This window comes from Pinus tabuliformis, chromosome 5_2 (genome assembly GCF_031772625.1).
Source record: "Pinus tabuliformis cultivar Carrire ecotype Pingquan chromosome 5_2, CPIR1, whole genome shotgun sequence".
In the NCBI taxonomy this organism is placed as follows: Eukaryota; Viridiplantae; Streptophyta; class Pinopsida; order Pinales; family Pinaceae; genus Pinus; species Pinus tabuliformis.
In genome coordinates this window covers 113986001-114058089 of record NC_142306.1, presented here as the reverse complement: position 1 = coordinate 114058089, position 72089 = coordinate 113986001, and the positions used below count along the sequence as shown (strand labels likewise).

General features: G+C 41.7%; 3 pseudogenes; all 3 read left to right on the top strand.

Moving 5' to 3' along the window:
- The first annotated feature begins 35594 nt into the window (after positions 1-35594).
- LOC149157757 (zinc finger CCCH domain-containing protein 17 pseudogene) lies at positions 35595-36834 on the top strand (annotated as a pseudogene).
- A 1379-nt stretch (positions 36835-38213) lies between these two features.
- On the top strand, positions 38214-42921 carry LOC149157756 (zinc finger CCCH domain-containing protein 17 pseudogene; annotated as a pseudogene).
- Positions 42922-47768: 4847 nt separating this feature from the next.
- Positions 47769-49008, top strand: LOC149157755 (zinc finger CCCH domain-containing protein 17 pseudogene; annotated as a pseudogene).
- Positions 49009-72089: the final 23081 nt, after the last annotated feature.

The following is a 72089-nucleotide window of genomic DNA, read 5'->3' as shown; positions in this document are numbered from 1 at the left end:
CCTTCAATGTTGCCGGAAACAATCTCAATTTTTGAGTTTTTAATAAGTAACCGTAAGATCTACAAACAATTTCAAATTCAAAGAGAAAGGTTTTTGGATCCTCTGACCTTAGACCATGAAATTTTGTGTAGAATTTTGTAGAATTTTTCTACAAATCAGCTAGCTCTGAACCATGTAGAAATTTTTCTACAAATTAGATAGCTCTGATACCATGTAGAAATTTCCCACTTGTAGATCACCTAGTAATGCATTGTACTAAAGCAAAACACTTGATCTACTTCTACAAAAAATTTAGCGGAAGCTTAATCAACCATGAGAAACTTCAATAAGAACACATATAACTGATAAGAAGGAATCAATCACACATAACACAAAAGAATTTACCCGGGGAAAGCACCTGCCTAAAACCCCATCTCTATATTATCATACAAGTGGAAATATAGTCCGGATTACACAAAGCCTTAGCTTGGAAGCTATCTAGCTCTCAGTACAATCCCTCTATTGCTCATAGACAGTCAAAGGATTCTCACAAACCTTCTCCTCTGCCCTCCAAGCCTCCCATTTCCTTGTGCAGTTTCCTTGGGGTCCAGTGCTGCCACCTGTGTGAATTGGCCTCTTCACACACTCACTAACCTCTGATCTAACTACACAAACTTGAAGGAGATAAATCCTCATCATGGATGAGCTTCCTTTATAGGAAAAATATTCATCCAACTGATAGTACACTATCCCTTCTCTCATCTCAACTAGGTCTCTGATAGAAATTACATGCATCAGTTATCCATGAGTGAATACTCAGTTATCTGAAAATACCAGTTGTCACATGCATGCAAGCATCAACAAACTGAATCTCATTAATTTAACAACTTGTTAAATTAATCTAACTGAAATTTACTAATTTAAACTAAGTCAACTGATCCTCTCAATATATAATTCATCGTTAATTCCTCAATCAGTGGAGCAAATCAAGGACACATTCCCCAATCAGTGGAGAAATTATTGCATGTTCTCACAAAGAATTCAAGTTTGATTTTCCTTAACTAATTAACTCAAACTGAATTAATTAATTAATATTCACATTGCTGGTAAGACCAAATTCGAATTTTACTTCATATTTTAGACCAGGGACTGTCTAAAAATAGGAATCCAACTTGAACTGCTAAAAGTATAACTTCTGTTTTTAGCACTTCCATTTTTCATTCCCTGTTGCCCAATCCAGCACTGATGCCCGAAATGCTATTTTTAGCAATTTCTTGTTGTCAATTTTCAACACTCCCTCTCAACAAGAAAGGCTTCCTCTCGAACCCGATCCTGTACCTCTAGAATGTTCTGCATGCAACACATCTACCAAGTGTGGTTGCTCCAGCAACTCTTGAAAAAAAAAAACTCCCAATTGACCACTCTGTTGGGCTAGAAACATACTCTGAATCTGAAGCTCTACCTGCTGCTGACAAGTGCTCCCTCTCTGACCTCTGCTCTACTACAACATCTCCATGCATCTCGCACCGTTGCACCCTTCTCTGTGCTACCCTGCACAGTGCAACACACTTGTGCCTCTCGCATTGTTGTAGCCTGCATGCTCTGTGCTGTCCTGGGATTCCCTGCACTGTAGCTCTCTCTGCCACTCCATCCACATCTGTCTCTACCCAATCAGTCAGTTCCTGCTACTCCACATCGGGGCTCCCGTAGCAAGGTCTCATCCAAGAGGTTGGGTACCTCAAGGATCCTGCCCCTCCTCCATGGGACAATCACTCCACATCGCCCCATCTCCTATCTGGAGGTATGGCTATATGTAATCCCTCTGCCCACCTGGCTTGAAGTTTCTCCCTACTGGAGGTCTCTGGATGAGTAGATGTCTCTACTTGATCTCCTCTCAGCTTCCCTTGCTGTGGCTGCTCCACAACCTCCTAGAGCTGCTACACCAATCGTGGCTCCTCCACAATTGTTTGAGACTTCTTCGTAATATACTCTCCCTCTCAACCACCAAGTCTCTAACCTTTGCCTTGATCCTCAAGGCTTTGCATGCATCTTGTACCTCAAGTGCATATAGGTTCTTGGCTAGCACACCAATCTATTTCTACTTTCCCGCCGTCACGAAATTTTCTAGAAAAAGAGCTAATTTTAAATCAGCGATATCTCCCTCATTCGAACTCCGATTCAGCCGATTTTTTTTTTTTTGATTTTGGGTATTTTTCCACAAGGAATCCAAATCTACTATTTATTTCTAAAAATTTTGTAAATTTTGTTTTAGATCTGCTCTGCAAACTCTCGGCCCAAAACTCAAAACTTTGAAATCTCCTCTCAGTATACTGTTCTCTCCTTGATCATTTGTGCTCTGATACCATGTAGAATTTTGTAGAATTTTTCTACAAATTAGCTAGCTCTGATACCATGTAGAATTTTTCTACAAGTCAGCTAGCTCTAATACCATATAGAAATTTCCCACTTGTAGATCACCGGTAATCTAATGTACTAAAGCAAAACACTTGATCTACTTCTACAAACAATTTAGCGGAAGCTTAATCAACCATGAGAAACATCAATAAGAACACATATAACTGATAGGAAGGAATCAATCACACATAACACAGAAGAATTTACCCGGGGAAAGCACCTACCTAAAACCCATCTCTGTATTATCATACAAGTGGAAATATAGTCTGGATTACACAAAGCCTTAGCTCGGAAGCTATCTAGCTCTCAATACAATCCCTCTTCTGCTCACAGATAGTCAAAGGCTTCTCACAAACCTTCTCCTCTACCCTCCAAGCCTCTTATTTCCTTGTGTATTTTCCTTGGGGTCCAATGCTGCCACCTGCATGAATTGGCCTATTCACACACTCACTAACCTCTGATCTAACTACACAAACTTGAAGGAGATAAATCCTCATCATAGATGAGCTTCCTTTATAGGAAAAATATTCATCCAACTGATAGTACACTGTCCCTTCTCTGATCTCAACTGGGTCTCTGACAGAACTGACATGCATCAGTTATCCATGAGTGAATACTCAGTTATCTAAAAATACCAGTTGTCACTTGCATGAAGCATCAACAAACTGAATCTCATTAATTTAACAACTTGTTAAATTAATCTAACTGAACTTGACTAAGTTAAACTAAGTCAACTAATCTTCTCAATATAGAACTCATCCTTAATTCCTCAATTAGTGGAACAAATCAAGGACACATTCCCAAATCAATGGAGAAATTATTGCATGTTCTCACAAAGACTTCACGTTTGATTTTCCTTAACTAATTAACTCAAACTGAATTAATTAATTAATATTCAAACTGCTGGTAAGACCAAATTCGAATTTTACTTCATATTTTAGACGAGGGACTGTCTAAAAATAGGAATCCAACTTGAACTGCTAAAAATAGAACTTCTATTTTTAGCACTTCCATTTTTCATTCCCTGTTGCCCAATCCAGCACTGATGCCCAAACCTTCTATTTTTAGCACTTTCATTTTTCATTCCCTGTTGCCCAATCCAGCACTGATGCCCAAACTGCTATTTTTAGTACTTCTATTTTTAACAATTTCTTGTTGCCAATATTCAACACTCCATCTCAACAAGAAAGGCTTTCTCTCAAACTCGATCTTGTACCTCTAGAATGTTATGCATGCAACACATCTACCAGGTGTGGTTGCTCCAGCAACTCTCAGAACAAAAAACCTCCCAACTGACCACTCTGTTGGGCTAGAAACATACTTTGAAGCTGAAGCTCTACCTACTGCTGACAAGTGCTCCCTCTCTGACCTCTACACTACTACAACATCTCCATGCATCTTGCACCGTTGCACCCTTCTCTGTGCTACCTTGCACAGTGCAACACACTTGTGTCTCTCGCATTGCTGCAGCTTGCATGCTCTGTGCTATCCTGGGATTCCCTGCGCTGTAGCTCTCTCTACCTCTTCATCTGCATCTGTCTCTACCCAATTAGTCAGTTCCTGATTCTCCACATCGGGGCTCCCGTAGCAAGGTCTCATCCAAGAGGTTAGGTATCTCAAATATCCCGCCCCTCCTCCATGGGACAATCACTCCACATCGCCCCACCTCCTACCTGAAGGTATGGTTGCATGTAATCCCTCTGCCCACCTGGCTTGAAATTTCCCCCTACTGGAGGTCTCTACATGAGTAGATGTCTCTACTCGATCTCCTCTCAGCTTCCCTTGCTTTGGCTGCTCCACAACCTCCTAAAGTTGTTGCACCAATCGTGGCTCCTCCACAATTGTCTGAGACTTCTTTGTAATATATTGTCCCTCTTAACCACCAAGTCTCTAACCTTTGCCTTGATCCTTAAGGCTTTGCATGCATCTTGTACCTCAAGGGAATACAGGTTCTTGGCTAGCACACGAATCTATTTCTACTTTCCTGCCGTCAAGAAATTTTCTAGAAAAAGAGCTGATTTTAAATCAACGATATCTCCATCATTCGAACTCCGATTCAGCCAAATATTTTTTCTTTTGGGTATTTTTCCACAAGGAATCCAAATCTACTATTTATTTTTGAAAATTTTGTACAGAAATTTTCAGATCTGCTCTGCAAACTCTCGGACCAAAACTCAAAACTTTGAAATCTCTTCTCAATATATTGTTCTCTCCTTGATCACCTGTGCTCTGATACCATGTAGAATTTTTCTACAAATCAGCTAGCTCTAATACCATGTAGAACTTTTTCTACAAATTAGCTAGCTCTGATACCATGTAGAAATTTTTCTACAAATTAGCTAGCTCTGATACCATGTAGAACTTTTTCTACAAATTAGCTAGCTCTGATACCATGTAGAAATTTCCCACTTGTAGATCACCTGGTAATACAATGTACTAAAGCAAAACACTTGATCTACTTCTACACATAAGAACACATATAATTGATAAGAAGGAATCAATCACACAAAACACAAAAGAATTTACCTGGGGAAAGCACCTACCTAAAACCCCATCTCCATATTATCATACAAGTGGAAATATAGTCCGGATTACACAAAGCCTTAGCTCGGAAGCTATCCAGCTCTCAGTACAATCCCTATGCTGCTCATAGACAGTCAAAGGCCTCTCACAAACCTTCTCCTCTGCCCTCCAAGCCTCCTATTTCCTTGTGCAGTTTCCTTGGGGTCCAGTGCTGCTACCTGTGTGAATTGGCCTCTTTACAGATTCACTAACCTCTGATCTAACTGCACAAACTTGAAGGAGATAAATCCTCATCATGGATGAGCTTCGTTTATAGAAAAATATTCATCCAACTGATAGTACATTGTCCCTTCTCTGATCTCAACTGGGTCTTTGACAGAACTGACATGCATCAGTTATCCATGAGTGAATACTCAGTTATCTGAAAATACCAGTTGTCACATGCATGCAAGCATCAACAAACTGAATCTCATTAATTTAATAACTTGCTAAATTAATCTAACTGAACATGACTAAGTTAAACTAAGTCAACTAATCCTCTCAATATAGAACTCATCCTTAATTCCTCAATCAATGGAGAAAATCAAGGACACATTCCCCAATCAGTGGAGAAATTATTGCATGTTCTCACAAAGACTTCAAGTTTGATTTTCCTTAACTAATTAACTCAAACTGAATTAATTAATTAATATTCAAATTGCTAGTAAGACCAAATTCGAATTTTACTTCCTATTTTAGACCAAGGACTGTCTAAAAATAGGAATCCAACTTGAACTGCTAAAAATAGAACTTCCATTTTTCATTCCCTGTTGCCCAATCCAGCACTGATGCCCAAACTGCTATTTTTAGCAGTGCTGTTTTTAGCACTTCTATTTTTAGCAATTTTTTGTTGCCAATTTTCAACATTTTGGAAGAAAAGATGGAGGGATGTTTTTCATGTGCACACTACCATCAGTATCTTTAATGGGAAATCTGAGAGGATCTTCCTCATTGTCATCATCTCCCTCCATTTCTTCTACATTCTTTGTCATCTCTTCTTCTTGTACTTGCAAAAGTGGATGGTGATGTGGCTCTTACTGCATCACGTGGTCAAATGGGGGGCTGTGTTGGTGTTGGATATTTTTTGTTTTTATGATTGAATGAAAACTATAATGCAATGTAGTTTTTTACTTTTGAAATTAAATATGCTTAATGCAAATATTTTTTATTTTTGCAAAAAGTAAAAAGAAATGAATCATCTAGGGAAGAAAACAATGCATACTTTGACACCTCCCTGGCAACGGCGCCAAAAAGTGATGAGCCTGAGTATTACAACACAAATGCTGCAACTCCCAAGACTACCAACTTTAATTATCAACCCAGGGTTCGTACAAACTTAAGAGGTATCGACACTATAGGTGCAGCATACAATGTGTCCTTCCTTTGCTTGCATGAGAGAAAAGAAATGCTTCCTATTTGCAGGAATGAAAGATTGAATTTAAAAATGCTTGTAAAGTAACATGAAATCCTCTATCTACTTATTAACACGCTTTGCTTTCAAAAGAACCATATTTAAACATTATTTGTCACATGTGATGTTTTAACTAATCTAAGCATGAAATCTGATCTAGAGAGTACTAATTGTTGTGTGCATGTGTAAATATAAAAGAACTCATTCTTTAAATCTTTTTGCTTTATAAAGGCAAATGCTAATCTTTCCTTGATCTTTGGCAATGGAGACATGTGTGGAGCAAGAGGGGTACAATGATTTTGATGGTTTCAGGTCAAGTAGGGGCCTAGTACCAAATTCAATGATGATTTTTCTCAATTCAGGCTCAAAACAGGCCGCTACAAGATTTCCTATAGGATGTACTAGTTCTCCTATAGGATCTCCTAATTCTCCTAGAGGATCCCTTGATTTACTACAAGATGTTACATATTTACTATACGAAATTATAATTCATCTAATGATCAAGAAAATCAAATCTAAATTGGACAGGACAATTTTTTTATTGACTAGGATGTCTTAGGTCCCTGTTCCAAGTGGAATCACTCAAAAAGACCTCTCTTAACCCATGCTAAAAAATAGCACAAAATTACTAGTCAAAAATCTAGAAATTTGAGAACTAGTGAGCTAGTAAATCTATAAAATGCCTAACCTAGTCAAGTGAAAATTAAGTGGGGTGATTTTTGTTGTGAAATAGAATGTTTTTGTGATCTAATGAAAGTGGAACCAACTCGATTGAAACTCATTAGCATGCTCTAAAAAACAACAGAAATTTATTGTTCTTTACCACAAAGGAATTCCAGAAATCTAGATTTAGGAATAAGAAAACTAATCCAAGGAGCTCAATGATTACTGTGACCTTCCAAATATTTTCCAAGGATGAAATGATGCTTGTGATCTTTTAAAAGAACTTACATCAACCATTTAACCCAATCCTACAACAAGAAATCATTAATACTAAATGCAGAAGTAGAAAGAAATAAAAACAAGAGATGCATGTGAATAAGAAGTGAAAAGAAGAAAAACCCCAAGGGTTAGATCAGTTGATCAAAATCAGTGCCTCACCATCAGGAGGTCATAGGGTCCATTCTCCCTAAAACCCTTGGGGTCAGGTCTTGCAGTAGGTCGAGGGGCGTCAACCCATATTTTTTTGTGGACGTAGCGCCACCCGTTGACCAGGGTGTCCATGAACCACCCTAGAAAAAAAAAAAGAAGTGAAAAGAAGAAAAGGGCTCTGAGGTTCTTGGGATGGACAATCCCAAGGAATCTCATAGAAATATGGATGAGAACAAGATTTAGAAACTGAACATGACACCAATCTTCAGTACTTTCATCAATACAATTACATCCCTACAAGAAAATACAATGGAGCTGCAAAATTACGAGTTCTCTCCACAAGAACACTAAATTAAAATCTCTCCCTAGAGGAAAATTCAACTTGGTACTTATAAAAAATGATTAGGAATCATTACCCATGAATGGAGTAAGCTTTCCCCACCAAAATCCCTTGATTAGTGGATCTGGTTCCCAATACTAGGAATCTACATTAAATGGCAGGGAACACATTCCTAGATTTTCTCAATCATTGGAGTCTCACAATCTGTGCCATAATTCCATAATATCTTGTTGATTTATTATTTAATAGTGATCCTCTTGTAGTAGGGAGCAAGTCCCTAAATTATCTCCTCCTCCAGATCTTCATAATCTGCCCAATATTCTCATAATATTCCACAAAAAAAATAATGTTAGGCACAAATATGCAATTATTCATAAACCTTCCTAATGAATATATTAAAGTTAAAAATATATTATCTAATGTAAAAGAGAGGTTGAATGTACTAAAGGATGATCATAGGTCTTAATTTATGTTTAATTTAGAGGCATGGGCCTTAATTTATGTCTAATTTAGAGACCCATCACCTATTCCGGACAGTGATATTGTTCAACACCCGATAGTTAATACAGAGTCTCCAAGTCCCATCCTTCTTCTGTACCAACATGATTGGGCTCCCATAGGGCGATGAACTTGGCCGAATGTGACCTTTTTGTAGCAGCTCCAGAATTTGCCTCTTGATTTCATCGTTCTCTAGAATAGAGACCCGATAGGTTGGTCGATTGGGTAATGACACACCTGGGGTCAATTCGATGGAGTGCTTGAGATGAGAGTGCAGAGGCACCCCTGCGGGGGAGGTGAAGATGTTCTCGTACTCCTCCATGACCTTGTCTGTCTATTGTTGTCATGCAGAGGGGCCCTCTCTAGAGGTGGTGGACACTGTCTTCTTCTTTCCTAAAGAGCGTATCATCAAGAAAACAAATTTCCCAGTTTTTGAAATGAGATTACTGCATTGTTTTGTAGTAACTAGAGATGGTGGTAGGAGGTGCTACCTACGGTATCCTGTACAAGTTATTTCCAAATGTAACAATAATATCACGAGGGGCCTTAACTCAGACAAAAAATGTTGCTTCCACAAGTATGGTTGGCCTAATAATACATCACAAACATCAAGGGGAGAAACGTCACATAATACCTCATCCATGAAGGGCTTGATGTTGCATGGAAGGTGACATTGTTGGCTCATGCGTATATCCCTTCCTTAGTGAAGCCACCCGATGTTGTATGGTTGTGGGTGTGATGTGGTTGGTAAGCCCAATTACTTCACGACCTCTGCTGCAATGAGGTTCTTTTAGCTGCCACTTTTGACAATGAACTATAGCGGGGAAGCATTTACCCACATCTGGGAGTGGAAGAGACGCTCCTCCTCCTTTGGATCTTTGAGGTGGCGATGGTGGTATTCGGCTCTGCATCAATAATCTGCTTCCCTTTGTCATTCCCCTTGTCTGGTTCTGACTCAGAGTTGGAACATGCATCTGATTCTGAAGCCTTTAGCTTGGCCACCAGTCACTGCTTGACTCGACACTCACTTGTGTTGTGGGTGGAACTCTTATGGAACTCACGCCACTTTCCCATTTCCTTATTTGGCTTTGTAGTGTTTTCCTTTTTCTTGTGACCTTGGTGGGTTGTCCTGGGTCATCTTATGTTGGCTTGTTGGGGCCTGACCCAGGTTCAAAAGTGATTTAGCCAAACAATCTCAAAACTACCAGCCCTTTCGGCAATAGTCTGCGGTGTGTGGACTGAGGTCTCACCCCGAGGTAGTATGGGAGGGTGCTGGAACTAGGTTTCCGCACCCTAGGGATGTCTTGATGAAATCTAGGAAGTTTTCGAACCAAACCTACGCGCTTGCACTGCTCCGCACGGCCGTGTTTCCTTCGCAACTTGTGCAACTACTTTCACGCAGCTCTCTAAAGAGCGCTAAGAGGTGTTGTCTAGATCCTTTATCCTTACTGTGCTATTATTATAGATCTCAACTTAATTGTGTGGGCCCAATATTCTCATTAATCATTCAATATTCATAGCAAGTGCACACAATCATAAAACCATAGAGAGATGCATAAATATAACAAAAGCAGAGACACATAATATTTCAGAATCAACTTTTATTTTATTAATTCTCTGTCCAAGTATAATCCCAACTCCACCCTGCACACTCAGCTGTAGGGGTCCGCGTACTCAACTGCGAACTCTACTAGGCCTTTACGCACTAAGCTGCAAAGCCTCTACCTATCACTATGACCCAATACCTTTAGATCTACTTCTAACTTCTAACCATGCCTTCACATCTATCTGTTACCTATCAAAACTAAGACTACCTTTACACTTAGAGCCTCACTCTATTTATACAATCTCATGGTCCACGAACCATGGGTAGGCTGACACACTTTACACTAAATTACATTATCTTAGGGCAGACAACCCTAGACTCTTGTGCTCTGCGCCCGCATTTCACAGGGCCTTTACATTACACTTGACCAAAATTTGGGCTTCAAGCCCCAAAACATGTTATGGGGGGATCTACTGCCCAAAAAGCCCCCAACAAAATCATCGTGACTTCTCCCGAGTCACTCTACTGGTGTGACGATCTTTGCGTGAAGTTCTTCCAATTGTGTCTGGGTTGTGCGAAGTTCTATAGCGCACTGCTCTGCCATCCGCTGGATCTACTCTGTTCGCTCAGTTGAGTGCTCACTGTCAGGGTCAAATCCCTGTCTTAGGTCATGCATTGCTTTCATGTGTGCAAGTTTTCCTTCGATGTCGGCCGTGATGAGGAAGGCCTCATCGATCCAAGGCTAGACGCGTGCTTTAAGTACTGCCTATTTTTGGCGCGTTGTGTCCACTTGTTCCTTCAATGCGTTAGTCTATTCTAGCCTCGTGAATCGCTGAGTTAGGACTACTATCTGCCCCGTCTCGCACACACTATCATATTGCACTTGAAGCTCCCGTGCCTCTATTTCCAACCGTTGTATGGTGGGATCCTCATGTAAGGTTGTGAGGACCCCGAAGGATTCTTCCAACAAAGTGGTACAACTCTGCACTGCCTTTGAATTTCTCCTAGCCCTTTTTGAATATCGCTGACCTGCTATTCTTGAATTTCTGGGGGCGTGGAGGGCTGTGCCTTTAATCGTAGCTCATCAATTTTCAGGTTGAGGTTCAGCTTCCATCCTCATAGCTTCCTCCTTTGCCTTGCGGAATCCACTGGCCAATTTGTGGATCTGCATTCCTATTGATAGATTTGTCACAATTTCTAGTTCTGGGACATGATGACATGCTTCTTCTACAATCTGCTCCAACTGTTGGTTCTGCACCACCGCCTCATTCTGTTGTAGGCTAAGCTGCTCGATGTTGATTTGTTGTTCACTTAGCATTTGTACTGTGTCCTTCCCTAGCGCAGAGTTCTGCTGTCGCTCTGTCCTACAACTTGTATAAAATATCCTGTGGAAGGGCAGCCAAGTTTAGGCCAAGTCTCTCGATCCATCCAGCTGTGGCTCTATCCTCCATGCTGTCCACTGTCAATACTCCTTCTGGCAGCATGACGGTGTTAGCCATTTTGTCTCGCAATAGTTGCTCTGATGCCGATGTTCCCGTGACACTGTAGGTGACTACCGTTCCTTCTTGTGGGGGCCGCACCTGAAGTCCTTGGAATTGTGCCCTAAGGGCCCCCAACACATTCTGTTGCTCCACCATTGCTTCCTGGAGCGCTTCCCTGGTGACCTCACGAACTGTGTCGCCGATGTCATATAGATCACCCTCTATCAGTGTAATAGGCTCCCCATCTAGTTTGGATGCCTTGGTCTTCTTCCGTGGCCCTGTTCGTTCTGTATTGCACGGCCGTTTTAGTTGTGTTGATGTCGTGCTCAGGTCTGCGCCTTCCACCGTGTCGTCTGTCCCCTATCCTATGGTCAGATCTGGGCCTCTTCCTTCCTGCGTCGTGGTTGCCCCAGTTTTCGGTGTTATTACTGCTTTTTCCGCGGCCTTGGTCTGCTTCACGAAGGCCTTCGCTGCTTCACGGGAAGCCCTTAAATCCTCGGTGAATTGCTCGTTCCACTCCTGTTGTGCCAGTAGCTTGGCGACATCTTGCTGTCTTTGTATTGCTACCTCAACATGCACTGCTAGATCCGGGGCACGCCACTTGGATAACCATGAGTTGAGCACCGCAAACACAGCGTCATCAATCACGATGAAGGGGAGTTTGGTCCATTTCTGCTCCGAATCCTTCTGCGCCCTGATATACACATTGTGCATATCTTCCTTAAAGTATGCAAAGCTCCATAGATTGTCATATACCATGGGTGATAGGCGCGGCCATTTGTTGATCCCCATCCGTATGCCTGCCTCCATAAGTATCCAAAAAAAATTGGTTTCACGGATCTGCGTAGCATCCCTTGTTGCCCATAGGGACGCATATTTCGCTGCCTTTGGTAAGTCCTGATCAAGAGGAGGAAACTGACTATCCTTCAACAATTCCCCTGTGACCAACAAGATGGATAAGAGCAACCACGCATAGTGGAAGGTCTTACCCTACTCCTTGGCCTCCTTGCAGTTCATCAGGAACTCCTTGCAGAGGAATTATGCCCAGTTGAATTGTACCCCCTCGGTGCATTGCTTGGCCAGCACAATGACTGTTGCTGGTACCTCGTTGCCGCGACATTTTCTCATCACTTTTCTTGCCAGCAGCTGGGTGGCTACGCGCACCCCTTTGTCTTGAATGTTAGTAATGACATAGCCCCTTTGCTTCTTCTCCAAATTGTATTTCTTCTTCATGGCCTCTGCGAGCGCCAAGTCTTCGCTTTGGCCAACTATTTCTGCGGGGTCCCTTCCCATACAGGGAAGCTGAGAAATCCTATGAATAAGCTTTGCCGTGATGGGAATCAACTCCTCCAACCACATGTACCCATCATGCACTAGGCAAAGTAGTTTCCTGATGACGAATATCGTGATTGGTGCTTGGTGAAAGTGTGGAATCCATAGTAGGTGGAGTAACCCGACCTCCTCCACCCCGTGCAACCATTTCCGTGGCTATAGTGCTGTAACTGACCCCTCCTTGCTTTGTTTCATAAGTTGGCTAGTCTCCAAATGTGGGAAATTTTCGCTGTCCGCGAGATCCCAATATTCAAATTTCATCATGGGCACGTGGCCTAGGACTAAACCCTCAAATAGAATTCCATTTGGGAGGAGTGGGGTTTCGAGTGCACTCTTAACGGTATCCACATCCTTGGGTAGTTTTGCTTTCCCTTTCCGTGGGGGGACATATTTGGGCAGTTTTGTTGCAGTGCGCACTGGCTGAATGTCTTCCTCCATTTATTCATCTGGTTCAATCTCTTCTACGAAGGCCTAAAGATCCTCCTCCTCATCATCTATCTCAATATTAACCGTCTTGCCCTTGTCTTCCATAGATAGTTTACCGAACTACGGATTTCGCGGAGACATACGGATCGGTCTTGCTGCCTATGGATCCTTTTTGGGCCTAGGCGTCTGGGGTGATTTAGGGATTTTCAGTGCATCCCCCACTGGCGACGTAGATCTCTGCGTGGCTCCCTTGGTTGTTGATATCATTCTGATCAGGAAATGCCGTGTCTCCTTCGGCAATGTCTCAAACACTAAACTTGCTCTCACAACCTCCAAATTCGTCAAGTCCATACCCAATTTGTAGTGCAACAACTAAGTTCTAAAAATGCCAAGGGTTGTTCGGTGGAAAGGCACCTGTGATTTATAGGCCTTTTTGAATTCAAATTCAACCATTCCCCCCTTATTTGGCTCATTAATGCGAGATTGGCGGCAGTTAGCCCCAAATCTAGTTCTGACTTCGTGTCTTAATTGCCCGCTGCCCACTCCTCATTGCCTTAAATTGGACATCTTGTCATGAACAGTGACTCCAATGGTCACTTCCCAACCTACCCGCATGGCATTGCAACCCCCTATGTGCGGACGTGACCTGTGTGTCATACTGATCCTGTGCGCAACATCCTTGTCGCGCAGTGCCCATACAAACTCTTTTATAGTCCCGCACTCTCTTTCAACTGCTTGGAGCGCTGAGACTATGCTTCCTATGGATAGTCAGGTGGTCGCACCACTGGTGTGAGGCTTCAAATCACCTTCCAACCTAGTTTTCAAGCCCTCCTTAATTATCCTTGCACCAGTCAGTGCCTCTTGTTCTTCCTTAGACGGTGCGCTCCCTTGGTTACTTTGTCTGATAATGTGCGGTCGTAGCCATGGTAGCAAAGCTAGAAATTATCAGTGATAATATTCTAATGCGATGGTATGGCTGCCCGTATCTTGTCCTATTCTTCTATCGACCTGACATGCTTGCGAGATTTCGATTTCCAGATTTCTGATTTCCGCGTCCATTATCATGCTTTTCTTTCTCAGTCGTAGCCAATTGTCATCAAGTTCGTGAAGTTTCAAGTTCCCTCGCCGAATGGCTTCCTGTAACTGCATAATTTCTTTACCCAGGTCCTCGCGTACTATCCCAACTATGGGAGCTATTTTAGGGGGATTCTTCTCTACTCCGATGGTTTCGCCTGTTCTCGTCAGTGTTGGGATCACTTCCGCGCTCCGGTTTTTGCTTATGGCCCTATAGGCCCATTGAACTGCTGGTACACGCAGGTCCTAGTCAGTTCATCTCACCTGGTGAACTCTGTTCATGATTCCACATAGCTTTTTGAATGCTTTGACGTGGAATATTTATGGTGTGCATCGCTTTTCTTGCTGCCATGTCTGGTTCTGATTTTTGATCCTTAGTTTGGGCTGTGCTTGCACAGCACATGTCTGCACCCATCGACACAGGTGGGCATGCAAGTTGCTTCGTCTTGGCTGCTCGGCTCTCGTTTGATGTTGGGGGCTTCCAAATCATAATTGCATCTGTCTTCTACATTCGCGCCAGTTTACAAAGGTCTTCTAATGTGTACTCCACCATCGTGAGGGTGTTGCACGCAGTGCCCATTCCAGTGCACCGTACCACTACTATTCCAGTACTGTTCTTTCAAATTTGTCTAGGAATTCATCCACTGATGTCACTCCATCATATGTTGGCAGTTCCCTTGCCTCTGTCGTCACGCAGCGTAGTGATCTAATCATCATGTTACAATTCAGCGTTGTCACTTCGTGCAATTGGTTCTGCCAGCGTTCTACTTCTTTGTTTGAATCCGAAGTACAGGATCTGTCGTGCTCCCACGAGATTCTCCCATTTGCAGTCGGGTTCACCTGCTCTTGATCTCACGTAGTTATCTGGTAAATACAATCCATCTCATCGTCGCTTTCATCGTCGAGCATAGGTTTGGTGTAGCGCGCTCCTTTGGCTGGGTCTAGCGGAACTACTACGCATAGGGACTTTTTCTCGAAGATCATCTTCCACTTCTTTAGGTTGATGGCTCCATTCATATCAATGGCCCAGTCTATTCCTAGCAACATGGGATAGGGATTGCTGTCATCGAAAATCTCTATTACTTCAAAGTCCGTCTGTGTGCTTGCGCCTTCGATATCAACTATTACCCCTTGCAACCTCCCCATGGGTAAAATATTTTTTTGGTTCGCCATTCATAATTGGATAGGGAACCACTGTAACAAGGGCTTGCCCATACGTTTCCATGTCTGATTCAGTAATACATTCACGTCTGAACCCAGGTCTAGGATTACTTGATCCATTTCATACTTGACAATCTGCACCGTCAATCTCATTTCCCTCCCGATGTGCAATGCATGCTTTCCCAGTTTTTGGACTACGCGTGGTTCTTCTGACCCCTCGCACCTAGTGATCAACTCCTATAGTCCCTTAACTGCCTTATTGCCGCGCAACAGTTTCATGCACGTCTCTAAAATGGTAGTAAGCATAAAAGGATCCATCCCTGGCTCTGGTTGATCCTTACTACCTAAAGTGGAGGCCTCCGCGAAGCTCTTCTTAGCTTCCATGAACGTCTCCTTTGCGTGTTCTAATTCAAACTCAGGTTCCCTTGTAGGAGCCTTGCGAACCCATGTATCTTCCTCAGATTGTTTCCCCTTATCCTCCCTTGTGGTCACACCGCTTCTAAGCATCATGTTCACATTTGGGTCTTCTTCGCGCGATTCAGACCTCATCATTTGGATATTTTGAGTCAGAGGAGGCTGGAGTACCCCTTTCTTGTGCATCTGCACGATCAACATAGGACAATCTATCATTTCATGATCAAATTAAGCACAATATGAATAGGATATTCTCATCGGGTTGGTATAATCGCGGGCATAGTGCCTTGGTCCTCCGCAATTGTAACAAATTAACTGTCTGTGGCCCCTTCCTGGTCCCATTCCTCCTTGTCCTTGACCTCGCCCATGAAATCCAATGCGTGCCATCCCTATGGCTGGGTCGAGGCCTCGCGTTTCTGTCTGCATTCTATAGGTTGGGATTCAATCCATCATTAACTCATAGCTGTGACAAGTACGCTCGTCATGGCCTACTAACCTGCAGAAATTACAAAACAACTACTGGGGAGTTTGTGTATATTTCTGCAACAAATGACAATTAGCCCTCGTGTGTTTCCCTCCTATCTGACAGATCATGCCATAATGTGGTTATCGCACTTGGCCCTGCCAGTGCCTCTAGTCTCAACGGCATTGGCCCCCCTCCTACCAAGTAGTTTGCGAATACTGGACAGTGATCCTTGTCATGGCCCTGGTCTTTGCATTTTATGCACCAAACTTCCTCGCTTACCTCTGGCCGCGGTGCCCTATCCTGCTTCAAGCTCTGCATTTCTAGGCAGAGATTCTATAGTTGTGTGTGAATTTGTTGAACTCCCAACCCCGAATATTTGTATCAGTGTCTCATGCAACCTCATCGCCATTTCCAACGCTTCGTCCTGGGTAGAAAGTTTATGTTGTGATAGCACCGTCCTCAGGTGTGGTGTCAGAGATGCCACAAACCATGCGCGACGCTATGCATCTGTGAGCGTCATATTAGCCTCGTGGATCATACTCTTTAGCTGCTAATCTAGATCCTAGGGGGTCTCGCCTAGAAGCATCACGATCTCTTTGAACCCAATGATTGACTATGTCTCTGATTTCGTCCGGCTAAATTCTCTGTCCAGCGCATTCTGGATCTCGACTATCCCTGCATTTGGGTGGTCATTAGAGTGCTTGATATACCATGTCAACATGCGATCCTGCAGTTTGCTCACCAATGTAGCCTTCTTGATGTTGTCATCCATGACCCCTTGCGCTTCCCACACTACTCTTACCACGAACTAGAACTGGTCTGGATCCTCATTCCCTACTTCTCTGAATACGAGTAGCTTGATCGCCCTTGCCATACTGAACTGCGGGGTTGGTGGATCTGGAGTGGGTGGAGATGGAGGTGAAGGAGGTGAAGCGGGTGGTGGCATGGGTAGAGGTGGTAACTGCGGAATGTGTTGTCTTATCAAACTGACCGCACTTCTGGGAGAGACCCGAGCGAGCTCCTCCCCACTCTCTCGCGAAGGTGAAATTAGGGGATTGTTTCTAATTCCCCACTACCTTTCTAGATCTTTCCGCTCCGCGTCATTCCAAACATTAATGTATTCACATAACCTGCTTTTCACATAACAACATCTTAATTCAAGTGTTCAAAGGTTTAATGTACTTACCTCGCGTTCCCTTGGGAAAATGTCGCTCTGCTTCGTTGTAGCTCATGGTTGTGTCGACCGTGAACTCAGTGATAAACCCCCCTATTATTCGATCGAGCCAATGGTCCACAGCTTGCGTGATCTTATCTTCTGATGCCTCTAGTCTGCACATTAATTCTGGAGTCCACACTATTGGTTAGTTGAGCTTACACCTTCCCTGACTGTCGGCTAAGCTCACGATCCACTCATACAATTCAGAAGGAAAGGACGTGAAGAAGATCTCATGGATTTCCATATATATGTAACAATCCAGCCACCTTTTCTCGGATACCTGTGGAGTTCTGTTTTCTTGTGTCACGAACTCGTGAATCTTCTTGTCTAACAACTCTTCAATTTCCTTCTTTGTTGGTTTCCAGTGGCACGACATCAGACATCCCTTAGGCAGATCCCGATCCTAGCAATGAAGCCATTCATTGGCTTGTTGGGGCCTGACCCAGGTTCAGAAGTGATTTAGCCAAACAAATCCAGAAACTACTAGCCCTTTCGGCAATAGTCTGTGGTGCGTGGACTGAGGTCTCACCTGAGGTAGTATGGGAGGGTGCTCGAACTAGGTTTCCGCACCCTAGGGATGTCTTGATGAAATCTAGGAAGTTCTCGAACTGAACCTGCACGATTGCGCTGCACCACGCAGCCGTCTGTCCTTCGCAACTTGTGCAACTGCTTCCGCACAGCTCTGTAAGGAGCGCTAAGAGGCACTAACTAGATCCTTTATCCTTACTGTGCTATTATTATAGATCTTAACTTAATTGTGTGGGCCTAATATTCTAATTAATCATTCAATATTCATAACAAGTGCGCGCAATCATAAAACTGTAAAGAGATGCATAAATATAACAGAAGCATAGACATACAATATTTCAGAATCAACTTATCTTTTATTAATTCTCTGTCCAAGTACAATCCCAACTCCGCCCTACGCACTCAGCTGTAGGGGTCTGCACACTCAGCTATGTACTCCACTAGGCCTCTGCGCGCTCAGCTACAGAGCCTCTACCTATCACTACGACCCAATTACTTCAAATCTACTTCTAACTTCTAACCATGCCTTTCCATCTATCTGTTACCTATCAAAACTAAGACTACCTTTACACTTAGAGCCTCACTTTATTTATACAATCCCATGTTCTACAGGCCATGGGTAGGCCGACACACTTTACATTAAGTTACATTATCTTAGGGCGGACAACCCTATACTCTTGCACTCTGCACCTGCATTTCGCGGGGTCTTTACATTACACTTGACCAAAATTCGGGCTTCAAGCCCTAAAAAAATGCTATGGGGGGATACATTGCCCAACATCTTGCCTTGGCTTTGTCCTTTGTTCTGTGGTTTAAGGGCACCTTTCGTTTGCTTCAGATTCACAAATCCAAAGTCTCGCTTTTCTGTTTAAACTTCTGCTCGATCTTGACGGCATATCGGTACACTGTGTTGAGCGAGGAGATGTCTAGGAACTCCATCTCATCCTAGATATATCTATGTAGGCAGACGCAATACTTGAGTACCAAATGTTTCTCAGAATCCTTGATACCCAACTTCGTGCAAAGGGTAGGAAAAACATTGGTAAGCTCTGACACATCTTGGTCCCTTCCCTACCATAGCGTGGTCCAGTTTATGTATTTGTCCTCGTAGCTCCTGACAGGGTAGTACTACTCCTTGATGGCATCCTAGAATGAATTCCAAGTGAGAGTAGCTGAAAACAGTGAGGTAGTAATTTCATCCTTTTGCTCACAATAGGTTTCCCACCATTCCTTGACGTGGGGGGCGACTTTGAGAAGAGAAAAAGTAATATTTTCCCGGCTGGAAAAATCATGAACAAAAAAAATATCCTTCTAGCATAGTCAACCATTTATCTACAATGTCTCCATCTATTTGGCCCTTAGATATGGGAATGTTAAAGATTACTTGTACCTTAAAAGGTGTGGAGCTTCCAGAGTGGCTGTTGGATGTGGATACGCCGCCGGTGGGCAACTGTTGAAGGATCTGGGCAAAGTTATCCATCATTGTGTTCCTTTGTTTCTCGAGGGCATCCTTGAGAAATATTTTGATAGAATCTCCTACTCTCTCGTCTTTCTTTTCTTCCCCCATGGGAGGCCATCGGGATTTACGAGGATATTCTTACAAAGGTTAGATCAGTTCGAGCCCTAACTCCTTATATCCTGACCTCATTGGGGAAATGCAAAGAAAAACGTAGAAAGGGAAGATCGCTCGATACCACTAATCTGAATTTAAGCAGGAACACAAAAAATTACATATATAACCATAAATACAGAGATGCAACATAAATAACACTTCCTTTCATTAATATCAAATAACGAAATATGCTTACAAATAGAATGGAAATGAGACTAGCTCGGGCAATGGTAGCTTATCTCTGAGAGAAGATGTGGTGGCTACATGCATATGAATTGAGTTAAAATGAGGCTCAAGGGCATTTTTATTATTGAACAATAAAAGAAAACCTTAAAAAAGGAAAACCCTAACCTGAGGAGATGTAACACCAAGAGTTTATGGGCTTTGTTGGGGTTAGTTGGGCAGCCAAATTCCTTGGGTCATAACTTGGTCATATTATCTCCATTTGATGCGCATGGTACCTTTTTAGAAAGATATCTCCGAGGACTACAATTGAAAACACAATTTAATTGAAATCACTGAGACAAATATTTCCAAAAAACGTCGTTTAGGGCCTTAAAACGGCTTCAGATGTTCAAGACTTGAAAAATTGCCAAAAATAATAAACTGTGCTACAATTAAGGAAACTGAAAAAAACTGACAAAATAATGGTGGGGGTCCAAGTGGAATAGGTGGGTGGCCACCAATATCCACCTGGATCATTCCCCCCCCAGGAAGAAATGGTCTCCATTGCATCGATTTCCTCCATGAGATGAGGAAATCTTACTAAAATTGATCCCTAGTGCACCATTTTCCTTGGTGTAGGAGTTGGCAAATTTGACAACTCGATATAATCCATGATCAGATCAGTTGCAACTTGTTTGATGCAGTCTGGATTTAACTATGTTGGTGTGAGCTGTTCTGCAATGTTGGATGTGTCTAGTAATGGTGGAAAGTATGGCCGAAGGCGATCGACATTGAACACTAGGTGCAATCCAACAAATAGGGGAATGCTAAGCTCAAAATAATTATCTCCCACAACCTTGGTGATGTTGTATGGCCCATATTGAAGTGGGTGATTCCTACGGTGGGACCCAGAGAGGCGCTACTTTTGCAAATGTAGCCAAACTTTGTCGCCCACTTGGAACTTGTGTGGCACTCAATGCTGATCATACCGCTGCTTGTACTTAGCATTGGCTTTGTCCAATATGTCATGGACCTATTGGAGGATGTGTTGAATGTGCTCAATGAAGCTATTTTACTCGTTGGCTTCGGACTAGACATGAGCTGAATCTGCATGAGTCGCTGCAAATGGTATGGCCACATCAATGGGACAAAGTGGTTGGAATCCCAAGCCCACCTTAAAAGGACTGTGGCTGGTCGAGCTGTGGAGAGCCCGATTGTAGCTGTGCTGGACATAGGGGAGGCTCTCATTCGATGTGTGTGGATGCTTTGAGTTGTACATGCAGAGAATGTGTACGATCATCCTATTGATGACTTCTTTCTGGCCATCAGTTTGGGGATGGAAAGCTGTGGACTTAGTAATCTTGGTGTCCAACATCGACTAGAGACTAGACCAAAATGTACCAAGGAACCTGCTGTCTTGATCTGAGATGATAGATTGTGGGATCCCAAAGTGTACCCACGGTCATTTAAAGAAGAGTTCGGCAATGGCTTCTACTGTGATACTCTTCTTGCAAGCTACCATAATGGCCATCTTCGAGAATTTGTCATGACCATAAAAACACAGTCGCTTCCATGCTTAGTAGAAGGAAGGCCTAACATGTAATCCATGGAGATGGATTCCCAAGGTCGACTAGGGGTAGGGAGCGGAGTATAGATACCTTGTTTCTTGATGATTGGTTTGGTAATGGCGTATGCAGTGTATGATCTGATGTACTTCCTGACATCCTGTCGAAGATTTGGCAAATAGAAATACTTCTACAATACTGCCACCATTTTCTCGACCTTGAAATGCCTAGCGGTGTTATAGACATTTTTGTGCCTTACAGCATAGAGCATGAAATGTCAATAATCTGAGGGATCCAAAGTCCCTAAAAAAGTTGTTCTTACCCTTAGAGGAACAAGGTCAGCAAACCACAGCACTGCAAAACAGTTCTCCACTGAAAAACACTCAAGAACAGGTCAGTTTTGGATCATTGCAGCTGCTCCACTAGGCATCTGCGCTGCATAGCAGGTACAACAAAGGCTACCTGCGTTTCATAGCAAGTAGAACAAAGGCTACCTGCGTTGGGCGTACTTGGACATGTGGAGGAATCTTTTTCTCAAAGTGCCAGTGCCCAGGAAGCTTCTAAAAAGACACTTGATGATAAGATTCGCCTAATGATGAGTTAAGAGCTTCTAAACTCCAAGTGGAAGACAGAAACTCCGAGTGAAGAACTGAAGAACAACTGGAGTTGAAGAGGACAACAAGTCACACATCAAGCTGACTTATCTTCACTCCAAAACTCTATATAAGGATCTCATCCCATGGGATCTGGGAGGCCGGAATTTAGTGCAAAGAATTGCTGTTGGTTTGCAGTTGAGAGTATTGGGTGATTGCTTGAGGGAGGTGAAGAAGATATTTCTCTCCGTCGGGAAGGTGATGCTGGATTGGACCTCTCATGGTTGTATCACCGCCTGAACCTTACTTCCATATATTAATAAAGCTTTTGAGGTTCTTCTATTCGCATGTGTTTCAATGATGTATTGTCTTACTTGCGTATTTGATTTATGCTAATCCTTGAATCAGTTATGCATGCATGCTTCTTGTAGTTTTCTTTTCTTGTCTTATTTGCAGGATCTCGTGTAGCTGGGCCCGTGAAAAGACTTGGAGCTGGGAGCAAGCGGCAATCAAAGGAGATTGGATCGACCATTTGCGCAAGACATCGGTAAGTGGATCTCTTCCTTTTATCTCTTGCATGTCATAAAGAAGAAACGTTAGATAGTTTTGCTTTCAGCTGTTGCTAAGGAACTGTCACCCTTAGAGTGGGTTAGGGTCATTCCGAGTTGGATACTTTCCCCCACAACAGACTGGCGACTCCACTGGGGATCGTGTCTTGTTGGTAGCTTGTGTTTCTTGCTATTCTTTTCTTAAACAAAAGGGTACCGAATCGAAAACTGCATTCGAGTTCTTCGAATGCAAAGTAGAGGGCAGCTACTCTAGCCTAGTGCTGGGCATGTTTATGATTTAAAGATCTGATCCACAAGGACTCTTTTTAGCTCTTTGTGATAGTGTTCATCTTCCTTTAATCATCCTCTAGAGTATACTTGACTGATAGCAACTGATTTGGCCAAAAACCGCTCATTTTTGAGCAAACTGTGAGCCGGAATCTGAGAGAGACGAGAGTTGTCTCGTTCAGTGCAGCTGCAACAAAGGCTACCTGCACTGCAACGCAGGTCCCGAAGGGGCTACCTGCGCTGCATCTCAGATTGACAGTGCAGCACCTGCGCTGATCCAGTCTTGCCTTGTGCAGCTGGGATTCTCCACTGTCTGTTGCCCAGTTTTCAGTACTGTTTTTGCAGCCTGTTGTCAACCTGTATACCCAGCTGAAACCACTTCTCTTTGCCTTCATTCCGCCTCAGTTGTGTGAAGAAACCGTGATTGTTCTTATTGTATTTCTTGCTGTCATTCACAGTTTCCCATAGCGAAAGTGAACTAGTCTTGCTATGACCTCTTGAATCTAGACCTGTGAGAAAGTGTCGTTGTGATTCTAAGAGTTAGTTTATTGCTGTTCATAGCTGCTTGAGCATTTGTTTTAGTTATATGGTTCGAATCTCAGTATTTCTTGTGATTGAAACGAGTAAATCTTAAGGTGTTCTTTTGATTATTGGACAATACTTGTTTGTTTTCGCTTGAAATTGAATTCGAAATCGTACAACAGCTTTCTTTTTGTCATACACCAAACATTAAGAAAAAAGAAAAGAAATACTTGCATTGTGCATGTGCATTTTGACAGTTTGCATGTCGATTTAGGAAAAGTGCATCAGTGTGTGCTCTATGATCTGTTTGAAAAGATGATGTCTTTCTTTTCCTTCAGTAGTTAAGGTTTTCATAAGTTGAAGAATTGAAAAAGCTTGCTTATCATTCTTAGACTGCATTTAGGAGTTGTCTCATACATCACGTGGTGATCCATAAAGGCAAATTGCTAAGCAAGATCAACCTAAAAAGAACTGAATTTATCTAACAACGCTTTGAAACATAACGAAACACAGTAGAGGTCTAGGTAGAGACGTGAACCGGCGTCGTTAAACATAGTGACTGTCGATCTCTACGAAGGTGGGTGATTCCTCCTGAGGGACGATAGCACTAATACGGACTTGTGCCCCCGCGTACCGTCGCGTATATTGGGGGACCCCTATAGGAACAAAGCCTTTATCCATAGGAAGCCGTGTCGGCTGCCCTACTGATCGCGATGCAGTGAACACAGCATTCACGAAGATCGACCACTCGTACCGTAAAACGTATTCTGTGGTTTCGCGAAAGGTTTGGCACACCCTTGCCTAGAACTCCAGAGTAGTTTCTTTTGGCCTTTTTCAAACTCTATAACTGAAAAAGTCCATCCGAGAATTTGTCACTTCGGGCTCGTTAATACATCGAAGGAGACTAGAGTCATCTTTAGCTTTTTCTCGACTCTTAAAAAGTGAAAAAGCAAGTTGTGTCTAAAGCGTCGTCATATAAAATTCATCTTAAACGGAACATAATTACGCTTGATTCCTACGTTGATCTTTAAAGTTGAGAACATGGAACACACCAACCAAGGGATCCCACAGGGGGGACCCCTAGCCCTTTCTCCTCTTGGGGAGAAGTTGGTGCGCCCCACATGGCCACATTGTCGCTTCTAGGACTGACAATTGGCCTGCCAGTTTGGCTATTCTCAACCGCTGTAGTTCAGACCACCACGGTTCCTGAACAGTCGAGTCAACAGTTAGACCAGTCTAGAACTACCCTCCAGCCTTCCACTTCTTACGAGCCTTCCTCCGATCCTTCTTCTTCAAAAGGTCAAGCCGCCAAAAGCGCGGCTCCCATAGAAAAGAAGAAGGAAAAGAAGAAGAAAGAAAAGAAGCAGAAGGAGCCAAAGGCGCCTGGGGGCAAGCAGAAGGTATCTAACGAAAACCCACACACAGCACGGACCGGGCCCAAGTCGCCATGTGTCATATGTAGAGGGAACCACTTCCACAGTGATTGTCCCAGTATTCCCCGGATACTAAGGGACTGGTCCCCTCGCTTGCACAGTTCGGAAGCGTCAACCTCTGACAGTCAGGTTGAATGCTTACCGTCGACCAACGAACGTGAAGGTATTAGATGAAGAAGAGGATAGACATCCTCCTGCGAATTGTGTGAAGGCAATCACACCCTCTGCCGTTGTCCCTTTTTAGACGAAGCCAAGAGAGTTTTGGAAGATCAACCGGTTGCACCGTTGCTACTTCCTCCTGGATATCAAAAACTCGCGCCAGGTCCTTCGTTGGTCGAAAATACAGTTGTCTTGCTTAGAGGGCCAGCTGAAGTGTCAGTCGCTGAAAGTGAACCTACTGAATCCGGACCGGACGAAAGTCCAAAGGTCGAAACGGCAGTTGACCCGGTTCTCCCTTCAGAAGTTTCATCTTCAAACACCACAGTCACTGAGGATTCATCTTCAGTTGACACCCCCGCCGAAGAGAATAAGGATGACACCGTCCATATTCTTTTCTTCAACTCCGATTCTGATGAGCATCTGGGCAAAGCGCCCACTCCTTTATCGCAGGAAGGAGCATCGTCAGGATCATATCCGGCCGTATATTCGGTCCCACCACCAAGCAACCTAGTTGTGTCCTTTGATTGGAACCAACTAGGCAGACCCCGGTTACCAGCCAGCATACCATTTAGAATTATAGTCCAAATATACAAAATGGTGATGGCTGGAACTATCATTGATGAAGGGGCATCTGTGAGTATTCTGTCCTCTATTGCTTGGAAAGCCCTGGGTTGCCCGGCGCTTTTGCCTGAGACAAGAAATCTCTCGGGTTTTGACAGAGGAACCAGTCGACCATTAGGGATTCTACCTAATGTGCCTATCACACTAAAAGGGAAGGCTGTCAAGATGAATTTGATGGTCGTCCAAGGACCCTTGGATTATAACCTACTCCTTGGACGAGACTACATATATTGCATGGAAGCAATAGTCTCCTCACTCTTTCGAATAATGTGTTTTCCATACGAAGGAAGAATGGTCAAGCTCGTAGACCAACTTTCATTTCCGGGATCACGCATCGCAAATAGTCACATACCTATCCTCAATGGTCTTTTCGATCAAGAAAGGTCTCTTGCCCCGGTTCTTCTTCCTGATGAATGCGAGTGATTCGGGAAAGGAACGCAGGAGCCCAGGGGGCATGCATCCTGGTCTGCTCTGGAGGCAGAAAAAACCTTAGGTGTAAAGTAGAATTTCCACGGAAGAATATGACTAGTCTGTACCCCGTCCCCCTCCTTCATCTTTGAGAATCTTCCTCTGAGCTATCTTCGTGGAGAAGAAGGACAAGAAGACAAAGAGAGAGTTGGGCTCTCAGAAGGGGCTGTTAGGGATGGGGTTGTTCTGGAAAAGGATTCTTCTGTCAAGGTTACTTGTTTGACAAAGGTCATTCACCTTTGTCTAAATAGGTAGGCTCTACCAAAGAAGGGGATCCGTTTGTGGCAGCAAGTAGGTACCGGCTTTGGGTAAAAGGCCAGCCTCACCCATTAAAACAAATGTTTTAAAAGATAAGTAGGGGCAGCCCCCAAAGATAGAGACGCTGTTGTTGCCACAGATTGTAACCATCTTTGTGTACCCTAATGATAGACATCGCCGAAGAAAGAGTTTCATTTGCGGCTGCAAATAAAACCATTCTTTGGGTAACCAGAAAGAGGTAGGCCTCTCCCGGTAAAACGAATGTTTTACCTGCAAATTGAGGGGTAACCTTGAAATTCAACTTATACCTGGGGGCATGCAAACCTCTTGGAATGCAAGCGCGGGCGGCTTTTTAGTTTTAGATAGGACTAGCCCCTCTAACCCGTAGGATGGGCCGATACCCAGCTTGCATAAAGAGAGGATATGGAGCAAAGCGTAGGGAGATGAAGCTCCTTAAAAAATTGGAATCTTCCATGAGACCTTACTACTTTATGACTGGTAAAAACGAGCAGTTTTGGCAAAGTTCATGCTCGTTAAAAAAAATAAACGCAATAACCGAGAAGTTTTAGCGCATAGTTCATGCTCGTTAAAAAATAAACATAAGATTGAGCAGTGTTTTGGCGCATTCAAGCTCTTTAAAAAAAAAATGAACCCAGTACCGGTAAATAAACATCTGAGACCGTAAATTCATCAGCCATAAAAGCCTTGGTCGTGTTTGTGCACCATCACCTCCACTTCTCATTTGGCCGATCATTCACATCCACTTGATTGTTTACCTATTTTGAGGAACAGCTGCGAAGAGTGATTCCACCTAGCCATCCTTGTAATACTGCCGTGATTGGAAAATTCCAACCTGTACCTGGAATCTGCTGCTATCCCTGTTTATCACTCGTTCCTCAAAAGACGAGTCTTCTTTGAGCTCTTTTCACTGACTCGTAAAATATGAAAAGTTTGCCGAGTTTTGGCCTTCCAGCTCGTTAAAAGGACCGGAAGAGCTATCCCTCCTCTAGATTTTAATCTTTTTGGACCTGAGGGATTATTGCACAAAAAGATCGAGCGCTTGTCTAGTTCGGCTCGATAAAGATATCGAACATTCATCCCTTTTGTATTGTTTTATACTTTTTCGGACTTAAGGGATTAGATGACGAAAAAGGACCCCTTGGAGTCTACTTTATGTACACTTTTCAGACTCTCTAAAAATGAAAAGGACCGAGTTGTCTTTGTCGCTGGGCTCGTTAAAAATATTAGATAGCGACAAACTTGTCCTTAGACAAGAACGAGTTTCCCTATCGCTAGGCTCATTAAAAACATAGCGATGGGCTTGCCCGAAGGGCAGGTTATAGATCAAGCATATGTTATCCTCCTCAAGCTTGTCAAAAAATAAAGAGGTACTGGTCAGAAATGACTGGGGAAAAATTGGGAAGAACCTCAAAGCTTAATGGTAGCAAGTCGCTCTTGAACATGACACTTTTGCCTCCGTAAATATCGGGTTGGGTTATTATCATTCACCGGTCCCTTCACCATGGTCTCGCCATACCATCCATACATGGGGTAATGCTACCGATCCATCACATCAGTGTTGTTATATGTTCAAGAGATGTCATTCAGAATGTGTCAACCGGGTCCCATCCACTACCATACATCATCTTTCATCCTTCCATGACCGCCACCCTGAATCATATTTCACAAATTTTTTTCACCAATCATCACTAGCTCCGTTCCGTGTCACTGATGTGGGATTCATTAGGGCCCTCCTTTGACGGATCACTTCTTGTCGACATCAGCTCATTATCCAAGAAGTTGATCTAGGAACACCCCCTCAGTACTTTGAAGCTTGCATGCCTCAATGGCAAGTTTCTCACTCCCGGCGATAGGTATACATTAATGACCTTCGACCAGGAGACTTTGCGTGGTGTTCGACGTCAGATCCTATATTCACACCACGTGAATTGTGCTGCAGTACCTTGAGGGTCATCATCATTATCGGTGATTCCTCTCGTGCTTGTTAACAGTTTACATTATTGACTGGTAATCAAGCGATGTCTTTCCATGTTCGACTTCAAGAAATTCTCACATGGATCGACTTGTACTAATGTGAAGATCAGACAAGTTTGAAGACCCCGGATCTAGTTTCATCCATCCGGGCTGCGATATATATTCAGGAGATAAAGACATAGACATGTGCAGCAGATGATCATCCTACTAAAAGGATGATAATTAAAAGCGGAGAATTATCCGTCTATTATCAGACGGTCGTCTGTTTATGTACAACAAATGTATTTATAAAGCTGAGCATGGGAAATGCCCGCCTCAGCTAGATCATGAAAAGAAAGTATGAAAAGATAATGTATTGTATTGTATTTTGTTACAGGTCACCTCCCGGCGATTGAATGAACTTCGGATCCTCCTAATAAAGCATTTCACCCGATAAACGACCTCATACTTTAGGGGGCAACTGTTATAGACATTTTTGTGCCTTACAGCATAGAGCATGAAATGTCAATAATCTGAGGGATCCAAAGTCCCTAAACAAGTTGTTCTTACCCTTAGAGGAACAAGGTCAGCAAACCACAGCACTGCAAAACAGTTCTCCACTGAAAAACACTCAAGAACAGGTCAGTTTTGGATCATTGCAGCTGCTCCACTAGGCATCTGCACTGCATAGCAGGTACAACAAAGGCTACCTGCGTTGCATAGCAAGTAGAACAAAGGCTACCTGCGTTGGGCGTACTTGGACATGTGGAGGAATCTTTTTCTCAAAGTGCCAGTGCCCAGGAAGCTTCTAAAAAGACACTTGATGATAAGATTCGCCTAATGATGAGTTAAGAGCTTCTAAAACTCCAAGTGGAAGATAGAAACTCCGAGTGAAGAACTGAAGAACAACTGGAGTTGAAGAGGACAACAAGTCACACATCAAGCTGACTTATCTTCACTCCAAAACTCTATATAAGGATCTCATCCCATGGGATCTGGGAGGCCGGAATTTAGTGCAAAGAATTGCTGTTGGTTTGCAGTTGAGAGTATTGGGTGATTGCTTGAGGGAGGTGAAGAAGAGATTTCTCTCCGTCGGGAAGGTGATGCTGGATTGGACCTCTCATGGTTGTATCACTGCCTGAACCTTACTTCCATATATTAATAAAGCTTTTGAGGTTCTTCTATTCGCATGTGTTTCAATGATGTATTGTCTTACTTGCGTATTTGATTTATGCTAATCCTTGAATCAGTTATGCATGCATGCTTCTTGTAGTTTTATTTTCTTGTCTTATTTGCAGGATCTCGTGTAGCTGGGCCCGTGAAAAGACTTGGAGCTGGGAGCAAGCGGAAATCAAAGGAGATTGGATCGACCATTTGCGCAAGACATCGGTAAGTGGATCTCTTCCTTTTATCTCTTGCATGTCATAAAGAAGAAACTTTAGATAGTTTTGCTTTCAGCTGTTGCTAAGGAACTGTCACCCTTAGAGTGGGTTAGGGTCATTCCGAGTTGGATACTTTCCCCCACAACAAGCGGCCCGAATGTAGTGCACTTCCGAAATCATCTTCATACACTTGCTTGAAGGAACACAAAGGTGTCCCAGGTGGCATAACATAACATCCTGGAGGTGAAAATCTGGAACTTGCTGACCCTCCAAGGGCGTATGGTATGTGTGATATAATTATGGGTCACTTTTGTAGAGAAGTGGCCAATTAGAAGACTCATGCCCACAAGAGTTGAGTATAGTGGTTAATGCCATGATCGGTGGTCGGCTGAGGCATTCTGCAACATTATTTGTGCTTCCCTTCTTGTACTTGATATTCAAATGGTATTGTTGCAGTTATGTGGACCACTTATGATGGCGATCATTAAGCAACTTCCCTTGTGTTTTTATGAATTGCAGGGGTCGGTGGTCAATGTGGATGACTGTTTCGTTCCCAAAAATGTAATGCTTCCATTGTTGACAGGCCTGCACAATGGAATACATCTCTTTGTCATAAGTGGGATACTTCCAGACTATGTCTAAAAGTGTCTCACTGTGATATTCCACTGGATGCCCCTGTTGAGTAAGGACTTCCCCAATAACATATTCAGAGGCAACTATCTCAATCCAAAATGGTTATTGAAAGTCTGGTAATGTGAGCACTAGTGCAAAGTAGAGGCGATGTTTGAACTTTGTGAATGCCTTCTGTTGAGATTCAGACCAAAATAATTTTTCTTTCACTCCTCCTTTGGTGACTTGACTTAAGGGCCAAGTGATATGAGAGAACCCCAACACGAACCTACAGTAGAAATTGGCAAGACCCAAAAAGCTGCGAAGCTCTGTCAGAGTGGTTGGGGTTGGCCAATCCCGAATGGCTTGGATCTTGGCTTGATCCACATGCAGCCCCCATTCATCAATAATGTATCATAGATAATGAACCTGAGTCATTCCAAAAGTGCATTTCTCCAAATTGGCACACAACTTGTGTTGCCGCAGTTTTTGGAGAACCTGTCGGATGTGGTTGAGGTGCTCTTCCCAAATCTCGCTAAAGATTAGGATGTCATCCAAGTATACCAATACAAATGAGTTGGTGAACAGCCACAAGATGTAATCCAACAGTGTCATGAAGGTTCTAGGAGAATTCGTCAACCCAAAAGGCATAACCAACCATTCAAAAAGGCCCTCCGTCAACCCAAAAGGTATAACCAACCATTCAGAGGGTTCAATTGGTACTTGGTGATATATAGACTTCAATTCGATCTTGCTGAAAATTTTTATCCCTTGGGTTGGTCCAGAAGGTCATCAATTCGTGGGATTGGGTACCTATTCCAGACAGTGATCTTGTTCAGTGCCCGATAGTCAATATAGAGTCTCCAAGTCCCATCCTTCTTTTGAACCAACATGATTGAGCTCCCACAGGGTGATGAAATTGGAATGTGAACTTTCTGCAGCAGTTCTTGAACTTTCCTCTTGATTTCATTGTTCTCCAGAATGGAGCACTGATAGATTAGTCCATTGGGTAACGATGCACCTGGGGTCAGATCGATGGAGTGCTTGAGCTAAAAGTGTAGATGCACCCTTGCGGGGGAGGTGAAGATGTCCTTGTACTCCTCCACGACCTTGTCCATTTGTTTTTTTCCTGCGGGGGGGTCCTGTCTGGATGTCATGGCCATCGTCTTCTTCTTTCCTTGAGGGTGTATCATCAGGAAAACAAATTTCCCAGTTTTTTAAATGAGCTTACTGCATTTTTTTGTAGTAACTAGAGAGATGGTGGTAGGCGGTGCTGCCTTCGGTATCCTGTAAAAATTATTTCCCAATGTAACAATAACAATGTTAGGTATTGACTCATACAAAACATGTCGCTTCCACAAGTAGGGTTGGCCTAATAATACATCACAAACATCAAGGGGACCAACATCACATAATACCTAATCCGTGAAGGGCTTGATGCTGTATGGAAGGCAACATTGCTGGCTCACACACAGATCCCATCCTTGGTGAACCCACCCAATGGTGTATTGTTGTGGGTGTGTTGTGGTCAATAAGCCCAGTCGCTTAACAACCTCTGCGTCAATGAGGTTCTTTTGGCTCCCATTGTCAACAATGAACTGTAGCAGGGAACCCTTTACCCACATCTGAGAGTGGAAGAGACACTCATCCTCTGGATCTTTGGGTTCCTCCTTCTAAATCTTTGTGGTGATGACAGTGGCATTAGGCTCCACATCAATAATCTGCTTCCCTTTGTCATTCCCCTTGTCAGGTTCTAGCTCAGAGATGGAAAATGCATCGATTCTGACGCCTTCAGCTCAGCCACCAGTGACTGCTTGGCCTGACACTCACTTCTGTTGGGGGTGGAGCTCTTATGGAACTCACACCACTTTCCCGTGTCATTCTTCGGCTTCGCAGTGTTGTCCTTTTCTTTTGGCCTTGGTAGGCTGTCCTCGACCATCCCGCCGTGGCTTTGTCCTTTGTTCTGCAGTTTGGGGGCACCTTTCCCTTGATTCAAATTCACAGATTCAAAGTCTTCCTTCTTTTGTTTAAACTTTTTCTCGATCTTCACGACATATTGGTATGTCATGCCGAGTGAGGAGATGTCTAGGAACTCAATCTCATCCTAGATGTATATATGTAGGCAGACGCGATACTTGAGTACCAAATGTTTCTCAGAATCATTGATACCCAACTTCGTGCAAAGGGTAGGAAAAACATTGGTAAGCTCTGACACATCTTGGTCCCTTCCCTACCGTAGCGTGGTCCACTTTATGTATTTGTCCTCGTAGCTCCTGACAGGGTAGTACTACTCCTTGATGGAATTCTAGAATGAATTCCAAGTGAGAGCAGCTAAAAACAGTGAGGTAGTAATTTCATCCTTTTTCTCACAATAGGTTTCCCACCATTCCTTGACGTGTTGGGCGACTTTGAGAAGAGAAAAAGTAATATTTTCCTGGCTGGAAAAATCATGAACAAAAAGATATCCTTCTAGCATAGTCAACCATTTATCTACAATGTATGCATCTATTTGGCCCTTAGATATGGGAATGTCAAAGATTACTTGTACCTTAAAATGTGTGGATTCTCTAGAGTGGCTGTTGGATGTGGATGTGCCACTAATGGGCAACCGTTGAAGGATCTAGGAAAAGTTATCCATCATCGCGTTCCTTTGTTTCTCGAGGGCCTTCTCAAGTAGTATTTTGATTGGATCTCCTGCTCCCTCGTCTTTCTTTTCTTCTCCCATGGGAGGCCATCGGGATTTACGAGGTTGGTCTTGCAAAGGCTCGACCAGTTCGAGCCCTAACTCCTTATATCCCGACCTCGTTGGGAACATGCAAAGAGAAATAGAGAAAGAGCAGACCACTCTGATACAACTGATCTGAATTTAAATTGGAATGCAGCAAATTACAAATATAGCCATAAATATAGAGGTGCAACAGAAGTAACACATCCTTTCATTAATATCAAATAATGAAATATGCTTACAAACAGAATGGAAATGAGACTAGTTTGGGCAATGGTATCTTATCTCTGAGAAGATATGTGGTGACTACATGCCTTTGAACTGAGTTACAATGAGGCTCAAGGGCCTTTTTATTATTGAACAGTAACAAAAAACCCTAAACAACCAAAACCCTAACCCAAGGAGATGTAACACCAAGAGTTTATGGGCCCCGTTGGGGTTAGTTGGGCAGTCAACTTCTCGTGGTCGTAACTTGGTCATATTATCTCCATTTGACGTGCATGATACCTCGTTAGAAATATCTCTCCAAGGACTACAACTTAAAAAATGATTTTTATGAAATTACCATGACGAATATTGCCAAAAAAATGTTGTTTAGGGCCTCAAAACTGGTCCGGAAGTTCAGGACCCAAGAAAATGCCAAAAATAGTAAACTGTGCTATAATTAAGGAAACTGTAAAAAAGAATGACATAACAATGGTGGGGGTCCAAGTGTAATAGCTAGGTGGCCACCAATGTCCAACTAGATGATTCCTCCCCCCTTAGGAAAAAATTGTCTCCATTGCATTGAGTTCCTCCATGAAATGAGGAAATTTTTTGCTGAACTTGGTCCCTAGTGTACGATTTTCTTTGGTTTAGGAGTTGGTTAGTTTTGACAACTTGATATAGTTGGAAATTCTGCTAGTGAGTGTTCTTGATCTGCGTGTCCATAATTTGATCAATTGCAGCTTGTTCCATGCAGTGTGGATTTAACTCTGTTGGTGTGAGCTATTCTGCAATGTCGGATGTGTCTAGTAATGGTGGAAAATATAGCCAAAGGTGATCCACATTGAACACTAGGTGCATGTCACATGGAATAAGTCGATCTTGCGGACAAGATAGACCTTCCTAGAATCTAAAGAAGACCTAATGACAAGCAAACCAACCAGACACTATCTTTCTCTAAATATGCTTTTATAAACAATGGAAAACACGTGTTTTTAGGGCCTACCTTAGGTCCAACACAAGTTTGTGGATGCCCTCGCTCCTTCGATCCAAATGAGCTCCTTTGTCGTGAATCTGCAAACACAAACAAGGCAAACAAATTAAATAGCACCTGAAAAGCCAATATCATAAAACATATTTAACATGAAATTCAAGGAGTCCATGAAAAAAATAACATGAGATGCTTGTTGAGAAAAATGAGTTTGATTGTATTAATTGAAAAGAAGAATAACTTTACAACTTGTGCCTTGATGCTGTACAAGCTCCTCCCAGGGTCCAGCAAGAAGTCTCCTCTACTTTGTCAAGTTTCACTCACTGCCCAATGAAGCCAAAAAGGTATGTGATCTCTCCTCTTAAGCTCAACTAGGAAGTCTTGATTTCACCAGCATTTACCCTAAAAAATGTTCAGCTTCTAACCTCTCCAGCAACCAGCCCAATACCTGAATTTATAGTGCAATGGAGGGAGGTTACTAGGTCCTCCTTCAAAGGGATAAAGCCCTCCTTCAAAGGGATAGCTCCTCTCATCAAGGGATTAGCTCCTTCTCTTTTGGGATGCATGAACCACCTCAGAGCGAACAATCCACGTCAAAATTCCTTCTAGAATCCTCTAGAATTAACCCAAAGTGATTTTTTTAAGATAAGACTTGCGCCTTTTGACTTTCACAGGGGTCCGCACCCACACCTTTAGGGACAGAGCGGGCAGGTCCGAAGTTTTTGTAAACAGAAGGTGCGGGACCGCAGGTGACAGTGAGAGAAAGTGCAGAACCAGAGTTTCATTGATTTTCAATGTCTTTCTCCCATTTTCAAAGCTTGACTTGAAGAGCTGAGGTCTGAGACTTGCTTAGGAGGACAGTACAAGTGATGATAGACCCATACTGATTGCAAATAATCATGGTGACGATATTTTTGTGTAACAGATTGCCCCTAAAGTACGAAGTCTGTAGTAGATGAGGATTTCATTTATCATTTAGGAAGAGTGAAGTCCTTTATCATTTCGAGGATCATCTTGTGGAGAGCCCAGATGGAACCTGTAAAAACATTCAATGCAAGATATATATATGAGATCATATCATCGCTGAGATAGGCATTCCCATACTCAGATCAAAACTGACTAGAAAACTAACTACTGCTTTGATACAGGAATGATCTTGTAAAACATCACAAGTATAGACTCATGTGGACACATTATGGACGCATCCATCTGTTTATGAATAGTCCATTATAGAATGAATACAAAATGTTGGAAATAATACTGAGAGGGGGGGGGGGGGGGGGGGGGGGGGGGGGGGGGGTGTGTTATCACTGAAAATGATGTTGTCACAATTTTTCTAGATTAGCTTAAAGATTGGGTGTTTTCGCAGCGCCTGAATTATTTTAGCAGTTTCGCAGCGCTGCCTGTTTGCGTGGTTTCGTAGCGTGCTACGAAATTGGGAATTGGTTCGAGTTTTCAGCGAAGGTCCAAATCCTAGCATGCTTATTGTATAGAGTTTTGCTTCCCTCCAGGAATGTTGATGAGAGCAATGACAGTATGTCCAAGGAGGACACAATTCACACACAGGTTGATGCTATGCCAGACACTCCAAGGATGCAATGTGAATCTGTTTTTCTTTATATGATAGTCTTGTCTTTATGTGGCTCGAACTGATATTTGAAGTGGACTATTGATTTCTTTGTGCACCTGTAACAAAAAGGATAAAGCATGCCGTTATTGGCTTGCAGGCAATTGCAAGTATGCAAAAGACAACTGCAGATATCTGCACTCCCATTTTATTGGAGGTTCCGATGTCACTTTCATGACTAAGCTGGTTGGCCACGATAACAAGCCTATTCGAGGAATTGCTTTTCTTTCGCATTTAGGCTCTGCCAAACTCTATTCTGTTGGCCGACATAATAAGCTTATAGCCTGGGACTGCCATACAGGACAGGGAACAAATATCCCCTTAGGCGACGACAGTGGAGTTGGATGCCTTCTAAGTGAAGGTCCGTGGCTTTTTGTCGGCCTTCGTAATGCCGTCAAGGCTTTGAATACTGTCAACTTGACAGAGTTATTATTAGACGGCCCTAAGGGACAAGTCCATGCCCTGGCAATCGCTAATCAAATGATTTTGGCTGGAACACATGATGGCACCATTTTAGCATGGAAGTTTAATCCTACAACCAATACATTTGACCCTGCAACTTCCCTCACAGGGCATATGTTGCCTGTTGTCTCATTAGTCTCACAGAAAGACAAACTTTACTCTGCCTCTATGGACCACACAATAAAAGTTTGGGACCTGGAAACTTTTCAATGTATCCAAACCTTGAGAAATCACACATCAGTTGTAATGTCTCTTCTTTGTTGGGACCAATTTCTCTTGTCGTGTTCTTTGGATGGCACAGTGAAGGTTTGGGCTGCTACATCAACTATAGCTCTTGAAGAGATTTACACTCGTATTGAAGAACATGGTGTTCTTGCGCTGTGCATAATGAATGATGAACAAGCCAAACCTATTTTGCTTTGTTCATGCAATGATAAGAGTGTGCGCCTTTATGACTTGCCATCGTTTCATGAACGAGGTAGAGTATTCTCAAGAAATGAAGTGCGAGCACTTCAGATTGGACCTGGTGGATTATTTTTCACTGGTAATGGAATGGAGCATATCATGGTACCGGTGAATGAGGGAGGTCGAGAGCACCATAAGACGGTTATTGAAGTTGGAGCCCGAATCAAATCCAGTTTGGCATTATTGTCGATATTCAGAAATACAGAATTCGTGGTCTCTTAGAAGGCGGCGCATTTGATCATGAGGTGCTGTTGGATGCTCTATATTGCCACAGGGAATGCGCATTAACTGTTTGACAATTTCAGTCTTAGAGTTTTCTTTATCGAAATGTAGTGAGTAACCGCCAAATGTCAAGTGGCTTTTATGAGGGTTTGATTGCCACAAGGTCGCCACTATTATTGACACCCGGATTGAGATGTGGCGCTTCAGATGGCCATATACATTAGCAAAATCACCAGAATCACAACGACAACTGGAAAGGGAGATTATAAAGTAGATTTTAATAGCGGATGGAGTGAAAGGAGACATTCAAGGGCTAGTATTTATGCGTGATTCGAAAACAACGGGGGATATGAAGATTTTTGTTTCCATTATCATGTTTCGGTTTCTGTTATTGTGTTTTTGGGTTGCCTGAGGCGCGCAGAGAGCATCAATGTCAGATTTGCATAATAGTGCCCGGAAGGAGAAGGTTCAGAGTATATCTCAGAGTTCAAATTACAACAGCAAGGGTTTCAATTGTAGATTGAATTGCGCAGAAGATGTGAATTTAAAAGTATCCTGAACATGTTGGCGGTACTGAGGAGGATCCAGAATGTATTATATGTTGATATTTTTACATCTTTCTGTTGTTGTGTACAGTTAACACCAGATGCTTTTGTCTGTCTACAACATGCAAAAATGACTTTGTGAATGCAATCCAGATTAGCAATATTCTCTGTATCGTTATACCATGGCAGAGCTAGAAGACTTGTTTTGTATGGAAGATGAAAATTTTGCTGAATGAGACAGCGTTTTGAAGGATAGAAGGGTTCGAAGCAGAAAGATGTCTGCAAGGCAGTCCACATGGTCTCAAGGAACACATCAAGTTAAGAAAGAGCATGGTGTACTCTCAGTGGCACTTCTCTTCAAAATCCTGTGGGAGAATTATGTTCTTTTGCTCGGTTCTTAGGGATCGATCTTTATTCCTATTACTTCTGAAAGAAATGCGCGCGGCCTCATTTAGAATACTGGCATAATTCAAATGCTCTGTTCAGTTTTGGTTTATAGCTTTTCAAAAAACTCAAAGGATTTCCTTGTATGTCTCAACTAACATTTACTGGTGAGGCAAATATTCAGAGTTACTCAAATGTGTTGCAAATGATGATCTCCAAGAAGTATAGGCGATTTAAGGACTGTGTCAAGATTGTCCAGGATCTAAATTTTACATTGGAGCAGGTTCTGAGGGTATCTCATGAGGAAATAGGAAAGCTCGACTATTGCATAAAGAGGCAATAAAGCCTTATGATCCTGGGGATGGAATGCAAACAAGCATCAATAGTCAACGGGTTAGTCCTTTGAAGAGAAAGAGTCTTTCTCAGGAGGACACTTCTAAATTTGATAATATGGAAGTTCAATTGAAAAAACCATCCGCTCAGAAGGATAGTTTTTGTGAAGGTGCTGGAAAAGATTTGGATTTCTATAAGAAAAACCAAGCTGTGAGAGAAGAGCAAAATAATTACAAGAAACCTCATTGTGAGAGAAGCATGGTGAGAATTAGGAATGATCATGTGGAGCTGCTATACAGACTTTTCCAAGGTTTTATATTTGAGGAATGCGTATTATTGATATAGTGAAAAGATTTCAGAAATTAAGTTTGGAGGCATTCATCAAGGTTGTTTGAGCCATTTAATTAGCAAGTTTTTGTTTTTCTTGGGTCACAAGTACTTTCAGGAAAACAGATAGCTCTAGTTATAATGCTGCAGTGACAAGCACATCTAGTTGGGGCAGAGTGAAGACCAGAAATGTGAACAGAAGAATGATGGCATTGAATGGAGACAGCCATTGAAGCTTCAAGGATTCTGAATCTTTCAAACAGTAAACACTTTAGTGAATCTTTTGGGAAAGATTTTGTCTTCATTACCAATAATTGGTATACATCTTTTCTTCCTGGTTAATCAAAGACAGCTAAATTTATTGATGGAGATTGTGTTTTCTTTTAATCACACAGCAGTTTCGTAGCGCGCTACGAAACTGCTGTAGGTGATGATTTTAAAAGCGCAGAGCAGCTAGTGTGACACGGTGAGCGGGGGTTTGAGGAAAAGGAACAGATGTCTATCAAAGACCACCTACAACACATCAGAAACCTGGCATCACTCCATACTTGGGGTCATTAAAGGATTTGGGAGCAGGCTGCTATATTTTAGGAGAATGTTGGGAGACAAAAGGCCGACAAACAGGAACAGCTCCCTATATTTCAGGGCGATGGAAAACATATTATGTTAAGGGCCAACAAACAACTGCAGACACCTTTTCAGCTCATAAAGTTTCCAGCTCATTTGAAAGGTGTGGTGATATGCGGTGTTTGGGAAGAATTAAAGAACAGCAGACTTGTTTTTAAATGATGAAGAGGAATGGAAGACAGGGGACCGTGGATATAGGATGATTAATTTTATCAATTAATAGGCTGTCTTACAGCTAGCATCCGAGACCAGCTTGCTCGGTGAATGCTCCCTTAACATATCTTAGCCATAATGGAAATCATACAGCTGTCCAGCATCCAAGAAAGCATCAAGCCTGCGAGGAGAATGAAATTAGTATTTTAGTTTGATTAGGATTGTGTGTAATTATAGTTCAGCATGTTTGTAATTAATGCATTAGTTAGTAGCATATAGGAATAGTTAATAGCCACCTTCGAGGCTCCCCTCATGCTGGAGGAGGAAGCTCGAGGTGTTTTAGTTTGCTTGCCTATATATGGGCCAAGGTTAGATGTAGAAAGGGTTGGATACTTAATAGAAAAAGTGTGTTGTTTTGGGCCACTGTAAGATCTTTTTTGACAGTAATAGTAAAACAGAGTTATTCTCTTCTCAAGATTCTCGAAGGATTGTCATGGTCAAATGAAGTGATGATGTGTTATACCTTATGTTATTTTATGGTTTTGTTGTATGCAATCACTCAGAATTCATACTTATATGCTCTGACTTCCTGTGTATACAGCAAGCTATGTGTGGTGGAATATGTTTGACTTGTAATGCTAAGAGCCTTGATTTCTATGAGATCACTGTGTTTTTCTTGTCTACTTGATATTATAGACTCCATAGCCCAATGAGATATCTTTTGGTGTGTTTCCAACCAGTTATGTTTTCATAAGTAAATAAAGAGTTAGCCATCTAGTGTGTGAAGGATTTTATCAAGAGTTTTGAGAGAGCCCTCTCATGCTAGGGAGGCTAATCCTTAGTCAAAAGCTTGGTCTGAAATAGTTACACAGAGTCTACCTGATCAGCAGCCCTTCAGTGCTTGATTTTGTGATAACATTTTGGTGCGTCTGCCGGGAGCTTAAGATTGAATTTCTGAAGGTAGCAGGAGTTCAAATGATTTTCAAGGCTGCAAAACTACCTTGGCGACTCCATTGTTGAAGAATTCAAGGTTTATATATTCATGGTGATTCCACTGGAGTTATGAAAGACCCAGAAGCTGCTCTTCTTTGTTCAAGGTATGCATGCATAGATTTCTCAGGAATTCATGGTTTCCCAAATCATTTTCCCAAGGATGCATACTTTCTAAGGAATGGTCCAAAGTTTAACGGAGAGAATCTGAGTTTAACTTTGGATCATATATTAGATTTTTGTGAATTTGCACAGCTTCTTAGAATTAAACATGAGGATGTTTGCATAAGGTTATTTTATGATTCATTCCAAGGGAAATGCAAACAGTGGGTTGAATGCTTGCCTGCCAAGTCCATTAAGTCATTGCCAGACTTTTGGCTTTTGTTCTTGGAGGAATGGATAGATAGGCCAGAGGTGGAAGTAAAATCTCCTTCAGTTGAAGGTTTTAAACAGTGGAATGATGATCATAATAAAGAAGAAACAAATGAATCTTTTTCTTTGTCCCTGTCCTCATATCTGGAATCTTTTGACTGCAAGTCAGAGGATAAGATGAAATTTTTTGATGAATTTTCCAAAGACATTGAGAAAGAAATTGAAGGTTTAGAAGGACAAATTCAGGAATATAATTTTCATGATCATGATCATTATTCTCAGAAATATTTTATGGCTGAGCGCAAGGAGACTATGCTGGTTCCCCTCTCTTTTACGTTTGAGGAACTGAACACTGTGGTTGAAGATCAGTTTGCACAGCTGGAAAGTGTCGTGGAAGGACAAGCTGATCATGTGTTTTGGGATCCTATAGCTGATTACATGGAAGAGTTTTATTCTCCAGTGTTTCAACTTACCTATGAAGATCAGAGACAATTTCAGTGGCAGCGGTCATTACATTATCACATTGGCTCTGAAATCCGATGCAGTCAAAGACATTTTCAGTGGCAGCTGTCATCTCACTATCACATTGGCGCTGAACTTCGGGACAGGCAAAGAAGTCAAATGTCAGATAAAGCAAATGACTGGCTGCATTGGAAGTTTCATATTGATTGAGCTGAGGAAAGTTTAAATGGTTAGGGTAGGTAGGTAGGTAAATTGCAAATAAGCTCAAGGTTGGCTGAGCATTTATTTTTCAGTAGCATTAGTTTCTTTCTCCTACAGTCATGCTTGTCAAGCAAATTTCTGTTTGTTACAAATGGGTAAGGCACTGGAGCTGCGTGTTCTTAGCGCACCACAAGGGCACACTATCCCTAGTGGAGCCACTGTTATCACTGAAAATGATGTTGTCACAATTTTTCTAGATTAGCTTAAAGATTGGGTGTTTTCGCAGCGCCTGAATTATTTTAGCAGTTTCGCAGCGCTGCCTGTTTGCGTGGTTTCGTAGCGTGCTACGAAATTGGGAATTGGTTCGAGTTTTCAGCGAAGGTCCAAATCCTAGCATGCTTATTGTATAGAGTTTTGCTTCCCTCCAGGAATGTTGATGAGAGCAATGACAGTATGTCCAAGGAGGACACAATTCACACACAGGTTGATGCTATGCCAGACACTCCAAGGATGCAATGTGAATCTGTTTTTCTTTATATGATAGTCTTGTCTTTATGTGGCTCGAACTGATATTTGAAGTGGACTATTGATTTCTTTGTGCACCTGTAACAAAAAGGATAAAGCATGCCGTTATTGGCTTGCAGGCAATTGCAAGTATGCAAAAGACAACTGCAGATATCTGCACTCCCATTTTATTGGAGGTTCCGATGTCACTTTCATGACTAAGCTGGTTGGCCACGATAACAAGCCTATTCGAGGAATTGCTTTTCTTTCGCATTTAGGCTCTGCCAAACTCTATTCTGTTGGCCGACATAATAAGCTTATAGCCTGGGACTGCCATACAGGACAGGGAACAAATATCCCCTTAGGCGACGACAGTGGAGTTGGATGCCTTCTAAGTGAAGGTCCGTGGCTTTTTGTCGGCCTTCGTAATGCCGTCAAGGCTTTGAATACCGTCAACTTGACAGAGCTATTATTAGACAGCCCTAATGGACAAGTGCATGCTCTGGCGATCGCTGATCAAATGATTTTGGCTGGAACACATGATGGCACCATTTTAGCATGGAAGTTTAATCCTACAACCAATACATTTGACCCTGCAACTTCCCTCACAGGGCATATGTTGCCTGTTGTCTCATTAGTCTCACAGAAAGACAAACTTTACTCTGCCTCTATGGACCACACAATAAAAGTTTGGGACCTGGAAACTTTTCAATGTATCCAAACCTTGAGAAATCACACATCAGTTGTAATGTCTCTTCTTTGTTGGGACCAATTTCTCTTGTCGTGTTCTTTGGATGGCACAGTGAAGGTTTGGGCTGCTACATCAACTATAGCTCTTGAAGAGATTTACACTCGTATTGAAGAACATGGTGTTCTTGCGCTGTGCATAATGAATGATGAACAAGCCAAACCTATTTTGCTTTGTTCATGCAATGATAAGAGTGTGCGCCTTTATGACTTGCCATCGTTTCATGAACGAGGTAGAGTATTCTCAAGAAATGAAGTGCGAGCACTTCAGATTGGACCTGGTGGATTATTTTTCACTGGTAATGGAATGGAGCATATCATGGTACCGGTGAATGAGGGAGGTCGAGAGCACCATAAGACGGTTATTGAAGTTGGAGCCCGAATCAAATCCACTTTGGCATTATTGTCGATATTCAGAAATACAGAATTCGTGGTCTCTTAGAAGGCGGCGCATTTGATCATGAGGTGCTGTTGGATGCTCTATATTGCCACAGGGAATGCGCATTAACTGTTTGACAATTTCAGTCTTAGAGTTTTCTTTATCGAAATGTAGTGAGTAACCGCCAAATGTCAAGTGGCTTTTATGAGGGTTTGATTGCCACAAGGTCGCCACTATTATTGACACCCGGATTGAGATGTGGCGCTTCAGATGGCCATATACATTAGCAAAATCACCAGAATCACAACGACAACTGGAAAGGGAGATTATAAAGTAGATTTTAATAGCGGATGGAGTGAAAGGAGACATTCAAGGGCTAGTATTTATGCGTGATTCGAAAACAACGGGGGATATGAAGATTTCTGTTTCCATTATCATGTTTCGGTTTCTGTTATTGTGTTTTTGGGTTGCCTGAGGCGCGCAGAGAGCATCAATGTCAGATTTGCATAATAGTGCCCGGAAGGAGAAGGTTCAGAGTATATCTCAGAGTTCAAATTACAACAGCAAGGGTTTCAATTGTAGATTGAATTGCGCAGAAGATGTGAATTTAAAAGTATCCTGAACATGTTGGCGGTACTGAGGAGGATCCAGAATGTATTATATGTTGATATTTTTACATCTTTCTGTTGTTGTGTACAGTTAACACCAGATGCTTTTGTCTGTCTACAACATGCAAAAATGACTTTGTGAATGCAATCCAGATTAGCAATATTCTCTGTATCGTTATACCATGGCAGAGCTAGAAGACTTGTTTTGTATGGAAGATGAAAATTTTGCTGAATGAGACAGCGTTTTGAAGGATAGAAGGGTTCGAAGCAGAAAGATGTCTGCAAGGCAGTCCACATGGTCTCAAGGAACACATCAAGTTAAGAAAGAGCATGGTGTACTCTCAGTGGCACTTCTCTTCAAAATCCTGTGGGAGAATTATGTTCTTTTGCTCGGTTCTTAGGGATCGATCTTTATTCCTATTACTTCTGAAAGAAATGCGCGCGGCCTCATTTAGAATACTGGCATAATTCAAATGCTCTGTTCAGTTTTGGTTTATAGCTTTTCAAAAAACTCAAAGGATTTCCTTGTATGTCTCAACTAACATTTACTGGTGAGGCAAATATTCAGAGTTACTCAAATGTGTTGCAAATGATGATCTCCAAGAAGTATAGGCGATTTAAGGACTGTGTCAAGATTGTCCAGGATCTAAATTTTACATTGGAGCAGGTTCTGAGGGTATCTCATGAGGAAATAGGAAAGCTCGACTATTGCATAAAGAGGCAATAAAGCGTTATGATCCTGGGGATGGAATGCAAACAAGCATCAATAGTCAACGGGTTAGTCCTTTGAAGAGAAAGAGTCTTTCTCAGGAGGACACTTCTAAATTTGATAATATGGAAGTTCAATTGAAAAAACCATCCGCTCAGAAGGATAGTTTTTGTGAAGGTGCTGGAAAATATTTGGATTTCTATAAGAAAAACCAAGCTGTGAGAGAAGAGCAAAATAATTACAAGAAACCTCATTGTGAGAGAAGCATGGTGAGAATTAGGAATGATCATGTGGAGCTGCTATACAGACTTTTCCAAGGTTTTATATTTGAGGAATGCGTATTATTGATATAGTGAAAAGATTTCAGAAATTAAGTTTGGAGATATTTATCAAGGTTGTTTGAGCCATTTAATTAGCAAGTTTTTGTTTTTCTTGGGTCACAAGTACTTTCAGGAAAACAGATAGCTCTAGTTATAATGCTGCAGTGACAAGCACATCTAGTTGGGGCAGAGTGAAGACCAGAAATGTGAACAGAAGAATGATGGCATTGAATGGAGACAGCCATTGAAGCTTCAAGGATTCTGAATCTTTCAAACAGTAAACACTTTAGTGAATCTTTTGGGAAAGATTTTGTCTTCATTACCAATAATTGGTATACATCTTTTCTTCCTGGTTAATCAAAGACAGCTAAATTTATTGATGGAGATTGTGTTTTCTTTTAATCACACAGCAGTTTCGTAGCGCGCTACGAAACTGCTGTAGGTGATGATTTTAAAAGCGCAGAGCAGCTAGTGTGACACGGTGAGCGGGGGTTTGAGGAAAAGGAACAGATGTCTATCAAAGACCACCTACAACACATCAGAAACCTGGCATCACTCCATACTTGGGGTCATTAAAGGATTTGGGAGCAGGCTGCTATATTTTAGGAGAATGTTGGGAGACAAAAGGCCGACAAACAGGAACAGCTCCCTATATTTCAGGGCGATGGAAAACATATTATGTTAAGGGCCAACAAACAACTGCAGACACCTTTTCAGCTCATAAAGTTTCCAGCTCATTTGAAAGGTGTGGTGATATGCGGTGTTTGGGAAGAATTAAAGAACAGCAGACTTGTTTTTAAATGATGAAGAGGAATGGAAGACAGGGGACCGTGGATATAGGATGATTAATTTTATCAATTAATAGGCTGTCTTACAGCTAGCATCCGAGACCAGCTTGCTCGGTGAATGCTCCCTTAACATATCTTAGCCATAATGGAAATCATACAGCTGTCCAGCATCCAAGAAAGCATCAAGCCTGCGAGGAGAATGAAATTAGTATTTTAGTTTGATTAGGATTGTGTGTAATTATAGTTCAGCATGTTTGTAATTAATGCATTAGTTAGTAGCATATAGGAATAGTTAATAGCCACCTTCGAGGCTCCCCTCATGCTGGAGGAGGAAGCTCGAGGTGTTTTAGTTTGCTTGCCTATATATGGGCCAAGGTTAGATGTAGAAAGGGTTGGATACTTAATAGAAAAAGTGTGTTGTTTTGGGCCACTGTAAGATCTTTTTTGACAGTAATAGTAAAACAGAGTTATTCTCTTCTCAAGATTCTCGAAGGATTGTCATGGTCAAATGAAGTGATGATGTGTTATACCTTATGTTATTTTATGGTTTTGTTGTATGCAATCACTCAGAATTCATACTTATATGCTCTGACTTCCTGTGTATACAGCAAGCTATGTGTGGTGGAATATGTTTGACTTGTAATGCTAAGAGCCTTGATTTCTATGAGATCACTGTGTTTTTCTTGTCTACTTGATATTATAGACTCCATAGCCCAATGAGATATCTTTTGGTGTGTTTCCAACCAGTTATGTTTTCATAAGTAAATAAAGAGTTAGCCATCTAGTGTGTGAAGGATTTTATCAAGAGTTTTGAGAGAGCCCTCTCAGGCTAGGGAGGCTAATCCTTAGTCAAAAGCTTGGTCTGAAATAGTTACACAGAGTCTACCTGATCAGCAGCCCTTCAGTGCTTGATTTTGTGATAACATTTTGGTGCGTCTGCCGGGAGCTTAAGATTGAATTTCTGAAGGTAGCAGGAGTTCAAATGATTTTCAAGGCTGCAAAACTACCTTGGCGACTCCATTGTTGAAGAATTCAAGGTTTATATATTCATGGTGATTCCACTGGAGTTATGAAAGACCCAGAAGCTGCTCTTCTTTGTTCAAGGTATGCATGCATAGATTTCTCAGGAATTCATGGTTTCCCAAATCATTTTCCCAAGGATGCATACTTTCTAAGGAATGGTCCAAAGTTTAACGGAGAGAATCTGAGTTTAACTTTGGATCATATATTAGATTTTTGTGAATTTGCACAGCTTCTTAGAATTAAACATGAGGATGTTTGCATAAGGTTATTTTATGATTCATTCCAAGGGAAATGCAAACAGTGGGTTGAATGCTTGCCTGCCAAGTCCATTAAGTCATTGCCAGACTTTTGGCTTTTGTTCTTGGAGGAATGGATAGATAGGCCAGAGGTGGAAGTAAAATCTCCTTCAGTTGAAGGTTTTAAACAGTGGAATGATGATCATAATAAAGAAGAAACAAATGAATCTTTTTCTTTGTCCCTGTCCTCATATCTGGAATCTTTTGACTGCAAGTCAGAGGATAAGATGAAATTTTTTGATGAATTTTCCAAAGACATTGAGAAAGAAATTGAAGGTTTAGAAGGACAAATTCAGGAATATAATTTTCATGATCATGATCATTATTCTCAGAAATATTTTATGGCTGAGCGCAAGGAGACTATGCTGGTTCCCCTCTCTTTTACGTTTGAGGAACTGAACACTGTGGTTGAAGATCAGTTTGCACAGCTGGAAAGTGTCGTGGAAGGACAAGCTGATCATGTGTTTTGGGATCCTATAGCTGATTACATGGAAGAGTTTTATTCTCCAGTGTTTCAGCTTACCTATGAAGATCAGAGACAGTTTCAGTGGCAGCGGTCATTACATTATCACATTGGCTCTGAAATCCGATGCAGTCAAAGACATTTTCAGTGGCAGCTGTCATCTCACTATCACATTGGCGCTGAACTTCGGGACAGGCAAAGAAGTCAAATGTCAGATAAAGCAAATGACTGGCTGCATTGGAAGTTTCATATTGATTGAGCTGAGGAAAGTTTAAATGGTTAGGGTAGGTAGGTAGGTAAATTGCAAATAAGCTCAAGTTTGGCTGAGCATTTATTTTTCAGTAGCATTAGTTTCTTTCTCCTACAGTCATGCTTGTCAAGCAAATTTCTGTTTGTTACAAATGGGTAAGGCACTGGAGCTGCGTGTTCTTAGCGCACCACAAGGGCACACTATCCCTAGTGGAGCCACTGTTATCACTGAAAATGATGTTGTCACAATTTTTCTAGATTAGCTTAAAGATTGGGTGTTTTCGCAGCGCCTGAATTATTTTAGCAGTTTCGCAGCGCTGCCTGTTTGCGTGGTTTCGTAGCGTGCTACGAAATTGGGAATTGGTTCGAGTTTTCAGCGAAGGTCCAAATCCTAGCATGCTTATTGTATAGAGTTTTGCTTCCCTCCAGGAATGTTGATGAGAGCAATGACAGTATGTCCAAGGAGGACACAATTCACACACAGGTTGATGCTATGCCAGACACTCCAAGGATGCAATGTGAATCTGTTTTTCTTTATATGATAGTCTTGTCTTTATGTGGCTCGAACTGATATTTGAAGTGGACTATTGATTTCTTTGTGCACCTGTAACAAAAAGGATAAAGCATGCCGTTATTGGCTTGCAGGCAATTGCAAGTATGCAAAAGACAACTGCAGATATCTGCACTCCCATTTTATTGGAGGTTCCGATGTCACTTTCATGACTAAGCTGGTTGGCCACGATAACAAGCCTATTCGAGGAATTGCTTTTCTTTCGCATTTAGGCTCTGCCAAACTCTATTCTGTTGGCCGACATAATAAGCTTATAGCCTGGGACTGCCATACAGGACAGGGAACAAATATCCCCTTAGGCGACGACAGTGGAGTTGGATGCCTTCTAAGTGAAGGTCCGTGGCTTTTTGTCGGCCTTCGTAATGCCGTCAAGGCTTTGAATACCGTCAACTTGACAGAGCTATTATTAGACAGCCCTAATGGACAAGTGCATGCTCTGGCGATCGCTGATCAAATGATTTTGGCTGGAACACATGATGGCACCATTTTAGCATGGAAGTTTAATCCTACAACCAATACATTTGACCCTGCAACTTCCCTCACAGGGCATATGTTGCCTGTTGTCTCATTAGTCTCACAGAAAGACAAACTTTACTCTGCCTCTATGGACCACACAATAAAAGTTTGGGACCTGGAAACTTTTCAATGTATCCAAACCTTGAGAAATCACACATCAGTTGTAATGTCTCTTCTTTGTTGGGACCAATTTCTCTTGTCGTGTTCTTTGGATGGCACAGTGAAGGTTTGGGCTGCTACATCAACTATAGCTCTTGAAGAGATTTACACTCGTATTGAAGAACATGGTGTTCTTGCGCTGTGCATAATGAATGATGAACACGCCAAACCTATTTTGCTTTGTTCATGCAATGATAAGAGTGTGCGCCTTTATGACTTGCCATCGTTTCATGAACGAGGTAGAGTATTCTCAAGAAATGAAGTGCGAGCACTTCAGATTGGACCTGGTGGATTATTTTTCACTGGTAATGGAATGGAGCATATCATGGTACCGGTGAATGAGGGAGGTCGAGAGCACCATAAGACGGTTATTGAAGTTGGAGCCCGAATCAAATCCAGTTTGGCATTATTGTCGATATTCAGAAATACAGAATTCGTGGTCTCTTAGAAGGCGGCGCATTTGATCATGAGGTGCTGTTGGATGCTCTATATTGCCACAGGGAATGCGCATTAACTGTTTGACAATTTCAGTCTTAGAGTTTTCTTTATCGAAATGTAGTGAGTAACCGCCAAATGTCAAGTGGCTTTTATGAGGGTTTGATTGCCACAAGGTCGCCACTATTATTGACACCCGGATTGAGATGTGGCGCTTCAGATGGCCATATACATTAGCAAAATCACCAGAATCACAACGACAACTGGAAAGGGAGATTATAAAGTAGATTTTAATAGCGGATGGAGTGAAAGGAGACATTCAAGGGCTAGTATTTATGCGTGATTCGAAAACAACGGGGGATATGAAGATTTCTGTTTCCATTATCATGTTTCGGTTTCTGTTATTGTGTTTTTGGGTTGCCTGAGGCGCGCAGAGAGCATCAATGTCAGATTTGCATAATAGTGCCCGGAAGGAGAAGGTTCAGAGTATATCTCAGAGTTCAAATTACAACAGCAAGGGTTTCAATTGTAGATTGAATTGCGCAGAAGATGTGAATTTAAAAGTATCCTGAACATGTTGGCGGTACTGAGGAGGATCCAGAATGTATTATATGTTGATATTTTTACATCTTTCTGTTGTTGTGTACAGTTAACACCAGATGCTTTTGTCTGTCTACAACATGCAAAAATGACTTTGTGAATGCAATCCAGATTAGCAATATTCTCTGTATCGTTATACCATGGCAGAGCTAGAAGACTTGTTTTGTATGGAAGATGAAAATTTTGCTGAATGAGACAGCGTTTTGAAGGATAGAAGGGTTCGAAGCAGAAAGATGTCTGCAAGGCAGTCCACATGGTCTCAAGGAACACATCAAGTTAAGAAAGAGCATGGTGTACTCTCAGTGGCACTTCTCTTCAAAATCCTGTGGGAGAATTATGTTCTTTTGCTCGGTTCTTAGGGATCGATCTTTATTCCTATTACTTCTGAAAGAAATGCGCGCGGCCTTATTTAGAATACTGGCATAATTCAAATGCTCTGTTCAGTTTTGGTTTATAGCTTTTCAAAAAACTCAAAGGATTTCCTTGTATGTCTCAACTAACATTTACTGGTGAGGCAAATATTCAGAGTTACTCAAATGTGTTGCAAATGATGATCTCCAAGAAGTATAGGCGATTTAAGGACTGTGTCAAGATTGTCCAGGATCTAAATTTTACATTGGAGCAGGTTCTGAGGGTATCTCATGAGGAAATAGGAAAGCTCGACTATTGCATAAAGAGGCAATAAAGCCTTATGATCCTGGGGATGGAATGCAAACAAGCATCAATAGTCAACGGGTTAGTCCTTTGAAGAGAAAGAGTCTTTCTCAGGAGGACACTTCTAAATTTGATAATATGGAAGTTCAATTGAAAAAACCATCCGCTCAGAAGGATAGTTTTTGTGAAGGTGCTGGAAAAGATTTGGATTTCTATAAGAAAAACCAAGCTGTGAGAGAAGAGCAAAATAATTACAAGAAACCTCATTGTGAGAGAAGCATGGTGAGAATTAGGAATGATCATGTGGAGCTGCTATACAGACTTTTCCAAGGTTTTATATTTGAGGAATGCGTATTATTGATATAGTGAAAAGATTTCAGAAATTAAGTTTGGAGGCATTCATCAAGGTTGTTTGAGCCATTTAATTAGCAAGTTTTTGTTTTTCTTGGGTCACAAGTACTTTCAGGAAAACAGATAGCTCTAGTTATAATGCTGCAGTGACAAGCACATCTAGTTGGGGCAGAGTGAAGACCAGAAATGTGAACAGAAGAATGACGGCATTGAATGGAGACAGCCATTGAAGCTTCAAGGATTCTGAATCTTTCAAACAGTAAACACTTTAGTGAATCTTTTGGGAAAGATTTTGTCTTCATTACCAATAATTGGTATACATCTTTTCTTCCTGGTTAATCAAAGACAGCTAAATTTATTGATGGAGATTGTGTTTTCTTTTAATCAAACAGCAGTTTCGTAGCGCGCTACGAAACTGCTGTAGGTGATGATTTTAAAAGCGCAGAGCAGCTAGTGTGACACGGTGAGCGGGGGTTTGAGGAAAAGGAACAGATGTCTATCAAAGACCACCTACAGCACATCAGAAACCTGGCATCACTCCATACTTGGGGTCATTAAAGGATTTGGGAGCAGGCTGCTATATTTTAGGAGAATGTTGGGAGACAAAAGGCCGACAAACAGGAACAGCTCCCTATATTTCAGGGCGATGGAAAACATATTATGTTAAGGGCCAACAAACAACTGCAGACACCTTTTCAGCTCATAAAGTTTCCAGCTCATTTGAAAGGTGTGGTGATATGCGGTGTTTGGGAAGAATTAAAGAAAAGCAGACTTGTTTTTAAATGATGAAGAGGAATGGAAGACAGGGGACCGTGGATATAGGATGATTAATTTTATCAATTAATAGGCTGTCTTACAGCTAGCATCCGAGACCAGCTTGCTCGGTGAATGCTCCCTTAACATATCTTAGCCATAATGGAAATCATACAGCTGTCCAGCATCCAAGAAAGCATCAAGCCTGCGAGGAGAATGAAATTAGTATTTTAGTTTGATTAGGATTGTGTGTAATTATAGTTCAGCATGTTTGTAATTAATGCATTAGTTAGTAGCATATAGGAATAGTTAATAGCCACCTTCGAGGCTCCCCTCATGCTGGAGGAGGAAGCTCGAGGTGTTTTAGTTTGCTTGCCTATATATGGGCCAAGGTTAGATGTAGAAAGGGTTGGATACTTAATAGAAAAAGTGTGTTGTTTTGGGCCACTGTAAGATCTTTTTTGACAGTAATAGTAAAACAGAGTTATTCTCTTCTCAAGATTCTCGAAGGATTGTCATGGTCAAATGAAGTGATGATGTGTTATACCTTATGTTATTTTATGGTTTTGTTGTATGCAATCACTCAGAATTCATACTTATATGCTCTGACTTCCTGTGTATACAGCAAGCTATGTGTGGTGGAATATGTTTGACTTGTAATGCTAAGAGCCTTGATTTCTATGAGATCACTGTGTTTTTCTTGTCTACTTGATATTATAGACTCCATAGCCCAATGAGATATCTTTTGGTGTGTTTCCAACCAGTTATGTTTTCATAAGTAAATAAAGAGTTAGCCATCTAGTGTGTGAAGGATTTTATCAAGAGTTTTGAGAGAGCCCTCTCTGATCAAAGAGGCTAATCTTTGGTCTAAAGATAGGTTGAAATAGTTACATGAGACCTGGATTGGTTGCAGTCCCTAGTACTGGTTTTGTGATAACACGGTGAATCAGTATTATCAGATCAATAAAACTTTTCAAATTTCATGCTCAGAAACATATATGCTACTTCAGTTAAGTGAACCAGCGTGTACACGCTACTGTGTCTAAAGCAACTAGCGTATATCCAGAAATCTTATGATTCAGTTAGCTTATCTTCAGTAAATGCATCAGAACATTATTAACCACATTGACAGTAAACAGGTGTAGTATAATAGAACAGATCATCACATAAAAACCACAGACATGAACACCATGATATAAGGTGGAAACCCAATGTGGGTGAAAACCACCTGCTGCAAGTCGTCTCTTTCTTTCTTTAATAAGAATCTTCAGTTTACAATCTTTTGTACTGGTGCAGCCTTATACCAGTACGCAGGCTACAACCTGCAGAGGGCTATAACCCTCTCTCATTTTCCAACTACTTTTGGAAGGGAGCTACAACCCCCTCAGCTCTTGTACCAGGCGATCCATTTACTAGTACGTAGGTGCTGACCCTACAGAAGGCTACAACCTTCTTTCCTTTAGGGACCACGTTTCATCAATTTTCAGACTGGATCCATGAGTAAAAAACAAACATTACTGCAATACAATAATCAACTTATACTTGCATCATAATTCATTAAACAACCCAATACTGAATCACTGAAACCCTGTCACCAAGAACACAGAACCCAAACCAGAGCCCAGAACTCTGCAACAACCACCAGAATCAACAGCAACCTGAAATATCAAATCTTATTATGCATACGCTACTTCACTGTACCAAAACCGCGTGTATACGCACTTTCTCCAAAGGCAACCCGCGTGCAGATCTAGAAATAATTACTTATACCTCCGCTGTCAGATCCGACCCTTGCCAAGCGTCCCGAACAGATAACCAGCAATACCAAATCTTCTCACTTCGTCAGACACCCAATGCATACCCTTTGCCTAATGATCTTCTACTTATATAGCCTTAGGCCCTTCACAATACCATGGGCCAAAACCATAGTAACACAATACCATCAACTTCAAAACTAGGGATCGACACGTCTGTCGAGACACCATGGTCCAAAACCATAGGCACAACTTCCAAGGACTAATCGCCACGGACCAAAGATAAGTTTTCCACATACACGCTCTTTTACTGAAGCCAACCTGCGTGTACACGCGACTTGGTATATAGCGAACCTGCGTATACGCGACTTGGTATATAGTGAACCTGCTTGTATATGCGACTTGGTATATAGTGAACCAGCGTGTATATATTTTCTCTTCATACTTGTAGTCTGATCATCAATTCCTTGCTGCTATCCTTCTGCACTATGATTTGTCATCAGTGTGATTTTCCATCAAGGACAACACTTGTCTCATAATGCCAACAATCTCCCCCTTTAGACTTGATGGCAACCACCACACCAAGTCACTCTCCCCCTTTGACATCAAGGGCAAAGGGCGGACCAAGATATTCTCTTCTTTGGTATACCTTCTGCTGTCCATACTCCCCCTAAGTACCTGCTGAAATCTCCAAATGTGATCCCCCTTTGTGTGTGCCAAAGTGTACCAATCTATCCATGCTCCCCCTGAGCGGATGCAGGTTCTAAGACCAGCAATAACTAACATTTATATGATCTATACCATACGCATAAGCCTGCAATACCATTTCAACAAGATGTATCATTTAATGCCAACAATGAATAATTTGAAGTATATGCTCCCCCTGAGCGTGAGCCAACCATGACTGAACCATTTCCTGGGTCTGTTCTGCTGCCCTTTATGCTTCCCCTGAGCCTGAGCCAACCATGACTGAACCATTTCCTGGGTCTGTTCTGCTGCCCTTTCTGCATATACGTGACTTTGCAGCCTGTAACTCGCGTATATACGCGACTTGTCTTCATTATATCAGCGTATGCAAGATGGAATACTGAAATTCATCACTTTCAGATTCCCCTGTGTCTGTTGTGTCAGCTGTCTGAATTATGCCACACCTTTCTGTCTCTGTCTTCTTTAATTCCTGGAACTGTGATGATGTATGGTCCTCTTGTTTTGAATTTTGAAATCTGCTCCTGCATTCCCTTGCTTTATGCCCATAGTTGTTGCATGTATAACATCTTACATATTTCATGTTCCTTCTATCGCAATCAATTGCTTTGTGTCCATATGCATTGCAGGCAAAGCAATATCCTCTGAAATACCTGGGATGTGATGATCTTTTGTAATGGTCTTGACCCATTCTACTTCTACATCTGGCTGCAACATGTCCAAGATTATGACATACATAACATTCAACATTATTCAGTGGAGGAAATAATCGTCTATCACTTCCATAGTTAGGAGTAAAGGATCTTCCTTGAGGAATTTATTTCCTTGGTTGTTCCTTGTTCAGCATTTCAGATTTCTCATTAGAATTCCTTGCCTCACCTTGTGCACTAGATTCACCTTCAACATATTCATGAAAACCAAGACCAGTTTTGATAGCAGGAGACCTTTGACTATTAAGAATATCATCCAAGACTCTAGTACTATCTTGAAATCGTAAAAGATTATCCTTTTCTTCTAGTTTACCTTTCAAGATATTTACCTCAACTTGATGTTGTTCTTCCTTTTCCAGATACTGATTCCTTAGGTCTTCTTCAACTTTTCTTCCTTCTTCCACTTGTCGCTTTAATTTGATCACTTCATGTTCTTGATCTTCAAGAGCTTCTCTGTTCTGTTCTCTTGATTTTTTAAGATCTTCTTTTAGAGAGAGGATCTTTGATTCTAGTCTCCGAAAAGTTATGCTCTGATCCTTTACTATATCCTGCAATTGCTCCCTTACCCTGGTTTTGGTCTCCAATTGTTCATTTAATTTGGTAACTTCTTCAGTTTCTGCATTCTTTTGTTCATGTGCCATGAGACTTCTAATATCTTCACTATTATTGGATGAAGCATTCTTCTTTTCATGTGCCATGAGACTTCTAATATCTTCACTATCATTGAATGAACTTTTAATATGGGTATAATAGATTCTACCATCTTCTTCAGATATCTTTCCTTTGTTATGAGGGCATCTAGCAGCATAGTGACCAACTCTACCACATAGAAAACATTTGAAAGGTAGCTTACCTTTGAACCGTCCAGTTCCCCGTTCAAGATTCTTGACAAAATTTACCTCATCTTCTTCCTCTGACGCTTCGAATGCGGCTTCTGATGGTACCTCTTATCGCATTTCAAAAGCAGTTAAGATCCCGTGAAGCTGTGACATGGTGATTTTCTGCACATTCTCCTTTTCTTCTATGGCAGATACTTAAGAATCAAATTTAGCAGACAGAGATCTCAAAACCTTTTCAACTAAGACAACTTCCTCAAATTCTTCACCCAGATCCCTCATACAATTTACAATCTCATACATACGCAGGAAATAATCAGCTATGCTTTCATTACTATGCATCTTAAGAGTTTCATACCGGATTCTGAGAGTTTGAAGCTTTGCTCTTTTTACCTGATCATCTCCTTCGTAGCTTGTAACGATTTTGTCCCATATTTCCTTGGCTGATTGAAATGCATGATCTTCATAAATTCTGATTGTGTCAAACTACTCAATAGGACAGTAACAGCTTTGGCATTGAGCTCATATTGCTTTTTCTCTGCTGGATCTGTAGGAGTTGCTGATGGGAATTTGTATCCTCCTTCTACGATTCCCCAAACTTCTGCTCCAAGAGATTGTAGATATGCAGTGGTTCTTATCTTCCAGTGGGTAAAATTGTTCCCGTCAAAGACTGGTGGCCTGATGTGTGCCTCTCTTTCTGGATTAGCCATTCTGATGGATCTTTTCCTTCAAGCGATCAAGCTTCCTCTGAAGAACCGACTCTGATACCAATTGTTGGAAATAATACTGAGAGGGGGGGGGGGTGAATCAATATTATCAGATCAATAAAACTTTTCAAATTTCATGCTCAGAAACATATACGCTACTTCAGTTAAGTGAACCAACGTGTACACGCTACTGTGTCTAAAGCAACTAGCGTATATCCAGAAATCTTATGATTCAGTTAGCTTATCTTCAGTAAATGCATCAGAACATTATTAACCACATTGACAGTAAACGGGTGCAGTATAACAAAATAGATCATCACATAAAAACCACACACATGAACACCATGATATAAGGTGGAAACCCAATGTGGGTGAAAACCACCTTCCGCAAGTCGTCTCTTTCTTTCTTTAATAAGAATCTTCAGTTTACAATCTTTTGTACTGGTGCAGCCTTATACCAGTATGCAGGCTACAACCTGCAGAGGGCTATAACCCTCTCTCCTTTTCCAACTACTTTTGGAAGGGAGCTACAACCCCCTCAGCTCTTGTACTAGCCGATCCATTTACTAGTACGTAGGTGCTGACCCTACAGAAGGCTACAACCTTCTTTCCTTCAGGGACCACGTTTCATCAATTTTCAGACTGGATCCATGAGTACAAAACAAACATTACTGCAATACAATCATCAACTTATACTTGCATCATAATTCATTAAACAACCCAATACTGAATCACTGAAACCCTGTCACCAAGAACACAGAACCCAAACCAGAGCCCAGAACTCTGCAACAACCACTAGAATCAACAGCAACCTGAAATATCAAATCTTATTATGCATACGCTACTTCACTGTACCAAAACCGCGTGTATACGCACTTTCTCCAAAGGCAACCCGCGTGCAGATCTAGAAATAATTACTTATACCTCCGCTGTCAGATCCGACCCTTGCCAAGCGTCCCGAACAGATAACCAACAATACCAGATCTTCTCACTTCGTCAGACACCCAATGCATACCCTTTGCCTAATGATCTTCTACTTATATAGCCTTAGGCCCTTCACAATACCACGGGCCAAAACCATAGTAACACAATACCATCAACTTCAAAACTAGGGATCGACACGTCCGTCGAGACACCATGTTCCAAAACCATAGGCACAACTTTCAAGGACTAACCGCCACGGACCAAAGATAAGTTTTCCACATACACGCTCTTTTACTGAAGCCAACATGCGTGTACACGCGACTTGGTATATAGCGAACCTGCGTATATGCGACTTGGTATATAGTGAACCTGCTTATATACGCGACTTGGTATATAGTGAACCAGCGTGTATATAATTTCTCTTCATACTTTTAGTCTGATCATCAATTCCTTGCTGCTATCCTTCTGCACTATGATTTGTCATCAGTGTGATTTGCCATCAAGGACAACACTTGTCTCATAATGCCAACAATCTCCCCCTTTGGACTTGATAGCAACCACCACACCAAGTCACTCTCCCCCTTTGACATCAAGGGCAAAGGGCGGACCAAGATATTCTCTTCTTTGGTATACCTTCTGCTGTCCATACTCCCCCTGAGTACCTGCTGAAATCTCCAAATGTGCTCCCCCTTTGTGTATGCCAAAGTGTACCAATCTATCCATGCTCCCCCTGAGCGGATGCAGGTTCTAAGACCAGCAATAACTAACATTTATATGATCTATACCATACGCATAAGCCTGCAATACCATTTCAACAAGATGTATCATTTAATGCCAACAATGAATAATTTGAAGTATATGCTCCCCCTGAGCGTGAGCCAACCATGACTGAACCATTTCCTGGGTCTGTTCTGCTGCCCTTTCTGCTTCCCCTGAGCCTGAGCCAAGCATGACTGAACCATTTCCTGGGTCTGTTCTGCTGCCCTTTCTGCTTCCCCTGAGCCTGAGCCAACCATGACTGAACCATTTCCTGGGTCTGTTCTGCTGCCCTTTCTGCATATACGTGACTTTGCAGCCTGTAACTCGCGTATATACGCGATTTTTCTTCATTATATCAACGTATGCAAGATGGAATACTGAAATTCATCACTTTCAGATTCCCCTGTGTCTGTTGTGTCAGCTGTCTGAATTATGCCACACCTTTCTGTCTCTGTCTTCTTTAATTCCTGGAACTGCGATGATGTATGGTCCTCTTGTTTTGAATTTTGAAATCTTCTCCTGCATTCCCTTGCTTTATGCCCATAGTTGTTGCATGTATAACATCTTGCATATTTCATGTTCCTTCTATCACAATCAATTGCTTTGTGTCCATATGCATTGCAGGCAAAGCAATATCCTCTGAAATACCTGGGATGTGATGATCTTTTGTAATGGTCTTGACCCATTCTATTTCTACATCTGGCTGCAACATGTCCAAGATTATGACATACATAACATTCAACATTATTCAGTGGAGGAAATAATCGTCTATCACTTCCATAGTTAGGAGTAAAGGATCTTCCTTGAGGAACTTCTTTCCTTGGTTGTTCCTTGTTCAGCATTTCAGATTTCTCATTAGAATTCCTTGCCTCACCTTGTGCACTAGATTCACCTTCAACATATTCATGAAAACCAAGACCAGTTTTGATAGCAGGAGACCTTTGACTATTAAGAATATCATCCAAGACTCTAGTACTATCTTGAAATCATAAAAGCTTATCCTTTTCTTCTAGTTTACCTTTCAAGATAGTTACCTCAACTTGATGTTGTTCTTCCTTTTCCAGATACTGATTCCTTAGGTCTTCTTCAGCTTTTCTTCCTTCTTCCACTTGTCCCTTTAATTTGATCACTTCATGTTCTTGATCTTCAAGAGCTTCTCTGTTCTGTTCTCTTGATTTTTTAAGATCTTCTTTTAGAGAGAGGATCTTTGATTCTAGTCTCTGAATAGTTATGCTCTGATCCTTTACTATATCCTGCAATTGCTCCCTTACCCTGGTTTCTGTCTCCAATTGTTCATTTAATTTGGTAACTTCTTTAGTTTCTGCATTCTTCTGTTCATGTGCCATGAGACTTCTAATATCTTCACTATTATTGGATGAAGCATTCTTCTTTTCATGTGCCATGAGACTTCTAATATCTTCACTATCATTGAATGAACTTTTAATATGGGTATAATAGCTTCTACCATCTTCTTCAGATATCTTTCCTTTGTTATGAGGGCATCTAGCAGCATAGTGACCAACTCTACCACATAGAAAACATTTGAAAGGTAGCTTACCTTTGAACCGTCCAGTTCCCCGTTCAAGATTCTTGACAAAATTTACCTCATCTTCTTCCTCTGACGCTTCGAATGCGGCTTCTGATGGTACCTCTTATCGCATTTAAAAAGTAGTTAAGATCCCGTGAAGCTGTGACATGGTGATTTTCTGCACATTCTCCTTTTCTTCTATGGCAGATACTTAAGAATCAAATTTAGCAGACAGAGATCTCAAAACCTTTTCAACTAAGACAACTTCCTCAAATTCTTCACCCAGATCCCTCATACAATTTACAATCTCATCCATACGCAGGAAATAATTAGCTATGCTTTCATTACTATGCATCTTAAGAGTTTCATACCGGATTCTGAGAGTTTGAAGCTTTGCTCTTTTTACCTGATCATCTCCTTCGTAGCTTGTAACGATTTTGTCCCATATTTCCTTGGCTGATTTGAAATGCATGATCTTCATAAATTCTGATTGTGTCAAACTACTCAATAGGACAGTAACAGCTTTGGCATTGAGCTCATATTGCTTTTTCTCTGCTGGATCTATAGGAGTTACTGATGCGAATTTGTATCCTCCTTCTACGATTCCCCAAACTTCTGCTCCAAGAGATTGTAGATATGCAGTGGTTCTTATCTTCCAGTGGGTAAAATTGTTCCCGTCAAAGACTGGTGGCCTGATGTGTGCCTCTCTTTCTGGATTAGCCATTCTGATGGATCTTTTCCTTCAAGCGATCAAGCTTCCTCTGAAGAACCGGCTCTGATACCAATTGTTGGAAATAATACTGAGAGGGGGGGGTGAATCAATATTATCAGATCAATAAAACTTTTCAAATTTCATGCTCAGAAACATATACGCTACTTTAGTTAAGTGAACCAGCATGTACACGCTACTGTGTCTAAAGCAACTAGCGTATATCCAGAAATCTTACGATTCAGTTAGTTTATCTTCAGTAAATGCATCAGAACATTCTTAACCACATTGACAGTAAACAGGTGCAGTATAACAGAACAGATCATCACATAAAAACCACACACATGAACACCATGATATAAGGTGGAAACCCAATGTGGGTGAAAACCACCTTCTGCAAGTCGTCTCTTTCTTTCTTTAATAAGAATCTTCAGTTTACAATCTTTTGTACTAGTGCAGCCTTATACCAGTACGCAGGCTACAACCTGCAGAGGGCTATAACCCTCTCTCGTTTTCCAACTACTTTTGGAAGGGAGCTACAACCCCCTCAGCTCTTGTACTAGCCGATCCATTTACTAGTACGTAGGTGCTGACCCTACAGAAGGCTACAACCTTCTTTCCTTCAGGGACCACGTTTCATCAATTTTCAGACTGGATCCATGAGTACAAAACAAACATTACTGCAATACAATCATCAACTTATACTTGCATCATAATTCATTAAACAACCCAATACTGAATCACTGAAACCCTGTCACCAAGAACACAGAACCCAAACCAGAGCCCAGAACTCTGCAACAACCACCAGAATCAACAACAACCTGAAATATCAAATCTTATTATGCATACGCTACTTCACTGTACCAAAACCGCGTGTATACACACTTTCTCCAAAGGCAACCCGCGTGCAGATCTAGAAATAATTACTTATACCTCCGCTGTCAGATCCGACCCTTGCCAAGCGTCCCGAACAGATAACCAGCAATACCAGATCTTCTCACTTCGTCAGACACCCAATGCATACCCTTTGCCTAATGATCTTCTACTTATATAGCCTTAGGCCCTTCACAATACCACGGGCCAAAACCATAGTAACACAATACCATCAACTTCAAAACTAGGGATCGACACGTCCGTCGAGACACCATGTTCCAAAACCATAGGCACAACTTCCAAGGACTAACCGCCACGGACCAAAGATAAGTTTTCCACATACACGCTCTTTTACTGAAGCCAACCTGCGTGTACACGCGACTTGGTATATAGCGAACCTGCGTATACGCGACTTGGTATATAGTGAACCTGCTTGTATACGCGACTTGGTATATAGTGAACCAGCGTGTATATATTTTCTCTTCATACTTGTAGTCTGATCATCAATTCCTTGCTGCTATCCTTCTGCACTATGATTTGTCATCAGTGTGATTTGCCATCAAGGAAAACACTTGTCTCATAATGCCAACAATCTCCCCCTTTGGACTTGATGGCAACCACCACACCAAGTCACTCTCCCCCTTTGACATCAAGGGCAAAGGGCGGACCAAGATATTCTCTTCTTTGGTATACCTTCTGCTGTCCATACTCCCCCTGAGTACCTGCTGAAATCTCCAAATGTGCTCCCCCTTTGTGTATGCCAAAGTGTACCAATCTATCCATGCTCCCCCTGAGCGGATGCAGGTTCTAAGACCAGCAATAACTAACATTTATATGATCTGTACCATACGCATAAGCCTGCAATACCATTTCAACAAGATGTATCATTTAATGCCAACAATGAATAATTTGATGTATATGCTCCCCCTGAGCGTGAGCCAACCATGACTGAACCATTTCCTGGGTCTGTTATGCTGCCCTTTATGCCTCCCCTGAGCCTGAGCCAACCATGACTGAACCATTTCCTGGGTCTGTTCTGCTGCCCTTTCTACATATACGTGACTTTGTAGCCTGTAACTCGCGTATATACGCGACTTGTCTTCATTATATCAGCGTATGCAAGATGGAATACTGAAATTCATCACTTTCAGATTCCCTTGTGTCTGTTGTGTCAGCTGTCTGAATTATGCCACACCTTTCTGTCTCTGTCTTCTTTAATTCCTGGAACTGTGATGATGTATGGTCCTCTTGTTTTGAATTTTGAAATCTGCTCATGCATTCCCTTGCTTTATGCCCATAGTTGTTGCATGTATAACATCTTACATATTTCATGTTCCTTCTATCGCAATCAATTGATTTGTGTCCATATGCATTGCAGGCAAAGCAATATCCTCTGAAATACCTGGGATGTGATGATCTTTTGTAATGGTCTTGACCCATTCTACTTTTACATCTGGCTGCATCATGTCCAAGATTATGACATACATAACATTCAACATTATTCAGTGGAGGAAATAATCGTCTATCACTTCCATAGTTAGGAGTAAAGGATCTTCCTTGAGGAATTTCTTTCCTTGGTTGTTCCTTGTTCAGCATTTCAGATTTCTCATTAGAATTCCTTGCCTCACCTTGTGCACTAGATTCACCTTCAACATATTCATGAAAACCAAGACCAGTTTTGATAGCAGGAGACCTTTGACTATTAAGAATATCATCCAAGACTCTAGTACTATCTTGAAATCGTAAAAGCTTATCCTTTTCTTCTAGTTTACCTTTCAAGATATTTACCTCAACTTGATGTTGTTCTTCCTTTTCCAGATACTGATTCCTTAGGTCTTCTTCATTTTTTCTTCCTTCTTCCACTTGTCGCTTTAATTTGATCACTTCATGTTCTTGATCTTCAAGAGCTTCTCTGTTCTGTTCTCTTGATTTTTTAAGATCTTCTTTTAGAGAGAGGATCTTTGATTCTAGTCTCTGAATAGTTATGCTTTGATCCTTTACTATATCCTGCAATTGCTCCCTTACCCTGGTTTCTGTCTCCAATTGTTCATTTAACTTGGTAACTTCTTCAGTTTTTGCATTCTTTTGTTCATGTGCCATGAGACTTCTAATATCTTCACTATTATTGGATGAAGCATTCTTCTTTTCATGTGCCATGAGACTTCTAATATCTTCACTATCATTGAATGAACTTTTAATATGGGTATAATAGCTTCTACCATCTTCTTCAGATATCTTTCCTTTGTTATGAGGGCATCTAGCAGCATAGTGACCAGCTCTACCACATAGAAAACATTTGAAAGGTAGCTTACCTTTGAACCGTCCAGTTCCCCGTTCAAGATTCTTGACAAAATTTACCTCATCTTCTTCCTCTGACGCTTCGAATGCGGCTTCTGATGGTACCTCTTGTCGCATTTCAAAAGCAGTTAAGATCCCGTGAAGCTGTGACATGGTGATTTTCTGCACATTCTCCTTTTCTTCTATGGCAGATACTTTAGAATCAAATTTAGCAGACAGAGATCTCAAAACCTTTTCAACTAAGACAACTTCCTCAAATTCTTCACCTAGATCCCTCATACAATTTACAATCTCATCCATACGCAGGAAATATTTAGCTATGCTTTCATTACTATGCATCTTAAGAGTTTCATACCGGATTCTGAGAGTTTGAAGCTTTGCTCTTTTTACCTGATCATCTCCTTCGTAGCTTGTAACGATTTTGTCCCATATTTCCTTGGCTGATTTGAAATGCATGATCTTCATAAATTATGATTGTGTCAAACTACTCAATAGGACAGTAACAGCTCTGGCATTGAGCTCATATTGCTTTTTCTCTGCTGGATCTGTAGGAGTTGCTGATGGGAATTTGTATCCTCCTTCTACGATTCCCCAAACTTCTGCTCCAAGAGATTGTAGATATGCAGTGGTTCTTATCTTCCAGTGGGTAAAATTGTTCCCGTCAAAGACTGGTGGCCTGATGTGTGCCTCTCTTTCTGGATTAGCCATTTTGATGGATCTTTTCCTTCAAGCGATCAAGCTTCCTCTGAAGAACCATCTCTGATACCAATTTTTGGAAATAATACTGAGAGGGGGGGGTGAATCAGTATTATCAGATCAATAAAACTTTTCAAATTTCATGCTCAGAAACATATACGCTACTTCAGTTAAGTGAACCAGCGTGTACACGCTACTGTGTCTAAAGCAACTAGCGTATATCCAGAAATCTTATGATTCAGTTAGTTTATCTTCAGTAAATGCATCAGAACATTATTAACCACATTGACAGTAAACAGGTGTAGTATAACAGAACAGATCATCACATAAAAACCACACACATGAACACCATGATATAAGGTGGAAACCCAATGTGGGTGAAAACCACCTGCTGCAAGTCATCTCTTTCTTTCTTTAATAAGAATCTTCAGTTTACAATCTTTTGTACTGGTGCAGCCTTATACCAGTACACAGGCTACAACCTGCAGAGGGCTATAACCCTCTCTCATTTTCCAACTACTTTTGGAAGGGAGCTACAACCCCCTCAGCTCTTGTACTAGCCGATCCATTTACTAGTACGTAGGTGCTGACCCTACAGAAGGCTACAACCTTCTTTCCTTCAGGGACCACGTTTCATCAATTTTCAGACTGGATCCATGAGTACAAAACAAACATTACTGCAATACAATCATCAACTTATACTTGCATCATAATTCATTAAACAACCCAATACTGAATCACTGAAACCCTGTCACCAAGAACACAGAACCCAAACCAGAGCCCAGAACTCTGCAACAACCACCAGAATCAACAGCAACCTGAAATATCAAATCTTATTATGCATACGCTACTTCACTGTACCAAAACCGCGTGTATACGCACTTTCTCCAAAGGCAACCCGCGTGCAGATCTAGAAATAATTACTTATACCTCCGCTGTCAGATCCGACCCTTGCCAAGCGTCCCAAACAGATAACCAGCAATACCAAATCTTCTCACTTCGTCAGACACCCAATGCATACCCTTTGCCTAATGATCTTCTACTTATATAGCCTTAGGCCCTTCACAATACCACGGGCCAAAACCATAGTAACACAATACCATCAACTTCAAAACTAGGGATCGACACGTCCGTCGAGACACCATGGTCCAAAACCATAGGCACAACTTCCAAGGACTAACCGCCACGGACCAAAGATAAGTTTTCCACATACACGCTCTTTTACTGAAGCCAACCTGCGTGTACATGCGACTTGGTATATAGCGAACCTGCGTATACGCGACTTGGTATATAGTGAACCTGCTTGTATACACGAGTTGGTATATAGTAAACCAGCGTGTATATATTTTCTCTTCATACTTGTAGTCTGATCATCAATTCCTTGTTGCTATCCTTTTGCACTATGATTTGTCATCAGTGTGATTTTCCATCAAGGACAACACTTGTCTCATAATACCAACACAAAATTCCTTGCAGCCTGGATTGTGGAAACTAGATCCAGGGTCTTCATTTCTACTTCCCGAAACAATACGATTCTATCCATGCGAATAAATATGTTGATGTCGAACATGGTAGAAACCACTTGATTGCCAGTCAATGATGTAAACTATTAACAAGTGTGAGAGAAACCACCAGTAATGTCAATGGCTCTCAAAGTACTCAATACAATCCATGAAATGTGAATAAATGTGTTGATGTCGAACATGTCACGAAATCCTTTGATCGAAGGTTAATGATGCAACCTGTCGTCAAAGGCGAGAAACCTGCCATTGAGGCATGCAAATCTCAAGGTACTGACGATTTCTAGATCATCTTTCTAGATAATGAGCTGAAGTCGATAGAAAGAGATCCGTCGTAGGCAAGCCCACAACACGAAATCACAGATCAAGTCAAAGAAATTTAGTTGCAAGGACTGACTCAGGGATGGTCAAGATGGATGACAGATATTTTGCAGATGAATGGTTTATTGGCGGTGACCTCTTGAACACATAACGACACGACAGATGGCTTGGTGACAATTGACCCAAAGTTAATACCCAGAAACCGGCTGAAGACTTTCAATGTGGTTTGATCAACTGTTAGGCAAAGGATTTCCCAACCCAGGTGAATAAAAGTGTCGTGTTCAAGAGTGGTTATAAAGTATGACAAAAAGGCTCATTTTTCTCTCTTTTCCCCCACCATTTCTAGCAAGTACCTCTTTATTTTTGACAAGCTTGAGGAGGATAACATTTGCTTGATTATAAGCTCATCCTTCGGATGAGTCCAACTTAGTTTAAATTCGAACCCTAAGAAGGAGTGGTTCGTTCCTGTTTGTAATTGAATAGGTCCTTTACTGTGAAATTTTAACAAGTCTAGTATAGGAGAAACTCAGCATTTTTGAATTTTAGAGAGTCTGAAAAAACTTAAGAAGACTCCAGGGTTGACGTTTTTCGTAAATTTGTGTCTCCCAAGCCCGAAAAAGTATAAAATAATACTTGAGAGAACCGCTTGATCTTTTACGACCAAGGAGTACTTTTCGTAATTAGTGCCCTTGACCTGAAAAAGTAAAAAAGCGATCAATGACACGTCATTTTATAACCAATATCGAATTTGAAATGACAAAAATCTTGAAATCTTTTCATGTTTTTACGGCCAGAAAAGAGCTATAAGTGGACCATCTTTTAATTCCGTTTTAACGAGTTGAAAAGAAAAACTCGGCGATCTTTTCATGTTTTAGGAGTCATAAAAGAGCTTAAAGGTGACTCTAAATGTTTTTTCGTTGAAAATGATAGATTTTGCCTGAATAATCCGTTATCCTGAACAAAAACACAAACATTACTCATACCTGTTTGAAATGGATAAAAATGTTTCAAAATACCTTTCCAAAGTGAAACATAAACAAATTTGCAATTTATTTACTCAAAAAACTTATAAAAAAGGCCTTCGTCAATTCATTTTTACCGTTTGAGTTTTGGGTGAGAAAATAGTGCTTTTGTTCAGAAAACTTCCCGTGAAGATTGCGGAAAATACAACTGTCGGAATCGAACGCCGTCTTCTCCAGGTAATCCACATCAACCTACTTTTCATTTTTAACCATTTCATTTTTGGTTTTAGTCATTCATTTCATTTTTTAGGAGGGTTTTTAGGCTTAAAACCCACGCGCGGGGGCCCGCAGGTTTACCACTGCTGGCCTGCGGACCCCGACTTTTTCTCCATTGGAAAAAAGCCAGGGTCCGCACCTTCCATGTAGACAAGGTGCGGTCCCACGCACTGTGTCTAGCCTGGAGGGTGTGGTCCCCGTCACAAGGGTTTTTAACCCAAAAATTCTCAAAATTGGGCCAAACAAAATAATTTCTAGCATTTTAATTTATCTTTATACTTGATGCAGAGAGTACATCATGCTAGATTAGCGTGAACGAGAGCATGAGGACGTGGATGATGCCGCATGGAATCATCAGCCTTCACTTGATGCTTTGAGGGCGTGCGGCTTGTACAAATTCTGGGCCATTCCTGGCATGAGGGCTCAGGTGGATTTCTTACAGTGGTTGGTTGACAAATGGAGCATACAGGACCAGTGTTTCTTCATTGGTGGCCACCAGCTCAAAATCGAGCCGGCAGACATATATTTCTTGACTGGTTTGCCTAAGAGAGGTGAAGACTTGACTATGTTTGGGGCTAGGCTAGGTGGCCAGTCTATCGATAACCTCCGGTTAGAGTTCTGCAACAGCCAGGCTAGAGACAAAGGGATAGACATAAAGACCATATCCCGTCCTGAACTCATGGTGATTGCGTTTACTGTCACCAGACTTTGCGGGGCTGCCGCATTACATATTGCCACTGGATCCCAGATGCGTATGGCAGTTGATTGCTTTCGAGGCACCATCTTCAATTGGTGCGATGCTGTGTTGGCCAATCTGAAAGGTCAACTGACCAGGGCCAAGAACGAACAACTGAAGACCTTTGGTTATGGGGCTTTGGTTGTGAGTTTTGGCGTGGAGAGGGTTCCCATGTTGATCTCGCAGCACCTTACTGTTGGAGTTGGGCTTCCTCGAGAGCCCAAACTAATGCGGTGGGTCACAGTTATGGCCCGTCACCCGGACGAGAGGACAGAGGTTGCTCGATTCAAACCTGAGTATTTCCAATGGCTGGAAAACCAGGTCTTTTCTATTCAGGACTTCCCTTACGCTGGGGTAGATTTTCGTGGTGACCCAGACATGGCTCTTCCACTAGGAGAGCAGTGGGATGACTCAGGTAAAATCGTTTTCAACATTTTTCCTATTTTAATTTTTTTATTATTTTTCATCGTCTCAAAACTAATATCAAAAGTTTCAAATGCAGATGTGGGTCCACAGCGACCAGCCGCTCTCCGGCCTTACAAGAGGAAACAACCAGTTGCGGTCGTGCTAGCCCCACAGGACGAATCAGCAGAGGTTTTGGCCGAGTTGGAGGGTCATCTCGAGCGCTTGACAGGAGATATTCCGGAGACCACTATAGATGACATTCCTCGTCGACTTCAACGCTATGTGATTGGGGTCCCAGGACCTTTTAGGAGGTTCCTTTGCAAGGTGGCCCGTGCAGTGGTTTCTTATCGAGATCATCACCAGTGATAGGATGATCGCCTATTGTGGGCACATATGACATTTTTATTTTTTGTACTTATCATTTTTGCCGATCATAAGGTATCTTTCAACCTATGATCGAGGACGATGTATTTTTTGACATGCTCCTATATATATCACTATTACCGGCTTATCTTGTAAATCATGTTATGGAATGGTTTTAAATTTACATGTATGATTATTGCAAATGTCTATTTAACATTCGAGAAGCAATTGCATCTGCTAATGTATTTAAAGATCTCGGAATATGCTGATATTCAATATAATCAAATTCACATTCCAAGAGATGCACTCTCAAAAATAATCTTAATAACACTAGATTTCTATTGGCATACACTCTATTAAGCTGTAATACAACGAGTTCAGAATCTAACCTCACTATCAAACTCCGAATCCCAAATGAAATAGATTCAGATAATAACTCAATCACTGCACTATACTCGGCAATGTTGTTCGTTGTTTGACCGAGGCTTACCCCATGCATAGATACTAACTCGTCAGAGGGCGAATAGATAACCCAAGCCGCGGAAGAAATGTTCCGTGTATTATGACAAGCACCATCAGCGAAACCAATGTATGTTTGGAGAGGCATCGACATCTGCAATATCAAGAGTAAAACCAAGATAAGCAGGAATTTGACGAAAAAACACTCTCTAAGCTAAGCACAATGTTTAAACTAAAACACACAAGCTAGAAAGAAAAACTATCCTAACTAAAAATATCCATACCCATTCTTTAAGCATAATACCTCTTTAAGTAAAGACCATTTCTGGGTTTACCCAAAGAGTCCCCGTCAAAGTCTACCAATTCATAGGCCCCTTTTGCTAGCTTTCACTTGACAACATAGGGACCATGCCACATAGGAACGAATTTTCCAGCACCTAATTTATCATTAGCTTGATCGTAAACTAAGACTAGATCTCCTTCCGAAAAATTTCGAGGGGTCACGTTTTGATCATACTGAGCTTTCATGCGTTTTGCATGAGTCTCGATCGCCAATGCAGCATCACGTCGATTCTCATCTAATTGATCCAAGTATAACAAACGCTTTTCCTCTTCAGAAGTGGCTAGAAGTAACTCGATGTCCATTTGCAGTGACAGGATTTCGCATTCAATGGGTAGCACAGCTTCCAGACCATAGACTAGTTGGAAAGGAGTAAACCTTGTTGATGTTTTTACTGAAGCTCGGTACGCCCAAAGTGCTGAAAATAGCATGTTATGCCAATTTGACCGATGAATCCCAATGATTCGTCGGATCATGATAACTAAAACTTTGTTGATGGATTCAACCAGACCATTAGCTTGTGGATAATAAGGGGTTGAACTATCGTGATGTAAACCAAGCTGGCCTGTAAGTTCGGTCATCATAACGTTTCGAAAATGACGCCCATGACAGTGATTATCGCTTGCGGGACACCAAACCTAGAAATTATATGATTGAACATGAAAATTGCAGCTGTCTTGCCGTCTGCCTCAAATGTAGGCATCGCCTCGGCCCACTTGGTAAAATAATCTACCGCAAGGATGATATACGCATGCCCCCCTGTCGAGTGAGGGTTACATGTAATAAAATAGATACCCCATTTGGCAAAAGGACCAACGACAATTATAGGGTGGAGAGGAGAAGGTGGAGCGCACATCTTTCGATCAAAAATTTGGCAGTTGTGGCATTTTTAGACCGCCGTAATACAATCTTTAAATAAAGACGGCCAGAAGTAGCCAACACGCAATATATTTTGGGCTGTGGCATACCCAGACATATGACCGCCACACGCTCCAGAGTGACAGTCATTTAGAACCCTTTCAGCTTCCTCGTGAGTTAAGCAACGTCGAAAAACAAAGTCCGCCCCACGGCGATAAAGAGTATCTCCAATAATCCTGAATTGTTGGGACTGGAATCGAATTTTCCGACGTTTTGACCTTGAAATCTCTGGCCGAAAGGATTGGGTCTGGAGATAAACGATGATATCCCCATACCACGGATCTAAAGTGCTTATTAGAAACAAGGATTCGTCCGCAATGGGCTCCTCCGCCACAGTTTCCGTGTCAGCACGCGGGAAGTCACACATTAACTCCGCAAAAACTAAAGATTTCTTAGACTTGGATTTCTCAAATTCCAAGTCGAACTCCTGTAGGATAACAATCCATTTAGAGTACTTGCCCCCTAGCAATTTCTTGGTCAAAATGTAGATCATAGGGCTGCAATCCGAAATTACTGTAATTTTATGTAGTAAAATGTAGTGACGAAAACGTTGGACAGCTTGAACGGCTGCCAATGCCAATTTCTCCACATGTGAGTATTTTAGCTCAGTTGGATTTAAGTTCGACTAAGGTAATATATCACATGCTCAGTTCTGAATTCATCTTCCTAAACTAGGACCATTCCAATGGTGGAATGAGAGGTGGCGAGATACAAGAAGTAATCCTGGTTGTAGTTGGGAGGATGCAATAACGGTGCATGGGTCAACGCGTGTTGAAGTGCATAAAAAGATTTCTGAGCTATCTCATCCCAATAGAATGGAGTATTCTGTTTCAACAATCGGGTAAAACCCTTTGTAACTTCAGCGTAGTTAGGAATGAATCATCGTAAAAAGTTTGATTTCCCTTGCAAACTTTGGAGTTGGCGAAGACTCGAAGGAGGAGGCAATTTGATGATAGCTTCGACCTTCGAGGAATCGACGCGAATGCCGACTTTCGAAACTACAAATCCCAGCAATCGACCCATTTCTATACAGAAGACACATTTGTGTGGGTTCAACCGAATCCGATAATGCCTACACCTCATAAAGATTGCTCGTAAATGGACGAGGTGATCAGCTTGATGCAATGAATGAGTAGGAAAGTCATCGAGATATGGTTGCACAATGTGCTTTATGTCATGAAACGCATAATACATGGCCCTTTGAAAAGTTGCTCCGGCATTCTTGAGTCCAAAAGGTAATTTGCAATAAGCAAATGTCCCCCATGGACAAATGAAAGCCGTTTTTGGTTGATTGGCAAGTAGAATATTGATTTGATTGTATTCGGAAAAACCATCCATGAAGGAGAATATTTCGCTGCCGGCACAATCATCAATAATTTGATCGATATAGGGAGTTGGGTAATTGTCCTTTGGACAGGCTCGATTAATGTCCCTATAATCGATACATATTCTTATTGTTCCCTGATTTTTGTTAACCGGAACAATATTCGATACCAAATCCGTTAACGAGATTGGATAAATGAAACCTGCTTTCAGTAATTTTTCAACTTCTGCTTTAATTGCAGCAGCTTTTCTTGGGTGAATCTGACGCAAACGTTGCCGGACGGGTTTAGCGTCCGGGTAAGTCTTAATCTCATGAACAACAATAGCGGGATCAATTCTTGGCATTTCCTCATAGGACCAGGCAAACACGTCGCCGAACTCTTGAAATAGGGCCTTATATATCTGAATTTCATCATTTGTACACGAGGCACCTATATGAATGTTCTCAACAATTCCGGGCTTAACCAAAATGTCAATAGGAATAGTTCGAGAGATGTTTCCCAAATTTAACTCTAAATCAGGATGTTTCATTAGATTCTGAGGCTCCTTGACATATTCAGTTGTAAAAATTGGAGAAATCATTTTCAAAACGATCATTCTCGGGTAAAAACGAA